This window comes from Perognathus longimembris, chromosome 14 (genome assembly GCF_023159225.1).
Source record: "Perognathus longimembris pacificus isolate PPM17 chromosome 14, ASM2315922v1, whole genome shotgun sequence".
NCBI classification, from domain to species: Eukaryota; Metazoa; Chordata; class Mammalia; order Rodentia; family Heteromyidae; genus Perognathus; species Perognathus longimembris.
This window is the reverse complement of record NC_063174.1, coordinates 48,940,906-49,012,994: the sequence shown is the minus strand read 5'-3', so window position 1 is coordinate 49,012,994 and position 72,089 is coordinate 48,940,906.

Sequence of the window (72,089 nt, the reverse complement as noted above, 5' to 3'; positions counted from 1 at the left end):
GTGTTGCTGTGACTCAAGTGGTAGAGCATTAGTTTTGAGCACCAATAATCTGAGGCCATGAGTTCAAGCCTCAGGACTGGAAAAAAAAAAAAAAAGATTTTCATATGTAAATCCATGAGTTTCCATGACAATGACTGTAGTTTCTTGGCAATTTGGAAATAGAAATATGGTTTCAGGAAGAGGAGTAGAAGCAGGAAGGGTCAATGTAAGAGTCATAATAATGAACAGCATTTTGGAAGAATTTATAAAAAAGAGATCAGAGGGGAGGTTCCAGGAAGACGGCAGAGGAGCAGCAGAGCCCTAGCGGAGCTCCCTCCAACATAACAGTTTTCCCATCCCAGAGAAATTTTACCCCTAGATAGACAGCCCAAGTAAGTTCTAACAGTACAGGGATTCTGGCCAGGAAGTAAAAATCGACTTTGCTGGTCTGAAAACACAGATTTGAGCTCCGGGCAGAGTCCCGGCGCCATGCCAGTGCCAGCGCCCATACAGCACTGTGCACCCTGCGCAGCTCAACGGAGACCAGGGAGAAATTCTCCAGATGGCAGTGTACATACAGACTGCAGGCTGAGCACGGACGGGCTGAAATTGCAGAGACAGCATGAGTACTCCCACGAAAGACATTCTCACTTGCGCCCACAGAGTAGATCCTTTCCCAACCACCAGAGCAAAGTGCCATCTTTGACACTGGCAAAGGGTCAGACCAGACTGGAGCTAAAGCCCACCTGGGGAAAGTGAGGACAAAGCGGCCATCTTTGAGAAGGGCAAGAGGGACCAACCAGTGAGAGCCAGCTCCGCCCAGGAGAACAACCCTTGCCCTGGCGAGGGGCTTGTCCTGGGCCTCGGCTTGGCTAGAGGTGCCCACCCTGCCCACTGGAATTCCTAAATTAAAAGCGAAAGCAGCAAGCAGCTATCAGCAGCACCGAACAGCAACACAGGAGAACAAACTTCCTGAGACACATAAATGGTTCCATTTAGAAGCCCAATTCCCTCCCCGAAACGGAGCTGAATTCCATACCCAGCTCTGCCCAGAAGGCTGCCCCACCAAGGAGGGAGGAACCTCCCCCATGCAAGCAACACTAAGCCGAGTAAACCAGGCCAGAGGAGCCCCGCCCTGCTTACTCCATAGCCTATTCAGAGCCAGGCGTTAAAGAACACGGCCACACAGCAGATGGAGGAGCCACGTTTCCTGAGACTGTTCATGTCCCCATCTACAGTGGACGCCCAAGTCTTACCTGCAAGCTGTGGGATCCACAGAGCCCAGGACTTCACTAACAGGGGAAGTGGGTCAGAGCAGATCCACTCCCTGCGAACTGAAAGCAAGTCAAACCAGCCAAGTGGCAGAATAGACTGCAGACCATCGCAAGGAAACCAGAGACTGTAGAAAGCCCACCCAAACAAGGAAGACATTTTTGTTTGTTTGTTTGTTTGTTTTGTCTCAAAAGTTTTTTAAGCTTTCATTTTTATTTTTTTTCTTATATTTTCATTTCTGAAACATCATTGGTTTGTTTTTGTTTTCCATTTTCACCTGTTGGTTCAATCAAGGTTTTTTTGTTTTGTTTTGTTTTGTTTTTGTTGTTGTTCTTTATTTTTCTTTATTCTTTTACTGGTATTTTTTTTTTCCTTTTTATTTTTTTAAATAATTTTTCTCTGTTATGTGCATCTGTCTTCCAGTATTCTTTCCTTATTTCTCTCTTTGTATTCCTTTTCTTTAAAAATTGCTTCCCTATGAAAAACACCTCCACTCTTCACTGCTAACTCTCCATTGTCAATTATTTTAACCTTGTTGTATCTACTGATTCTACTCTCCTCCACATTTCCACATCACTGAAACTATACCAAAATCATCACCCCCCCCATACAATTTTACTCTAGTTTCTTTACTACCTCTAACTTACCCTTTTGACTTACTTCTAGGTCCACTAGATCCCCTAGACTCCTGGTTATTGGATAGAGGGTATCCCTGCTTAATCCAAGTGAAACAAAGGGGTTCATAGAGAAAGCCAGTCCAAAAGGAACTTAATATAAAAACAAGAATTGCCCATAGGGTTGTAACAGTAAATAAGTAACTACTGAATACAGGACTCAGGATTGGTTGTTATATTGAAATTGTATTCTTTAAGAACACCAAATCTAATTTTATACACAGGTATAAAAGGTATTCCCAATCCAAATGGGCAGAAGAAACACAAGAAAGATGGCAAACAATGAAGTCTTATCTCCCACTCAAAACAAGCAGGAAGCAGAGCAGTCAATCAAAGACAAAGATGAGAACCCCCAAAATGCTATACAAAGTCTACTGATAAAAATGATAAATGAAAAGTTTGAATCTCTTCAGTCAATTATTCTAGAGCCTGAGGAGGCAAAGCAAAAATTAATGGAGAATTTCATGGCCTCCACAAATAGAAAGATAAATGAACTTCAAGAGTCAAATGAAAAGAAAGTTACCCAGCTAAAAGATTTGAGAGACAACACTCAAAACCAAATGAAGTTAATGAAGTAAAGAAGTCCATACAGCACCTACGAGATGACATGGAAATCTACAGGAAAGACCAGTCAGAAGGAAAAGAGATTCAAAATCAAGTATCTAGCCTACAATCCCGAATAACTGAAGCAGAGGATCGAATCTCAGGAGCTGAAGATTCCCTAGAATCTATGGAGAATGATCAAAAAGCTAAAAACCAATCCAATTGACAAAACAGATCGCTCCAGGATATTCAAGATACAATCAGAAAACCCAATTTAAGAATAATAGGTATTGAGGAAAACCTGGAGAAGGAAGTTAATGGAATAGGCAACCTATTTAACAGAATATTAGCCGAGAACTTCCCAGATATCCAGAAGGAAAGGCTTATACAGATACAAGAAGCATTTAGAACCCCAAACTGACCAGACCAGAATAGGACATCCCACCAACACACTGTGATCAAACAGGATCAGTAGAGTACAAGGAAAGAATCCTTAAGGCTGTTAGGGAGAAGAAAACAATCACATATAAAGAAAAAGCAATAAGAATTACCCCATACTTCTCAGCAGAGACCATGAAAGCAAGGAGAGCCTGGAATGAGGTATGCCAAACCCTAAATAAAAATAACTACCAACAAGAATAGTGTAATCAGCTAAACTCTCATTCATAGCCGAAGTTCAAATAAAAGTCTTCCATAGTAAGGAAAAACTGAAACAATATATCTCCAACAAACCAGCTTTACAAAAAATACTCAAAGATGTACTATACAGAGAAAATAATAAAGATCCCAATGCAGACAGAGAAATGAACCCTAAATAGTAAACCAGAATAACAGATCAACTAATGGGAAGACTCAGCCTTTAACAAGATAGGGATACCTTTAACAAGATAGGGATAATGAAAGGAACAAATGATCAGCTCTCAATCCTAACTCTGAACATTAATGGAATTAATTCTCCAATCAAACGACATAGGCTCCTAAGTTGGATCAAAAATCAAGACCCAACTTTCTGCAGCCTCCAAGAGACTCAACTATCCAGCAAAAGTAAACATCTTCTAAAAGGGAAAGGCTGGAAGCAAATCTATCAAGCAAATGCCCCCATAAGCAGGCCAGAGTTGCAATCCTAGTATCAGACAAAATTAACTTCAAATTAAAAAAAAAAAAGGTAAGAAGAGACAAAGGAGCTGGGAATATGGTCTAGTGGCAAGAGTGCTTGCCTCCTACACATGAAGCTCTCGGTTTGATTCCCTAGCACCACATATATGGAAAACGGCCAGAACGGGCGCTGTGGCTCAGGTGGCAGAGTGCTAGCCTTGTGCGGGAAGAAGCCAGGGACAGTGCTCAGGCCCTGAGTCCAAGGTCCAGGACTGGCAAAAAAAAAAAAAGAAGAGAAAAGAAGATTACTACATACTAATAAAGGGATCTCTCCTACAGGAAGATATAACCATCCTAAATATCTACACACCAAATACAGGAGCACCCAACTTCATCAAACAAACACTACTGCTTCTAAAAACACTCATAGACCCAAACACATTGATAGTTGGTGACTTTAACACTCCACTATCACCTCTGGACAGATCAACATGCCAGAAACTGAAAAAAGAAACCACAGAACTAAACAACTGCATAGACCAACTAGACTTAATCGACATCTACAGAATATTCCACCCTCCAACAACAGAATGCACATTCTTCTCAATGGCACATGGAACATTCTCCAAAATAGATCACATCTTAGGGCACAAAGAAAATCTGTACCAATCCAGAAGTATCAAATCCATTCCATGCATTCTCTCAGATCACAATGGAATAAAATTAGAGCTCAATTCAAACAGATACCACAGAAAATCCTACAGTTTATGGAGACTAAACAACACACTGCTAAACCATGAGTGGGTCATTGACAAAATTAAATTGGAAATTCAAATATTTGTTGAACTCAACCAAGATGAGTACACAAAGTACCAGCTCCTTTGGGACACAGCAAAGGCAGTACTCAGAGGAAAATTTATATCTCTGAGTGCATACACCAACAAACTGGAGAAACAGCAACTCAATAATTTAAGGAAGCACCTTAATTTCCTTGAAAGAGAACAACAAGCCAAACCCCAAGTCAATAGACGGAAGCAAATAATTAAAATCAAATCAGAATTAAATCAATTACAGACAAATAAAAAAACATCGACAGAATCAACAAAACAACGAGTTCTTTCTTGGAAAAAAATCAACAGGATAGACGAACCTCTAGCAAACCTGACCAAAAAAAAGACGGCAGCACATTCAAATAAACCAGATAAGAGATGAATCAGGTAACATCACCACAGAAACAACCGAAATTCAGAAAATAATAAGGAACTATTTTTCAAACATTTATGCCATCAAATCGAGAACTTGGAAGAATGGATGATTTCCTAGAAAAAACTCATATCCCCAAACTAACCATGAAGACTTAAACCTTCTAAGCAGACCCTATCCAGTATTGAAATAGAAAAGGCAATAAGTGATCTCCCAGCCAAGAAAAGCCCAGGTCCAGACAGATTCACAGCAGAATTCTAGAAGGCCTTCAAAACAGAACTCACACCAATATTTCTCAAACTCTTCAGTGAAATTGAAAGAGAACGTTCACTACCAGACACATTCTATGAAGCCAGTATAACCCTCATCCCAAAACCAGGCAGGGACTCATCACGGAAAGAGGACTAGAGACAGATTTCCCTGAAAAATATAGACTCAAAAATTCTTAACAAAATTCTGGCCTATCGACTGCAACAGGGCATCAAAAAAATCATGCACCACGATCAAACTGGATTCATCCCAGGGATGCAAAGTTGGTTCAATATACACAAGTCAATTAATGTAATCCACCACATCAACCAGAGCAAGGTAAAGAAACAAATGGTTATATCATTAGATGCGGAGAAAGCATTTGATAAAATCCAGCACCCATTTAAGCTAAAAGCCCTGGAAAAACTGGGATTCCAGGGAACATTCCTGAATATAATCAAGGCAGTTTATGACAAACCGACAGCAAGCATAACTCTAAATGGTGAAAAACTAAAGCCATTCCCTTTAATGTGAGGAACAAGACAGTGATGTCCACTCTCTCCCCTGCTCTTCAACATAGTACTAGAATTCCTAACCAGAGAAATTAGGCAAGAAGAAAATATAAAGGGGATCCAAATAGGAAAAGATGAAGTTAAACTTTCTCTCTTTGCAGATGACATTATTCTATACCTAAAGAACCCCATAGACTCTACCCAAAAGCTACTAGAGCTAATCCGAACTTTGGCAAAGTTGCAGGATATAAAATAAACCCTCAAAAAACAACGGCCTTTCTCTATGCTAATGACCCAAGGATCGAGGCTGAAATCAGGAAAGCAACTCCTTTTGCAATAGCGTCAAAAACCATAAAATACCTAGGAATAACCTTAACCAAAGAAGTGAAAAACCTCTACGATGAGAACTTTAAAAACATGAAAAACGAAATTAAGACAGAACTAAGGAAATGGAAAAACCTCCCATGCTCCAGGATTGGGAGGATTAATATAATCAAAATGACAATATTGGGCTGGGGATATGGCCTAGTGGCAAGAGAGCTTGCCTCGTATACATGAGGCCCTGAGTTCGATTCCCCAGCAGCACATATACAGAAAACGGCCAGAAGTGGCGTTGTGGCTCAAGTGTCAGAGTGCTAGCCTTGAGCAAAAGGAAGCCAGGGACAGTAATCAGGCCCTGAGTCCAAGGTCCAGGATTGGCAAAAAAAAAAAAAAATGGCAGTATTGCCAAAGGCGATCTACAAATTCAGTGCAATACCCATTAATATCCCAACACCATTTTTTAATGAAATAGAGGAAGCAATCCAGAAATTCATATGGAACAATAAAAGACCACAAATAGCCTTAACAATCCTAAGCAGAAAGAACAGTGCTGGAGGAATTACAATACCCAATTTCAAGCTGTATTATGAAGCTATAGTAATAAAAACAGCTTGGTGTTGGCACCAGAAAAGGCCTGAAGACCAATGGAACAGAATTGAAGACCCAGAAATGAACCCACAGAAGTATGCCTACTTAATCTTTGATAAAGGAGCTAAAACAAAATCTGGAAGAACAATAGCCTTTTTAACAAATGGTGCTGGCAAAACTGGCTCAACACATGCAACAAACTAAAACTAGATCCTTATATATCACCCTGCACCAAAATCAATTCCAAATGGATCAAAGATCTTGAAATCAAAACAGACATCCTGAAAACACTAAAGGAAGGTGTAGGAGAAACACTTGGGCTCCTTTGCACAGGACGGAATGTCCTTAACAAAGACCCAGAAAGGCTACAAATCAAAGAAAGGTTGGGCAAATGGGACTGCATCAAACTACAGAGCTTCTGTGCTGCAAAGGACATAGCTCGCAAGATAAACAGAAATCCCACAGACTGGGAAAAGATCTTTACTAGCCACTCAACAGACAAAGGCCTCATATCTAAAATATATGCAAAACTAAAAAAAATTACCTTCATCCAAAACAAAACTGCAAAGAACCAATTGCCCCCTCATCAAGTGGGCTAGAGACTTAAAAAGAGACTTCTCTGATGAGGAAATGAGAATGGCCAAGAGACATATGAAAAAGTGTTCTACACTATTGGCCCTAAAATAAATGCAAATCAAAACAACATTAAGATTCCATCTCACCTCAGTAAGAATGTTCTATATCAAGAAAACTAACAATAAAAACTTTTGGAGGGGATGTGGCCAAAAGGGTACCCTATTTCATTGTTGGTCAGAATGTAAACTGGTTCAGCCACTTTGGTAAGCAGTATGGAGATTCTTCAGAAGGCTAAACATAGAACTCCCCTATGACCCAGCAGCCCCACTTTTGGGCATCTACCCAAAAGACCACAAACATAATCACACTAAAGCCACTAGCACAACAATGTTCATTGCAGCACAATTTGTCATAGCTGCAATCTGGAACCAACCCAGATGTCCCTCAGTAGACGAATGGATCAGGAAAATGTGGTACATATACACAATGGAATTTTATGCCTCTATGAGAAAGAATGACATTGCCCCATTTGTAAGGAAATGGAAGGACTTGGAAAAAGTTATACTAAGTGAAGTGAGCCATACCCAAAGAAACATGAACTCTATGGTCTCCCTTATAGGGAATAATTAGCACAGGTTTAGGCAAGTCACAGCAGAGGATCACAGGAGCCGAATAGCTATACCCTTATGAACACATATGATAATGCTAAGTGAAATGAACTCCATGTTATGGAAACGATTGTTATATCACAGTTGTAACTACTTTCAACGTGCCATATGTAACTGTAGCCTCTATTACTGATGATATTCCTGTATCACCTTCCTGTGGTTGTACCTACACTATCTCTGTATCTTATCTGAGTATATTGGAAACTGGGTGTACTGGTGTTAGAACCATGAAATTGTTAAGGGAATACCAAAATCGAGAGACACAGGGTAAAAAAAGACATACAACTATAAAAGCAATACTTACAAATTGTTTGGTGAAAATGACCTGAAAATCTGAACAACTCATGGGGTTGGGAAGGGAAAGGGAGAGGGGGAGGGGGGAATGAGGATGAGGTAACAAACAGTACAAGAAATGTATCTAATGCCTTATGTATGAAACTGTAACCTCTCTGTAATTCAGTTTGTTAATATATATATATATATATATATATATATATATATATATATATATATATATATATATATATATATGAGAGAGAGAGAGAGAGAGAGATCAGATAGACAATGAAGTTAGTGGACCAATTAATAGCTTTTTGTATTTTGGTTTTGTAGATTTTAAAAATATTAAATTTTCCAGCATGTTTTATGTCACAGAAGGAACCAGTAAAAACCAGAAAATCATGATTTATATAGAAAGTGATGCTAAAAGATTTTGAGAACGCTAAAGGAATCATGGAATTTAGAAACCCAATGAGATGTTTATACTGTGATCAGCTTCTAGAAATCTTATCCTTGTGTTGTTCTGAAAGGCAGAATGTGAGATGCTTGTAGAAGATTTTGTCTGATTTCTTTTATATATTTAGGAAAGAGATAGGTGTTTCAGGTATAAGGTACGTATTGATATAAAGTAAAGAAGATTTCCCTGAATTAAAATTGGAATGAAATTTTCTTTATAGTGTCAATTTCTCTTTAATGTTTGAAATGAGTAGCAAGCTCAGTGTTGTAGCATCTGTATGTAATTGTTTGTGTATAAGCACGGAGAAGGAGGTACTTAACTTCAAGTAGATTTACTGTTTTCAGGTAAACATGCAGACAGAGAAAGAAAGAAGGAATTTTATGCTGCCAGAAAGCCAAATTTATTTAAAGAAATACCACAAACCATAAAATGAAGAAAAAGAGATGTAATGATCTGCACAGGAGATAGTTGGAAGGACTATGATAGATCCATGGAAACTACTTTGAATGAGGCAAATATAAAGTTGGAGCCTAGAGAGAAAGAGCATACAGAAGGGGAGGTGGTGTCATAGAGTTCAACATTTCCATTTCAGAAGTAATGAATTCATGACAAAATCGATAGTATGCCCTGAGAATGATCATATTATGATGGATTAGTATAACATTAGCTGAGAAGGTCAAGAATAGTCAAGTTGTGGTTGTTGTGTGGGTCATATAGGACATCCGATCTATGTTAGGAATGAAAAATAGTAACATGACTAAATATGGAGAAACTCAATAATAAGCAAAGTGGTGACATTTTCAAAAGTAATAGATATATAAGGGTTAATAAATGATAGCAATAATGGAGTAATGGGCTTGCTATTATCAGATAAGGAACAATTCAAAAGTGAAGGAGTTTTTGAAAGATTAAAGGAGAACACAATATTGAAATATTCTCATATAGGTAGAACACAATACTGAAGTATAGATGAGATCGATATTTATGCTATCTCCAGGTTCCTATTCAGGAAATAAAAGTTGCAAATGACTTCAAGTATGAATTGTTTGGAGGTGTGGCTATAAGGGAAGGAAGATTTTTATTAATCCATAAAGACAAAGAGAACATTTGAAAGAGAGATTATGAAAACAGACCTATCAGGGACTCTATACAAAACATAGGCAAACTGATTTTATGGCTACCTGAAAAGATATACTAACTTTTCATTACTAGTGAAATTAGAGCTCAGATACTAAATCTAACTTGACATTTTGCTCTATAGGTGTTCTACCACTTGAATTATGTTTCTAATCCAGTTTTTCCTAGATATTTTCAGATGGAATCTACGAGATTTTTCTGCCTGGGCTGGCTCTTGAGTTGCTAGAATTATAGACTTGAACCACTGACCTCTGGCGAGGATATCCTATCTTGGTTTCATTACTTAGGATCTAAATTAAAAAAGAAGATAAAAAGAAAATTGTTGGTAATTTTGATAATATAATTGGTGAATAAAGTACTAGGAATACTTAATGTAGTTATTGAAAGCCAGAGAGGTTTTCCCACTAATAACATTCAACAAGAGATGTTTTAAGATGTTCTTAAATAGAACCAAGTCTTTAGATCTTATGGTTTTCTTTTCCTATTTTTTTAAAATTTTTATTATCAAACTGATGTACAGAGAGGTTACAGATTCATAAGTTAGGCATTGGATACTCATTTCCTATTTTTTAACACCACTTATTTAAATCATTTTGGAACAATTATATCAGTTATTTATGTTTACTTTGTGGTCTTGTGAAAGACCAATCTTTCTTCATTTCCACTCATGTATAGTTTATATTCCATTTTGTTTTCTATTCTTTATAAACTATGTTATTTCTACTTGCTTTGGTAAAATAATTGAGCCATCTGTACATAAGTGAAACTTCATATAAAATTGTGGGCCATGAGATGCTACACAGATTGATCTTTGTAGACATTAAGATCACCTATCATTAAAGTATCATGATTCTGTGATTCAAAACCAATCAGAAGAGTAACCAATAATATTATAGTTAAGATTTGCATGCTGTAGGCAAGATGGCCTATCTCTTGTTCCAAAGTAAACAAAGACAACAACTCAAGAGACATCTGGGAAATTGTGAAGAGATCATAGTCCAATTTTAACTGTATAAGTTAATTTTGTGTAATGGTGACCAAAATGCCTGACAGAAAAGGTAAATCTTGGCTTACTGTTTCAGAAGCTTTGGTTCATGCTCATGGGTGCTCTGCCTCATGCACTTAAGAAGAATATCATGGATGTGAAAACTGGTGGCCAAGAAATTCTTTACACCATGATGGAAAAGAAGCAGAGGGATTTAAACAGGAATCAGATAGAGCACAATAGAACAAAGACCCGCTCTCAATAATTTCCAGCGAGGCCCCACCCTTCAGCCTTTCCAAATCCCTCCCAAAGTGTTCTGTGTGCTGGAAACAAAATATTTTATCCATGAGTCTGTAGAGAACATTTCCTGTTCAAAACATAACAAACGATTTTCACTTACCATTATCTCGTCACAACATATTATGTAGCAAAATAGTAGAGATTAATACATAACGATCTAATTAAATTATGGTGAGTATTTACTTGATGAGATAGACACTTTATTAGTGCAGATTTAATTATGAGAATGATTTTTCAGGATGGTAAGGTATTATTTCAATATGCTGCAAACACTATTTTATAATAATATTTCATTCATATTATTTCTCCATTAGAGGAATAAATGATCAAATAATTATCAGAGCTCAAATGGAAACATATTGTAGATGAAAACAAAAATGCTTACATATGTAAGTTTTTAATAAAACAGGTAAAATATTAGAATCTGGTCATTCTATGCAATGTATTATGGCAGCAAGAGAGGATGCAGATATTGTTCTCTACCTCCATGTTACTCATAGCAGATGAAAATCGGGAAAAATAAGAAAATGAATTATCTAAAAATTCCATTCAAATTAATAAGATGCTTTGATTCAAATACAAAAAATAGAAAAAAAATGACATGAAAGTAAAACAGACTCTGTTGGCAGGAAAAATATCAATGAGGAAGAGGAAAGCTAAGCCCAAGAAAGTGAATAAAACTGAATATGCTTATAGGTGCATGTATGAAAATAGAACTTTGATTCTTGATAAGATCTTTAAAAGAGAAAAATGCACAGATGAGTTTGGAGAGAGCAATAGAAGAGGGAGGTTGATTGTAATACATCATTTATATATATAGGAATGTTACCATGAAATTCTCCTTGTACAATTAAGATATGCTAATAAGATTATCGGTCACTTCTTCACTTTTACTTAAAACTGTCATAGATAAATTGAAACTTTCTTTGGGTAGTTTTGAGTTTGCTGAAATGAACTGCCAATGGGTTGCCAGAAAATAAAATATATAGAGGTACTCATATGAACATATGAATGAGAGTCACACAAATTTTGAAACCTACAGAGTCATCCGATGGTTGAGGCTTCAAAATTTTCTTTCTTTCTTTTTTTAATAATAATTACTTACTTATTATCAAAGTGATGTACAGAGGGGTTACAGTTTCATACATTAGGCCATGAGTACATTTCTTGTACTATTTGTTCTTGACAGGAGATAAGAAAGTCAGGGGTAGAGGCTTTTCTGGAAGGAAGATTTTTTTTTTTTTTTTTTTTTTTTTTGCCAGTCCTGGGCTTGGACTCTGTGCCTGAACACTGTCCCTGGCTTCTTCTTGCTCAAGGCTAGCACTCTGCCACTTGAGCCATGGTGCCATTTCTGGCCATTTTCTATATATGTGGTGCTGGGGAATCGAACCCAGGGCTTCAGGTATAAGAGGCAAGCTCTCTTGCCACTAGGCCATATCCTCAGCCCAAGATTTTTTTTTTAATGGAGAAAAATATGTCCCAAGGAGAGACTATAGCTTTGCAACAAATTCCCTCTGGGTGCTGGGTTTTGATTCTTAGTCTCTTTCTGTGATGGAACTTTTATTTTCTTTGATTAACAAAATTTCAGCAAAAGGTTGAAGATAATTATGTCTCCTTTGGTCAATAAGTACTTAGATTAGGAGAATTTCCCCCCTCTACTTTCAGCACAGTACATTGTAGACTACGATGCAAACAACATTTGCTTTAATAACAATATATTAAATCTTTTGATACTGTATCACATCCTATTCTAGTCAGCTTGATATATTTTAAATGATGTCCCTTAGCTTTTGTTCAATTGCAATTGTTTTATAAATGAAAAACACTTAAAAATATATTGCAGCTTTACCTCGTCCATCCTGAATTGGGCATAAAATAAAATGAATATCACCAATAGAATATATTAAATTGAAATGTGACTTTTTGAAATTGTAGTTCCTTAACAATGCTGCACAACAAAATGATATAAACCTAACAGAAAATGGGGATTTTTAAATGCACCGTCTACATGATTTTAGTTTTCAGAGGTAATGTCTAGTGCTGAGAGGATGATCAAAAGAAAATGCCATAACGAAGGAGATTTGCTTCATTTGGCAGAAGCCTTAACCTACATTCATGATATGCTGGAAGAATTTTAGGCAGAATAAAATTATAGTGCAACATATTTCACAATTTATTAAACATTGATACACATAGTGAAGTGATCAACATAAGAACAGATGCAAAAATAAAGAATTAAATAAGAAATGGAACATGTTACAATTTTTCATGTAAGTCATGCAGAAGACAGAATTATGTTGTGTATTCTTCATGTGCCTATATTTGGAGGTGTTTTGTTCTTTATTTCATTCAACTGGAGAACACTTCCAAATGGTTAGCATCCTTTCACACAAAATAATACTGTGCATAAATGAATAAAATTTTCTGATCCAAACCAAACCAATTTTATCTCGCAGTAAAATGGTTTATCATATTCATGAGGTCGCGAAGCTCTCCAGATAGACTGATAAACCATGTCCAAGAAGGTAAAAGTAGTATCCTGTGAACAAATTGTTGTTGTTGTTATTTTAAAATGTACATACTATTCTTCAACATGATATAAATTGATTAAATACTCATTTGTTATCTTTCCTTCCAATTAAAATGTGAGTTCACCAAAGACTTATCTATTCTGTTCATAATTTACCTCCATTACAAGAACTAAGCTTTATAGAAGTAAAATGTCAGTATACTTGTATCCAACAAATGTAGGTAATGCATGTGAACTAACTCAAGAAAAAGACACAAAATTAATTCACCATACAAAAATATTTAAGATATAGCACGTAGTGTGCATTATAATTCACAAAGGAGGAAAAAGAGGAGTTTCCACAAATAGGGAATTATATCCTATCTTTATTTTTGCCAAAAATGTAATGAAATATAATTGAGAACATTCATAAGCCATATTGAGTTTCTGCTGTTTCAGCACCATCAGTAGTGTGAATTAGCATGTTTTTCTCGAAAAGTCAGACACAATTTAGAATGTTTATTTCTCATAGCTATTTAATGCTTTAAATATTACAGAAGATATTTCTGTCTGACTATAAATAAAAATAATATTCATACAATTTTATTTGGAATTAATAACAGAACTTGAATGTTCTCCATAACTAGAACACAGAGAGAATACATGATCTTCAATTCATATTCTAAAATACATCCTGCTACTAGTGTCATGGAACAATTCATTCACAATTTTCTTCTGATGAGCTCAGAGTTTTGACATCGACATTCCAAATTTTTAATTCATTTTGGGTTTGAATTATATACATAGTATAAGATAAGGATACTTATTCTTTTGTGTGTAGATATTTAGTTTTCCCAATCATTTACCCATTCCCTATTGTGTGTTGTTGATCACTTTTTAAAAATTCCATTGTCAAAGGATCTGTACATTCACAGAGAAATCACACAAACCATTCTCGTGAATATAAACAAATGTTAAGCACCGCTGATGATTAAAGAAATAAAAATTGAAACCCTCATGAGGTATCATATCACCTTTGGTAGAATGACTTTCTAAAATATAAAATGTATTGATGAAAATGTAGAGGAAAATAAAACTGTATAGTGTTGGGGAGAATAATAAGCCTGTAATACCACTATGGAAAACAGTATAGCATTCCCTGAATGAATTATGAATATCACAGGATTCAGTAATATAGCTTATGGCTAGACACTCACAGTAAATAAAGTATATGTGCTGAAGATAAATGTGCCTTCCTGCTATATGTTCATTCAGCATTATTCAAATTACTAACACATGAAATTAACGTTAGTGGCAGTCAACAGATGAAGAGATAATATATGATGTAGCTATACAATGAAATAACGTACAACTATAAACAGGAAATAAATTCTATCAGTTCACACATTATCAATGAATAGGGGGTATTAGATTTTGTGAAATAACTCAGGGACAGAAATACAGACCCATCATGATCTCATTTTCAGGTAGAACCTAAGAAAGTTGAAGTAGTAGAAATGTAGAGTGGTCATTAATTACAGTTGTTTGGTAGAAAGCCACATGGCACAAAATTTTTCTGCTAGGAGCAATAAGCTCAACTGGACACCTATAATATGATAATCAAGTTAAGAAAAATGTACTATTATCCTGAAAAATGCTCAGTACATGAGTCAATCAGGTGTGAATTAGCCCATGTAAAATACTGCACAAAGCACACACATACACACACACAAACGTGTATGTGTGTATACATATATAGTATATATTTGACAACATTTAACATATCTATAAAGTTTAAATTTGTTCATTTAAAGTAAAAAGAAAATATAAAGAGTAGTTATTCACAAAGCCTTTGAATTGAAAGACCAAAAATGTCCAAATTAGACTTTGATCCAATTACTGCTTCAAATTCTGAGTTTCCGGCTAGGTGCAATGCAACAATATGCAAGTTAAGTACTACCACTAATTTATTGCTTGAATAATGCTTTGTAACGAAGGTAACTGTATAATATATTTGTCAAATTAGAAGATAAAAACTAAGTGATAATTTAAATTATATAATTTGGAGCCTTGGTTTTAAAAAGCAAAATATGTGTGCACAGATCTAACAGCAGAATACTAACAATTCTTTAGAATACAATTAGAATATTAAACATCTTATAATTATTTTTATTTGTTGGATATACAAGTTCTTGAACCCTGAGACTTGTATGCACTAGGAAACAACTCTACTATTCAGCTATCTATCCCCTTTGGTTTTATATTTTGGTTTTCAGAGAGTCTTACTCATATCACCGTCTTGCCTCCAATTCATTATCCTGCTGCATTTTGAATAACTAGGATAATACATGTGAACCAGAATGCCCACCAAAAATTATACTTCTCTGGTGTCTCACACCTATGATCTTAGCTACTTAAGATCATGAGATATGAAAACCTCAATTCAAAATCAACATATGCAGACAAATCCTCAAGTTACTTATTTCCAGTTAACTAGTAAAAGCTGGGTATAACCATGTGGCTCAAGTGATAGAACCCCAGCCTTGAGCAAAAATGGCATGTGAGAATGTAAGGTCATAAGTGAGTTCAAAGTCCTGAGTTCAAGCCCCAGTTCTAGTACACACTTAAAAAAACAATTATTGTTCTTTTTGTATATCTATGTAATTAAAATACTCTTGTTTGTATCTACAGTAATGTCATTTTAATTATTTTTTTCAAAACACAATAGAAAGGAAATTACTTTCAGCCAATTAAATAAAAAAGGAAAAATATGGAATGCTACTTAGTAACAGGTACATGTGCATAAATATCCATGTATATTCTGTCCTCCAATTAACAGGGTTCTGTATGAGCAGATTCAGCAAAACACAGAAGCAAAATATTCCCTTTCTACTGACATTGGAGCCCTTTTTCTTATCATTATTCCTTATTGTGTCTGAATAACAATTATTCACAAAGTGCTGTACTGTATTAGGTATTATAAGGAATATAAGATGACTTAAAGTATAGGAGATGTAAATAGGCTACCTGAAAATAAGGACCATTTTGTATCCTTGCCAAAATTTCTTGGGATTGTGTTATTGTTGGTGGTAGAAATTGCCTGGGACCAATTCCTAAGACCATTGACATAGGTGTAAAATTCTAAATATATCTAAATATCCTTTAAATACACTTGTACAGAGGAAGAATTAAGATATAAAGTGTGACCATTCTACTAATTTACACAGTCCCTAAATTTCAGTAGAGATTACTATACGAATGTTGAAAAACTCTATACAAAAGAGAATCTACAACATAGGATATGGTACATACCACATGATGAATAATAATATAGCCTTAATTTGTAAAGAAATAAATTCAAGAAAGAAGAAACATGGACATTTTTCCTTCAAATCATTTATGAAACTATTACAATACACTCACATTGGTATGAATGGGGCTGGACGGTTACAAGAAAGTGGAAATCCAGAAGTAGCCGCTTAATGTATAATAATTCATAATGACTCTAGCAGCTCGGTGTATGATGTAAACATGAACATTGTAATGTATATGAATTGAAGCAGAGGTACTACAGCTTGCTAATTTTAGGAAAAACTATGCAGTAAATGGCTAAATTTCATAAAGCATTTGGAATACTATTCATACATGAAAAAGAATGAAATACTACCATTTGTCTAAAAATAGAAAATACTAGGAGATATTATGTTAAGGAAAACAAGCTAGTCAAAGGGGAGGGGTATCCAATTATTCTTTCACATATGTGGGACTTTGAAAAGGAATCCATTCAGAGTGTAGACTAGTGATTGATAAATGTTGACAAGGGAAAAGTGGATAAGGCAAGGCTAGATTTGGTGACTAGCACCTCACTTCACTTATTGAAATGTCTTACTAAATCCTAATGTTAAATATGCAGTTAATTCTTCTTGATCAAGCACTTAAATTGAAGTAAACAAAAAAAATAGGACAAATAATGAACATTGTAAGATGATGTAACATTAGAAACCAGTAAAATGATGTTATTAAATATATCATTGTTTAAAAAATCCCATGTACACTAAAGCTTTGTTAAGCAGAAATTAAGATGAATAATTCAATTTTGTTGATTAATTTAATGATTGTAGTTATTGATGTTTGCACAATCTCATAAATACAAGCTTCAATCTGCATATGCTAATATTGGGAAAATAGTAAGAAGAATATCTGGCTCCAGTTTGACATTTTATCTTATAAACAAGCTTTTCTCCAAGAAGCTTTTTAGTAAGCTTGTTTTTCATGAGAAATATGTAATGGCAAAGCCTGGCAAATGTTACCTATTATTAGGCCACACTATTTTATTTACCAGTTTTCCTTACACCACGACCAGGGTAAAGCATTCTCTCAGTTATTTCCATTTTATTTAGGCATTAGCCATGCAACTTGGCTTTGGGATAAAACCTGGTATGTGATCCAAAAGTCAGTTTTATTTTTTCTTAAATAAATTTCAAAATACTTTTTGGCTAAGCCATTTTAGTTAGCATAGAACATAAATAAATGTAACTGACTCCAGATGCATTTGGTACCCAATAAAAGCAACAGAAAAGATGTGTTTTCTTTGAAAAGTAAAAAATAAATAAATAAAATAAATCTGAAAGCAACAGCCAATGGGCTCTCTTCCTTACAGGACTAGGGTGTCTTCATTTAAATTTGTGCTTTTGCTTCTAGTGTATGCAGAGAAGACAAAATTCAGATACCCAGTATATTTATAATAACTCATTATATATGTATAGATAGATATCTATAGATACTCCAATATTTTAATTAAAATGCACAAATCAATTAGACTCGCACTTGATCAATGAATTATTATGTAAAACATTAACAGAGCCTAAAGTAATCTCTGCTGAATAAATTTAGGAAAGATTATGCTCATCTTTCAGACTTCCAAATCGCTCATATGATAATTGCTATGTGTTGACTCATCCTTGGAAAAAGAGGTTCAGGAAGATGACTAGATAAAATTTTTTTTTCTGTTTATTTAGCACTATGCTTCTGTGGGAATATGGTGGAAATCAGAATGTCAGGCCTTCCTATGAGCAGAACATTTCATTGTTTAAACACATTAAACATGATGGTCCAGTAGAAGAAGCAAAGTAGACCAGTAGATCCCCAGGGGACCTGGACATGTCTGAAGTAGAAGAAGTAAAGTAGACCAGTAGGTCCCCAGTTGACCTGGAGAGACATTCAGACACGTCCAGATGGCCTGCTTAGGTGTCAGCCAGACCCTTTGTCTGCAGTTCCTAGCACTACTACCATCTTCATTATTCTGTCTTCTTATGAAAGCATCTGGCCTGGGCATTCCATTGAGTAGAGAGGTAAAGTTCCCCTCAATTTGATAGTTTAAGGGTATTAGATTAGCAAGAACTCCAAACCTGTGGCAAGAAGTAGCTCTAGTCTCTTTGTCATCATGCTATAAAAGTCACTAACAGAAGCAGGACTGTATTGAATCTACACAGCAGACTACAAGTCCTACATAGATACTTCTTTTTTGGTTGGGCGAGAGACAGTTACTTGGGCAACAGACAATCTGAGAGAAAATAAAATGTTTGTGGGCATTAGGTGACTGAAAGAGTGTTTCTTTTCTTCAATTTCTAGGAAAGACTCATCACTTCTTAAATTAACTTTCCAAGTCATGCAGTGTGAATAAAAATAACAGGTTCCTTTATGGAACTGTGAACTTCCAGAAAGACATTATACCTAAAATACATTACAGAAATAAAAGCCCCATCAATGAAATAAACAAATAAATGATAAATAAAATAGCAGAATGTAACATTACTTAGACAATGTGTATTAAGAAAATTGTCATCATAATATTCAATGAATAACTTCAGAAACCTAGGAAAATTGAGGTGAGGGTTGATTTGGGGAATGGATGGCTTACATCAAAATGCATTCTTTTTATAAATTTATTTGTTGAATGATAATTCCTTTGTTTAACTACTTAGAGTTAATAAAATATAATTTAAGAAAAAATAAATTGACTATTCTTAATACCAAATTGATAAATACTCAGTTTCATAAATTGGTGTATAGATGAACCAAAGTGAAAATATTATCAATACTAGGTACTGTTTAGGTGATCTCAAGAAAGACACAACCTCTCTATATCTCAAAGTCCTTATGTAGTAAAGAAAGTAAAGAAAATATCCTATAGAATTATGAGAAATAAAGTCTTTATCTGGAAAAGACTCCACCCTGTAGGGTTATGAGAAATAAATGGAATGCCTGTAAATGACAAGAGAGTTTAAAAGGATTCAAACCATGGCTCACATATCAGTACAAAGAACATGCTGACAAATCACCTGACTGAACTACCTACAGCGTCACATCAGAATAACCAGATGTCTCAGAGCAAGCTCTCCCCCAAGCTCTGACTCGGGATCCACAAGGGCATTAGCTGGTAGAAAGGTAAATCCTTTCCAGTCCACCCCTGAATGTGTGGCTTTTGCTGCCAGGCACAGTATTATTTCTCCCACTCTCAGTTGTCGCATGCACAGTTCAGACAGAATGATGGTAAAACGCCATACATAAATAGACAGATAACAAACAAATTAGACAAACAAACCAGTGGTAAAATAACCTGTTTGCAGTGACACAATGCTATTCTCATATCCCTGACTAGAGCATGCTGGTACTTATTTCCCTATGGCTAAAATAAGCCTAAAATGTACTTACAGTGCCTGAATACTTTGAGAAGATAATATGCCAACAGGACTCCTTAAACAAAGTAAAATTATTACATTTCTTTTACAAAGAATGACACGGTATTTGTTATTGAGTAGAATCCCAGCATCATCTGTCACATGGTCAAAAATTAAAGAAAGACCTACATAATCATGATTTATTTTTCACTCAAAAAATTCAATGTGGGCTGGGGATATAGCCTAGTGGCAAGAGTGCCTGCCTCGGATACACGAGGCCCTAGGTTCGATTCCCCAGCACCACATATGCAGAAAACGGCCAGAAGCGGCGCTGTGGCTCAAGTGGCAGAGTGCTAGCCTTGAGCGGGAAGAAGCCAGGGACAGTGCTCAGGCCCTGAGTCCAAGGCCCAGGACTGGCCAAAAAAAAAAAAAAAAAAAAAAAAAAAAATTCAATGTTTCCTAAGTGTGGATTCTCTGAGGGCAGGATTCCACTTAGTCATACTTGTCCAGAAAGTACCAGCATGCTACAAAGACTGGCATATGCTGCCGAAGTACAGTGAGGTTCTTTTTTTTGTTTTCTTACCTAAAAGCTGTATGTGATCTACAAATAAATTCTTGGTAGATCATCCAACTTAAAAAATAGTTTCTTCTTTGAGGTTTTGTTTTGGAGGAATTTAATTTTTTTAGTTCTGCATATATTTTAGATATGAAGCCTTTGTCCATTCTATGTCTGAAGTAAGCTAAGAAGTTCTCTCTGGACAAATGCGTTTCAAATGTGTGAGCCTTTCTTTCCTGTTAGTGAATGCTTACCAAAATAAATAGCCATAGGAAATTTGGAGATATTGTAGTGATTCAGGTTGGTTCTATTTAAAGTTTAAGTTTCTCTAGCAATGTGATTTGGATCTCACATAGCATTCAGAAAATGGATAAAGAATCACGACTTTGGGTTTGGCTGGATCCCTTGGTTTTTGTTCATCAATACTTGACCTCCCTTGAATGTGTCCGCAGTCCCTTGTTGACTGTCCACTCATCTTGCTTTGAGGAATGATTTGCTCTCCTCATCCCATGTGTCTCCGGGCCCCTTGGTAACACTGGAACCTAGCTGGTCATTATGGTAATTACGCTAACCTTATTTGTTGGTTACTGTTTAGCATTTAGTTCTGTTTTTAATACTTTACAATCCAGTAGTTTCTTCTTACTTTCAACTATATTTCCTTTCTTTCTAACTGTATGAGGTTCTCCCTAGTCTATTAAGATATTCTGGTATGTACCATTCTCACAAGGTATGGAGTTACTGTGAAACTTCTATGTGTAAAATTTGCTAACACAATAATTCCTCCAAATAGAAAATCTGCATCAGACTGGCACATCTACAACTCTGGACAGTACAAATGCTAAAGTGTTTCTTTATAGCTCCCCAAAGTGTAATTGATGTGAATTTATTTTTGCCTTTATGAATATCTAAGAGAACATAGCCCTATTAAGTGTGCCTCCCTCAGACCTTTAGTCCAATGGACCAGAAAATGCATGACCTAGAACATTACTTATTGCCAATATTCTTGCTTCTAAGTTGATACCTGACTTGGGACACTTATGAGATATAAAATTAAGAGTCTCATAAAGAAAATATTTAGAGTATACTTTTTAATAGTTAGAAGCCTAAAAATAGGAGGCACTAAAGACAACTCAATTTATCATCTATAAAATGGCATACTTTAGTAAAATCTTAATCGTTTATATAAGACCTACTCATATAATTGATTTCTGAGTAATAACATAATATATTTCTACCTTCAATGACAAAGACACACCGTTTTTTGTGCAGGGTCATGAGGTTAAAGTTCTTTATCCTTTTGAGTGTTTTAGAAAATACTGTCCTTTATTATTTTGCGTTTTTACCAGATACTTTCTGTAAAAGCTTATGCCTAGGGAACTCATTAGAACAAATATATTTGGAGTGGTTTTTTTTGGCTAATGTGAAGTATAAACTTCAACTATTGTTATCTATAGAGAGGGGGAAGAGAGGTAGAGACAGTGGCAGACACTGAGATAAGAGAAATAGAGGAAGAGAGAGGGAGACAGTGAGATAGGAACAGAAATAAGAGAAAGATAGAAACAGAGTGATTTTTGTAATTCAAATTCATTTCATATCAAGACAATTATTGTAATTCAAGAGTTAGCTGCCTATCATACCCCCACCTTTCTATCTTTAGAAAATGAATTCTTGAGTCTCATACAAACATCTTGGCTTATATACCCAGATTAGAAAAGATTACACAAAGCAATGAATGAAGAACTTTAGTGTTTTTAGTGTTTTTTTTTAACTTCCCTAAAATTTCAGTAAACAAACAGCAACTTAGATACCTTTGTAAACTCTATGTCAATTCTGACTTGGATTCCTCTCTGAACTGTACTACTAGTGTGATCAAAACATTCCAGATGTAAGTGATAAAGTGCTGTCTAACATGTCCCAACCCATCCTTCATGATTTCTTACAGCAACCAGTAGACATCACCTTCCTTTGAAAAAGGTAAACTTTTCTTTAGAGATTCCTTTGTCCTATACATTTTTTTCTGAGATTTAATTTACATTGGCTAAATTGAAAGTCTGTTGTAGGTAACAATGTTCTACATGAAATGCACTCATAATCTTACATTTGTAACTATAACCCCTATGTACATCATCTTGATAATAAAATTAAATCTAAAAAATATTTCCATTAGTTTGTAAAGAAGCATTTCAATTTATAAAAACATAGCTCTTCAAATCCAAATCTCCTACCTCAATTACTGTAACAGAAGAGCAACTTTTGCAAGTAAAAAAACTTAACTATGTGCTCATAAGAACACAAAATGACACATATGTACAGAAGAGACAAATTTCCAATTTCTAAATTTCTCAAATCACATTATTAACATGGAGGTCATGAACTTGTCATAACAGAAATAAATCCAAAATCACAAATAAAATCAGAGTCTGAAGCTTCGCATAAAAAATGTAGTACTGAACCCAGGGCTTCATGTATACTAGGCGAGCATTTTACCACTAGGCCATATTCCCAGACACAAACTTTTTTCTTTCTACTTCTTTGAACATTTTCTTACATCCACTGATAGCTACTTGGCATATACATCTTGTCAGCAATCTTAAGTATATAGTTACCAATAAAGTCCAAGGAACATTTTTAAATGTTTTTCCATTACTCCTTTGCTATGCTTTTGGTACATGATTACAAACGGTCTTTGTTTAATATTTTATTGTACCACTGGACTCTCTTTTCTCTAAAACCACAGTTTGCCTTTGTAGCTCTCACACAACTGAGCAATGCCGTAGAATTTGAAGTCCACATTTGTTTTACACTATGTATGAATTAGTTCTCTCTTACATTATTGTAAGAGTGCACATATTGTTCTATAAACCTTTTTCCACTTTGAACATCAGGAAAACTGGGGAGAGTAAAGAGCAAGCATTATATAAAAGTTTCATCAGTAGTTTCATCAAATACACATTTTTACAGGAACATGGAGGCTTTGGGATCCACATCACGTGGAGAAATACTCCATGGTAGACCCTCACAATTGTCTATGGTGCACTCCCCACGATACTCCATGGTGGACTCCCCATAGTACTCCATGGTGGATTTCCCACAACACTTCATGATGGATTCCTTACAATACTCCATGGTGGACTCCTCACAAGAATTGTATCCATTGCCTTGAAGACCCTAGCACCCCTAAGCTTTTCCTAGAATCACTGCCTTTACCCAAATATTTAATGCAATTACTTACATTTTACAAGCCTCTTATGAAATGATGATGAATGCTAAAATGAATGGTAGCAAACAAATATAAATTTCTTAACTAGATCAGTTTAACTTTTTTCACAGACAAAACAGGTACACATTTTGCTCATGTACTTTACTGTGTTGTGCTGTACTGCATTATATTTGTATTACATTGCATTGAAATGTATTTTTTAACATAAACTACAGAAGACAGAAATCCATGATTGAGGCTCTCTCTGCCTTTTCCTCTCTGCCCACCTGTTTTGCTGATCACTGTGTTATGTGACATACGTGGTTTTCCTTTGGCATTAGCCTATGATCAGAAAGGTGGCTAATGAAATATGGCAGAAGCAGCCCAGGGCCTGTTTCTCATCTGGTACATGCTGGATTACAGACTCTTATTTATCCTGATGAGTTGACAGTGGAACTCTAGAGACCTCGTTCAATTTCCTGCCCTAGACAGGCTCTGCGAATATTATGCCCCTGCCTAAATTTTTTCCTAAAGGATGGCACATATCATAGATTTACAAAATAAGCACAGTACCCTCTTTCTCTTATTCTGGCCTTTTTATTTTTTCCAATACAACTAGAAAAAAATCAGGAGCATACATATATATCTTACCTTTAATATCAATAGTCAAAAGCAGATCATGCTTTAAGAATGGAAGCTGTATCAAGAAGCAAGATTTGTGTTAAATTATGCTACCAACCCACAAAGAAATGAAGGACTACTGAGGCTGCTGAAACACTGGAGCATCTGGTATTCCTTGTAAATTATCAGCAAAGAAAGTTCCTTGACACAGTAATGACATTACAATTACAATATACTATGCTAGGGTCTCCCAGGAAGTTATCACAACCACCATGACCACCACTACCTCTACCCCTAGCCACTGGTAGCCCACAATGATGCAGTGTTGATAGCAAATGGTAACAGTAACTCTAGCTAGGCTTGTATCTTATGCAGGACTCCTGGGTGGCACATTACAAACTGCCTTTGATAAAATTAGATTCCCATCATATAATTTGCAGTCTAGAAACATTATGTACTGTAGAGAGAGATTACAGCTAAGCAATAAATGCAGATTGTATTTTCTTTACAGGTCCCCAGATCTCCATTCCACTGAGTTAGTAGCCATCATGGAAAACATCTCAGGCCTGAAAAGCTAAACAGGGTGAGATGAGTGAACACAGAAATTATCTAGAAGCCAGCCCCTCTTGAATAGTCATTATTCTTATACTCTTTGTTCCTTTTCAGAAAAAGGGAGGAAAAAAGAAAGAGAATACTTCATGTTTAAAACGTTTGTAGGGTGTGATGGGAAACTACAACATAAAGACACATTGAAGAGATTAATAACTTAATATTATAGAAATCAAATAAATATCCATGCTTTAAAACAGTATTTTTTATTCAACTACCAGTTATTAAGTGTTGTAACTGAGTGTTCCATGGAGGTTCTTAAATGGGTTTCAGCCAAAATTAGTTCTATTGTATTGAGTCAGTTCTTGCCCCAAATTATCTGTCTATTAATAAGACAAGGCTTCCTTGGGGAAAAAAAAATCGGTGATCTTGTCCATCAAGTGCTTTGCCTCTGTTTTTAATAGCATAACGTTTTTCACTGTCAAAGTTATGGCATGTACAATTTCCTAATTAACATTTATCTTTTTTCCAATTGTCTTATGATATTAAATAAGTTATAGTCTTAATTTTATGTATTTTACGTATGTGATGCAAACCCAGGGTCTTATGCATGCTAGGCAAGCACTCTACCACTAAGCAACATTCCCAGCCCTACTTTATATTCTTAAATAGTAGAACTTGTACTGTAGGTTGACATTGCCAACAGTGCCAGAAGATCACCTTCTAAGCACTGTGTCTATAACACAAAATCGATTAGGCCAGTACTTATCAGACTTCAATGCGCATATGATCATCCAAGAAGCCTATTAAAGACACAAATTTTGGTTGCTAAGAATAGCCATGTGTGTGTGGGGGTGTTTCAGTAAAGTTATCATGCTCATCTCATTAAAGGTCAATTCCTGAGCTGGAAGTACAAATCAATGACTGATAAACAACTTGCCAGGTAAATGTACCCTGTAATACCTTGGGATAAATTTCCAACACTCACAAAAACAAAAGAAAAGAGCCTTGTTCTCCAACAAATAAATAATTATAAACACTGGGAACTTACATACCTTGGAGTAGCCAGAAACTTAACTGCTAATCTCTATATTTATTTATGGACTTACTTTTTTATTTACTATTTTTGTGTTGGTGTGGATCCAACATGTGTCCTTACCCAGGCTAGATGAGTACTTAAACAATGGGGTTACCTCTGTAGCCATGAGAATCTTCTTTAAATAGACCCAACATCCAAGATCAATTAGAGGTACTATTCCCTAAAATTATTTAGAAAATATTCCTTTAAATAATTAGTCAATTAATGTTTTAATGTGGGTCTCATAAAAAGGTGATACACATGAAATCCTCTCCTCACAAGTCTTTATTATTTAGAGTGGTTTATTTAAATAAACACACCATTAAATACACATAGAAAAACATATATTGATGTAACAATAACAGAAATAGGAAGTTGATTTAAAATTTACCAGAAGATAACTGCAATTCACAGATGGATAGAAAGTGTACATGTGTGGTTTGGAAAGTTCTAGGAAAATAAGAGATCAACTGGCTTAGCATTTCTCTTGCCTTTGATTGTGAGATTCTTGTATTTTAAAACACCTCTACGAAGCTAGTAATTTCATTCATAGGGAAAGGCTAAAATAGAATAGAGATTTTTACTTCTATATCTGTAAAATATAAGTTTTCTACTCTACATTCTTCTCTTATTTTCTGACATACATATACAGAAGCCAGCAGTATCTTTCATTGAATTGGGGACTTAAAAAGTCAGACACTTTATCTCGTCAGAAGATATAATACTGCTGTACAACAAGACAGACAAGCCTACGTAATTCTTTCCAGAATACGATATCTTGTTACTATTTTCCCACTAAGGTCTCCATTCATTTTCATCCTCATGACATGGCTGTCTGTAATTTCCTTTTACTTCATTCTCCTGACTTCTGTGCTCCCTTAAAACTTCACTTATGCAAATACGGAGAAACATGAGCACCATTCTGCTTTGTAGCTATCATTTCTAAATGCATCTCTCTCTGATGGATTGAATAAGTCTTTAGATCTCTCTTCCTTGCATTCTTTAGGATTTGCAGGCTGCACCTGAATTATAATGCCTTCACTTTCAGGCTTCTGATAGAACAACTCTGCATACTCCCCAAAGGGGTAATCAGAAGTTATCCTCCTTCTGGGACAAAGGAAAATCAAGCAAGATTATTTCATTCTGTTTTAAGTGCCAGTGAGCTGGTTTAGACAAGAGAAGAATACAGCAAACTCCCTATCTATCTCTTCCAACAGATGTGTTCAATCCCAGTACATTTCAGCACATTTAGATGTAAAAATAGAGACTGCTTTTTTTAAGTAAACAGTGTCTTGTAGTCCATGAATAACCATTTGAATACAATTGCGCATTTCAAATGTATTGTGTTTTTAATAAAGAACAGAAATATCACATCATTCAAATGGAAATGATTTTCTCATCTAATCTCATCTCATGTGATGGATACAATCTTACAGAAAGAAATAAAATAATATACTTGTCAGGGCCAAGCGAGGTTGCAAAAATTTTTATAACTTTGCTGGCATTTTTGTAAACACGACAGCTGTCTCAAATATTCAATAAGAAGATGCCATGGCTTTGATTATGATAGTGGTTCCTCAGGTGGAAGATGAATAAAAACTGAATCCATTATCTTTGGACAACAGTGTGTAGATGGGCCTATGTATATAATTTTATATAAATTTTCATCTTAAGGGAAAGATGGGAGCTCTTTTATCATATGCATGAAACAATACTATCATGAGAATTAGCACTTCATTTTGAGATAGGTGACTCATGTCTATTATCCTTGTTACTCAGGGGACTGAGATTTGAGGATGACAGTTAGAAACCAGACTAGGAAGAAAGGCCCACATGACCCTCTCTCCAGTTAAACAGCAACAAGCTAGAGATGGAACTAACTGTGGCTCCAGTGGTCAAACAATAGCCATGAACAGAAACTAAGGAACAGCAGCCAAGACCTGAGTTCAAGCTTTGTATTGGTATTACCTCTACTACTACTACTGCTACTACTACTAAATCCATCTTATCTTTATTGTCTGTGTGTCATAGTTCTGTTGTGAAGTTCTCATCAATTCACTTCATATTCTTCCCCCACAAAACAAAATTTTTTTTTTGCTTTTATAAATAGCTGTCACATTACCTCTTTGTTGCTTTTGTCCTTCTTCCTTCAAGCATAACTGCCACAATTGTATACATTTTTCTCAGCATGTTCACTATTTTTTTAAAACAATGTGCAAATGCACACCAAACCATGTACTGAGGAAACAGGCTCAAATGTATCTAGTCATTCAGGCAGTAAATGCCTTTGAGCAGTTACAGTCCAACAGCTTTGTCTTAAATCCTTTAGATAAAATAAATAGGGCAAAAAATGGAAATGATCATCCCTTCATTCAAATCTAACTGGGGTATGAATGATCACACAGGCCACTTGGGACGTGACATCAGAAATGGTTTAATGCATGAAAAGCAATATTCCTTTGAAATTCATAGAAAGGACTCCTTTGCTATAGAAGCAGGTTCAGTATGGACTGATAGAAAATATTCCTAAGAAATGAATAAAATTCCCTTGTGTATATAGACACCACATTTTCTTGATCCATTTGTCCATTTAGGATCCTCAGTGCTGATTCCATACCATGGCTATGCAGCAGTGAACATGTATGTGCTGGTGGTTTTAGTATAACCTTGCTTGAGTTCAATTGGATCAATGGCATGAGTGGGACTGCTGGGTCATATTAGCAAGGTTTATATTGTAACATTTTCAAGGAAATGGAAAGACTTGCGGGAAAAAATATGTTCAGTGAAGTAAGCCAGATTCAGAGAAACAAAGGTTGCATAATTTCCCTCAATTTGTAGATAACTGTACCTATAAGTCCAAAGTAAACACATTGGGTGGTATGCAAATGGTTATAAGTGGATTAACTGAAATATAATATACTCAATGGAGAGCTCAAATAGTACAATCTTTCAGAAAAAACATGAAGCTGAATATCCAAGTAAATCACCACCAGGAAATGGATACATACAAGGGTGTGGCAAGAGGAGAGGGGTAGAGAAATGAAAGGAGAAGGGGAGGAAAATGCACTCAATAATTCATTGCACAGAACACAAAATTAAGAAAAGTAAGGAAAAAAGGTGTGTCAAAAGAGGGTAAGTATGTGACATGGATCAAGAAGCATTGTATATTCATAAGCTACTTTGTTAAATAGAACTTCCTTTGTACAAATATTTAAAAATACTGTAACATGGAAGAAGATATTCCTAAAATATGAAGGGGATGATAAGGAGGACAGATATTAGAAATAATGGTTACAACAGAGAAAAACCTAGATGTGAAGATTAAGAAATAGCTCGCTCAGAGTATTTTACACACACTGGAAATATGGAGTAGTAAGTACAGTATTCTCAGAGATGAATCTGTAAGATAATCATGACATCTCATCAAACCTATGTTGGAAAGTTTGACCTCCATTTCAAGGCATATGGGAAAAATAAGAAATTGTACTGGGAGCAAATACCCTTTGTTTAGGAGTGGCAAAAGGGCTTCCTTATGACTGACCTACTCTTAAGTCTGTGGCATCTAGTGAGTTGTGAATGATCATTCAGTTTTCTCCTGGTAATCCTATATATGAAATGAAACACTAAGAATGTTCCCCATGCAAATGTTTTTCTAAATCATAGGAACAGAATACTTTTAGATGCATTGAATGACGATGTTTATCTAGATCATGGGAAAAGGGCAAATGTAGATGAATTGAAGGTTCATTAAATGTAGAAGAAACAGAAGGAAATGTATTTCATGTTGAGTTTAGCCATCCTCTTGAAATTATCTTTATTAAAAAACTACACAGAACCAGGTCTGATGTCTGAGTAGTTTATTTTAATCATTATTAGCAGTGTTTTTATTTTGCTCTTAAGAGTAATAATGTATCATATTTCAGCAAGGGCAGCTGAAATGAAGGATGAATTCCCTTTCTTTAGTGCATCATCATAGCATCACTATTAGAATATAGCAAGCAATGAGTCAATGACCTTGACCATAAAAAGTCAATTCATCTCACTAGACACAAATTACTTCCTTTTTCTTATGCCTGCTAGAAAAAAATCAGAAATAAGTGCTATTTTTTCACTGAATTTCCTTCCCTCTGTGTTGATTCTTATGCATTTATTTAGCATTATTTTGTGATATGATCAAGAACTTAGTAGATGGTAGGTCAAGAATTAAATAGATGAAGGTGTAACCAGATTAGAAAGACATCGTTCCAGCAAGAATCTTGAAAATTATTTTATTATTTTTCCCATACAATGATTTATATTACACAATATTTTAATATATCTGAGAATATTGATAGTTAAGTAATATATTTAGCATTGTTTAACCCAATAACTTCCATTACTTATTAAATTATAAAATTGCTTCTCCTGTGACACCTGATCAATAACCTTGGAATGTGCATATATGGAAACATAATTTGGAAAAACTAGTTTGGTTTGATTTTATACCAGCCTTCATTTACACTGGAAGAATGTATCACCACCCTGAGCATAGTAGTAGAAAACTTCTGTATAATTATTGAATATTTTTCCCCCAGTTTAAAAGAGAAAAAAACCTTTAAATGGTAAATCTTGACAGTATTTTAAATTGTGTGTGGCTGTATATCATAAATGGGAGAAATTAAGTGTTCATGTGAATTTATTTATATGAAAGTAATGTGGCTGATATTATCATTTTCTATTTTCATGACAGCAACATTATTAAAATGCTTAGATTATTGAATTCCTGCAATGCAATGTGTAGTAGCACTCTTAGATTCACTGATTCTCATAAGTATGTTGTGAAACAGCAATGATACCACAGTGATTTTTTTCTTATTTTTCCAAAGGACTCACTACTCCAAGTTGACTACTCATATTAAAGGCAACCAACAACTAAGCAAGATCCCTTGATTTCATTTTTCCAAACATATTTTATTACAGGTGATTGAAGCCACAGTTCAACACATTGTAGGAAAAGCACTCTATCACCTGAACCCTACTCCAGCATGTAGAACTCAACACCTTTGCTTTTGTTTCTTTGTCATTAATCTATAGGCACTAGCCAGGGACTGGTAGTACACACTTAAAATACTGTTGCAATTTGAAGCCTTCTCAGGCAGAAAATGTTATGAGACCATATCAGTAAAACAACAATTAAAAAGTAATGTTAGAAGCAAGACTCACATAGCAGAACACTAGTGAGGGAAGCAAGCTGAATGAGCGTGAATTCATGAGTTCAAACCCCCATACCTATACATCTATACATACGTTCTCTCTCTATATATGTATACTCATATGTGCATATGAATATGTTCTCTATTTTTGGAGGGAGAAGCTGAGTGAATAAACCCACTAAAACACAATGATAGCAACAATGAAAAAACCTAATTAAAAATGGGTAAAGGATATGCATGGAGAATTTCCTAAGGAAAATGTACAAACCACTAATAAGAAACTAAATGCTGATCAAAATCACTACTTATTAGAAAGCCAAAATCATAAGCAAAGTGACACTAGCACCTCCAATTGATTACAGGGAATATTATTTAGCCAGAAACATAAGTGACATTCTGATACATGCTAGAGCACGGCTAAAGCTTGAGGATATAATACTAAAGTAAAATATTAAACAAGGACCATCCTATAGGGTTCTACTAGTATATGGCCCTTCAAATAGTGAAATTCATAGACAAAATATAGAAAGATGTTTGCTAAGGCTAAAAGGGAGGGAAAAAGAGGAGTTGTTGTAAAACGGTCATGATGTTTTCTGCTTAGGAAAATAACAAGTGTTCTAGATTTGAATTGTGGTACAGGTTGCACATTATATTAGTATATTTTAGTGCCACTGAGAAGGTGGTTTATGTGGCAAATTTTGTTTTGTGTATCTTCTACATCCCTAATAGTCACTGAAGATAAAATGGATGCGTGGATGCATAGATTCTGCTGCTCTTCATTTTCAGAAACATCAAATTGAGCTGTAACAGTAAGAGGAGGATCAATCTGTAATGTTGTTGCCACTAGCATGAAGAAATGTAGCTGATCTACAAAATAATCATAACCATAGAAATAATTGCAACTAATAACACAATGACCTTACTCAATCATTCTTTTCCATGACGGTCCTTCAGGCTTGGACTTCTGCATATCCAGTATATTTCTGAAAATTTTTTGTGAGTGATAATGAAAATAGCTAAGAAATTGCTCTCATTTGGTGATCCACATTGTTTGGTATTTGTCTGTGCCTGTTCAAATATCCTGGGATTCCCACCTGCCCCATACTAGTGAAAAGCCAGCCACTCTGGTGTGAGAAAAGTGAGATATTACAGCACACTTCAGATTTAAACATGCCATATAAATTATCAACCCCATAACTTAGTCCAAGAGACATTACCCATGAAATAATTCAAAAAGTGTCTGCTGTTGTAATCTGTTTTACTACATAATTTTGATCCAAGTTTGTTAATTCAAGACTAAGGCAAGTCATTGTACTGAGCTGTGGATATGTCTTGAATGTGATCCCATACATGTTTGCTATTATGTTATTCTGAATCAAAGTAAACAGTTGAACAACAATGAATTATCAGCCATTACTTTAAGGATGTTGCATGTATAGTTTTTATTTGTACTTAAAATTTGTAATGTGGTTCAAGAGAGGGCCTTTGGAAAGTTTTCCATCTTAAAAGCAAAGAAGTTTGCACAAGCTGCCCTAGTGAAACAAAGAATACTGCTAACGCATTTCCTTTGTGTTCCTTTAAAGAAACTTTGATAATGGGCCTATTCATTTATTTGAATGAATCATTCAGTTAAGAGTAACTACCTTAAGGAAACTAAAAGGCATTTAGTAGTGATTTATTAAATTTGTTGTAAACCTTGTCATCTTTGTAACAAAGTTGAGATCATAATATCTAAATCACAGTACTGATCTTTTACGAGGTAAAGATTTCAAGAACATTGATGGAGGGCGGAGCTGATGTAATTCAGGAGTGAATTTACTCAAACTTCTTGCCAATTCAATACAATAATGCTTTTAAGATATCTGATGAGATCACTCTGTTTTCTGTTTCTTTAGCTAGGTTGCTTTTGTCTGAATCCTTGTTTTTGTTTTTGTTTTCAGAAGCCACCCAGTAATTTTAGTCTAATAAAAAACTATTTTACTTTTCAACTAAGGATCTAGTTCAATAACTATGAAGACCTAAGCATTCATTTCTCTTCCTCGAAAAGACAAATGAGGCCTTTCTTCAGAGGAAAATTCAAGATAACCTCTCGTCTGCAATGGAATCTTTTTTCTGTTGTTATTGTAGAGTTGATATACAGAGGGGTTACAGTTACATGAGTAAGTACAGTTCTCTTTGAACATGTCTCCCTTCCATTGCTCTCCGTCTTTGCTTCCTATCCCCACCCACAAGACATTCAGTTTTTTGTCCACATAATGTATAGTGAGCATCGCTGTTCTTTTTATTCACCTTTATTCCACATTTTATGTGTTTTCCCTTCCCCCTCCCATACAAACTAACAAACAAGACAAAATGAAAAGAAAACAAAAACAGGAACAATAGCAACTAAAAATGTCCCTTGTATCCGCATTTCATAGATGATTATTTTATATGATCATATTTACATAGCTATTGAGCCTTTGTCCACAAATAGAGTGCAATTCCTCCTTGACCTTTGTATGTTCAAGGCTAGGGTCCTATGCTTATTTATCATGTTCCAACATCTATACATAATTATATGTATATAGATATGCATATATACATATATATTTAATTGAGTGTGTTCACTTGTAGATTTATAGGCACATTCTAGTTACCACAAATGAGGGAAACCATGAAGCCTATGTTTCTTTGGCTCTGGCTTACTTTGCTTAATATAATGTTTTTCAAGTCTTTCCATTTCCTTATTCTCTCTGACAGATTAGTGGAATTCCATTGTGTACACTTGATCAAGGATAAATGTGGCAGCGTTCTGAGAATTTCATAATTCATAGTAATAAGAATAAGAATAATGTGCTAGCTTCTTCAGCTACTGCTTGCAATGTACTACGGGCAAAGGTATAGGTATTAAACAAATATGGGGAACATGAAAATATGATTGGTTTTGACAATGTTAACTTAAAGCTCTCCCCACTTATCTGTCCTACTTGAAATTTGATATTCTAATAACTCAAACATCTTTAGTTTTTATTTAGCTCTGCCTCTGCTTTTGATAAATAATAAAGTCTCTAGGATACTATTACAATTAGAAATTAATCTACTTTGATCTTTTCCTGCAATTGCTTTTCTTGTAATTTTGAATTTCATGACTGCCACCAAGATGCAGGCCTTACAAAGAGCGAGTGTACAGGAAAGGAAATTGCTTCCACAATTGAGGTGCATATCACATGAAAGGCCCTGTAATGTAAACGATGCATACCTTATCTCTTTCAAGCCTCACAATGACTTCATAAGGTTGACAACACCCTCTATTTTCCAAACTGGGTTTTGAGATACAATGGTACTGAGAAAAATAAAGCTGCAAACTTTGTGGGATTATTTGATGTCACGAACTTTAATTCCTGATGTCCCCTTCCTCATGACAGTGCATTTGTCTTGGGAAGCTGATTACCATCTTGTATTATATAATATTTCTTGTTTGGGAAGTAATTCTATGTGCTAATAGTCTCAGAAACTCACTAAAGAGAGGCAGAGTAGACATGCTATCCTTTTGAATCACTTGGGGGTAAAAACAGATAATCATATGCTGAAGATTGGCTTCCCTGTTCTGAAAGAAACAGGTGCTGAATAACTACCAGCCAGCAGAGATTCCAAAAGCTTGATGGGACACCAGCAATCGTCAAATCCAGTGCTCTTCATTCATAGAGATCTTTATTACCTTGAACCCTACTTTTGTTTACTTTTGCATGTCAGTTGTGTCCAGTCTGTTTCTTCTAGTTATGTCACTTTATCACATCAGAAGTCTCATACAAATTTCACAAGAATAGAAAGCATTCATTTTAGACATTTCAAGTCTTTTATTTTTGAATTTATGCTCATAGAAGTGTGAGAATGGTAGCATGGCAGGATGTTCAAAAGCTTGGTATTTATATATTAGACTATCAGACACAAGTTTATATGTCATATAACTTTTAACTTTGTTTACTATTTGGTAACAAAATGGATTTTTTTACGACTAACAATTCAACTTTTGAGGCACCTTTTTGTAAAAAAAATGTGTAACAAACACATATAAAATGTGTACTAGGGAATGAAGCAGTACCAGGAAAATCAAACATAAAGACAATTTGGATTTCAAGTCAATGGAATCAACAGGGGGGAAAGTTGGAATTGTCAGAAGGATTTAGAGAATCAACTTCTTTTTGATAATGAGATTGGTAGTTTCATGAAAAGCATTGGTTTTGAAACTTGGAATTTGACAATTATTCAATGTGAATGATTTTGGAATATCTATTCTGGCCTGCTGGCTACCCAGACTGATATCGCAGGATGTGAAAACTCAATTTTTAATTCAATGGTTCTAAAAATTTGCTTTTTCTCTGTGTTAGCTTTCTCCTTCGTTACATTTGAAATCATCTGTTTACACTTTGTGGGAAAAGACAATTTTCCCCTGGATGAAGCATAAACAACTTTTCTCCTCTGGCAAAAGACACACAGGTCCAACTTACTTCCAAAGTGTGAAGCTCCTTTTTCTTGTGGAAAGAGAAAAAAAAATAACAATTTATATTGTTGTTGGCTGCATGTTGTTTGGTTTCTCGTTATTTTGTTGTCACATGAGCTTTGTTTTGCTATAAGTAAGTAGGTTCTTCTTTCCGATCTATCAGTCATATGTATTGTGATAGGAATCATGATAGTGATATGAATTGTGCAGTAAAGATGAACAGATGAAATGTAAGAAGCAAATTGGACAAGAGGAAGAACAGCATAGGAAGGTGCTAAGTGGAAGAAATTCTACTGCCTGGCAGTCTCTCCAGTGTGCTGCTGTGAGAACCATGGTACAGAAATGAAGACACATTGTTGGTCAATGGTACAGTGTTCAGTGTGAAGCCCCTGCTACCAGTGTGATTGACTTTGTTATAAATGACTTTGCACTTGGTTCTTGCTCCTGTGAGTGAAAATACTATGGTGGGGCCTGCAGGCACTGTCCAGATAAGAAGCTGGTTGCATTTCCAGGTTTCACTCTCCTTTATGCCTATGCAAAATGTGTATACTGAGCAGTGTGGTAGAGTGACTATAGACTTGGGAAGTGGGGGGGGGGTTGAAGACAAGTACTTCAGAGAATCTTCATATGGAACAGTGATGAATGGATACCTTGTTTCATAGGTAGGTATACTTACTTTGTTTTGAGACCCATAACAGCCATTCTTGCTGCTTGTCCATAAAAAAAGTGTGTTTGGTTTAGTAAAGTAATATAGCTGTCAAAACTGTCACTTCTTCTGTCCTGTGATGTGTAGGATTAGGGAAGACGCTGGAGGATTGGGGCAAGAAAAATGTAGAGGTCAAACTAAGTCCTAGCTTTGCTTCAAGACATTTCCTTGCATGACTGGTGGCTTTGTGCCCTGAAGGATTTGTGCAAAGCCATCTTATCTTCCTGAAAGAGAAAAATGCCTGATACCCGAATGACAAAATGAGAATTCTATATCTGACCATATAGATACAAGAAGGTTCATTTTATTTTTTAAACATGGCCTAATGAATGACCCTTTTTGAAAATTCCTTAATAGTTGTTTATTTGTTTTTATTTTACATTATGTATTTATTTTTTGTTGGTCATGAACTTGAATTGTGGGTCTACGCACTGTTTCTGAGCTCTTCAGCTCAAGTCTGGTGCTCTACCACTTGAGCCACAGGGTCACTTTGGTTTTCTGGTGGCTAACTGGAGATAAGAGACTCACAGACTTATTGCATGGTCTGGCTTTGAACTGTGATCCTTGGATCTCAGCCTCCTGAGGAGTTCTGATTACAGGCATGAGCTACCAGTGCTCGGCATCTTTATAGTCTTTTAAATTAATTTGTATAGAAATAGATTCTTTTGTGGTTCAAAAATTCGCAAAACTTGAAGGGTACCCCAATATTTGCAATTTTTATATCTTATTTCACTTTCCTTGGATGCATTTTGTCTTTGGTAGTCAAATAAATTTACACTGTCCATAATAATGTCACATAGTTTTTCCAACTTTACTCTCTAGCTACATAAAAATGATTTCAATGCTATTAGAAATTTGGGGATTTCAAAATATGAGACTGAAATATGTAATTTGTCCAAAACAGGTTGTACTATGGAAGTTTGTTATTAATCAAAAGTAACTAGAATAGCTATTGATACTGCATGCTACTTTTGGAATGCTGTTTGTCTGTTTAAAACCAAAGTTTTATTGAGGAAGTTAATGTGTTTCAGTGTTACCATATTGGGAACATCAAATACAAATAATATTCACAAATTGAAGAGGGAGATTTTGCTGTTTCAACTGCTCGTGGACACAATTTTGACACATATTTTAGTTTGCACATGAGCAAAGGAAAATTGCTAACATATGCTGGAGACTTTTCTCTCCCTCTCTTCTCTTTCTGTAAGCAAAATGTACCATCTTAACCTGCTCATGAGACTGTATATATAGCTAGAAAAGCTATATTTATAAAGTAATTAAATTGAATTAGATGTTTGACATCATGTACACAAATATTTCTTGACTGATACTGCAAGCTATTCTTAGCATAATTGATGTGATACCAGGTAGACTTCAGTCTTGATTAAAAGCTTAAATGCTTTTGGAACATAGAAAGTTCAGTTTACCTATATAGTGTTCACAAAAGAATACCTCAAAATCAGAATAAAATTTGCTGTCTCCCTTTAAATTATGTTTAATAGTACCTACTGATTTTATCTCCCCTGTATTGAGCAGCAAATAGTTGATTTATTGAGCATCAATTATTTCATATAATCTGTTTACATTTGAAGAAATTGGGTCTAGTCTGTGGACATCTGCTTAGTAATAGAAACATGTAGAAAAAAACCAGAAACCTGGTCTCAGAAGAATATAAGTAAACTATGTAAAATATGAATAATGTTTCATTCAACCCTTTAAGTTTGAGTCACTGTTTTGAAATACAAATGGAAATGGAGAAGCCCAATAGTAGTCAGACACTCACATGAAGACTTACTATGTATCTGCTTTATATGGGCGAGACTTATGAGCGAGCTTAGTGTGTGTGTGTGTGTGTGTGTGTGTGTGTGTGTGTGTACAATTAAAATTGTAAGGCTAATTTGTTTAATCTCAAATTCTTATTACAATAAAATCCTTAAATACTTAGCATTACATCAGGTCCTTGGAAGTTTATCTTTTTAAAATGCACGGACTCTTTACATGGACAGGTTGGTATCTTGGTCTCCATTTCACATCCATGTCCTTTACTGAGAATCTTTCTAACTCTAACATCACTTTCAAATCCAGGAAGGATAGGGATGATTGATGACATCTTTACAAAGGAAATCATCCTCTATCTGTGCCTCCAAACAGACCACCTTACCTATAAAGGAGAGGGTTTTCCCTAGAGCAGGATAGTAATCTCATGAGAACTGACTTGCTTTTCTCAAGTGCTAACAGCGATAGCAATTTCTCTGGAGCTTTAACAAAAGGCAGAACCAGAACTGAGATGGTCAACCAGGCCAAGGTTTCCCTGAGACTACTTAACTGTGCGTACCTCTCATCTTCTGTCCAAATTCTTCCTCTGTGTATACCTAAGGCCCATGTGTATATCTCAAAAACAGGCTAAGTGCTCTCTTTGACTCTTCCAATGTCACAAGAAATAAACTCAGTTTCTCTACACGTCATTTCTTTCATCGCCCTATTGAGAATGTGACACAAATGATCAGACCAGAAATGAAGAGCCCTTAAAGTTGGGCTTGGGTCATGAATTTCCAGTTTCAGTGTACTGTAATATATCTAGTTTTTGACTCAATAACCATTTCTTAAGATTATTGACATTCATGGAGTTAACATGCTACAAGTGGAAGGCAGAAAAAGTTATGAATGTGTGTGACTGGCGATATTATGCATTAATTTCTTATGGATGCTTTACCTAAAGACCACAAAGTAGATGGCTTTCAACAGCAGAAATTCTTTGTCCAATAGTTTTAGTGGTTTGAAGACTAAAATCAATATCACAGAGCAAAAATCAAAGTGTCAGTCTGGTTTTCTCTGAAAACAGATTAACCTTTCCCTCCTATTTTGGTTTCTGGCAGCTGCCTTCATTCTGTGCTATGTAGCTGCAACACTTGAGACTCCATAGCTCTGAACTTCAGATCTTTGCTCTGCCTGTAGATCATCAACTTGGTATCTGGATCTCATCTTCCTCTACTTCTCTTTTATAATAAATAATACACGTGAATGCATTTGGAGCACACAAGGAAAACCTAAGATAATTTTCTCACCTAAATCTCTTAATTCATTCACATCCCACAAAACCCACTCCATTTTCATTATAGGAGGCAACTTTCCCAGGTTACAGAAATTGAGAGGTTAATTTTTTGGAGCGGAGTGACAATGATGTTGCAGTTAACCACTTTCTAAGAAATCAAATTACAATGAAACATTCCTGAAACAGAGTATTAAATACATATTGTGGGAGCATGAAAATAAAATAAATGAAAACAATCTTGAAAGGAATAAAGGAGTTAATAAGTTTGAGGGTTAGTATAAAGCCTTTTAGTATTAAAAGCTGCATGAAAGTAAGTAGGATCTCTGAATGTTTGGCATTAAGCAGAATAAAAAAGATAAATGAAATATATTTTATTCTGTACTCCCAAGCAGAAAACTTTGATTTAGTCCCCATCTTTTTTCAGCCTTCAGAGAATCCAAACTAATTTAAGGCATAATATTTGTAAAACTTTATAAACTTACATTATCCTTAGGGAAATAAGATGTGCATACATGGCACAAATGAGGAACCATATAATCAATATGTAATTATATGCTAACCTTTGTAGTATTCACTAGGACTTTAGGGATAGAAATAAAGAAGCAGGAAGATTTATTTTGAGAGAAGATGCATATGATTCACAAAAGATGGGTAGGTTTGGGCATGTTGAGGAGGCAGAAAAAAATAGCATAGTTTAAGCAGAGGAAAGAAAATGAATTATTGCAGTAAAAGAAATTAAATAAATGAATGATAATGAGACCCAAACATGAGATGAAGTAAAGTAAGAAAGTCCTACTACTGACACATTTAACAACACAGAACAATTGGATCCTAATGCTCTCATTGAATACGATGGGCTATATTGACACTTGGATTTCTCCTGCACAACTCAGACCGTATAGCTTATTTCATGTCTAAATAAGTACGATGAATGTTCTACAAGAAGAGTACTGACTATTTTCTTTTTAGATTTTGCTAATCTGGGAACAGGAGGTACTGTAGAAAACATTTATTGGAGTTCATTTTGATAATATCAGACTTACAAAGGTATTGCACCTTTGTGTTCCTCTCCTAAGGACATCCTCCTTTGGTCTCACTGTATGTGAGTGCCTAGAAAACTGTACAATTGATCATGTCCCGTGTATTTTTTTTTTTACCATCCAATATAGATTTATAGCACATTATAGTTACCAAAATGAGGGAAACCATGAAACCTACGTTTCTTTGGGTCTAGCTCACTCTTCCTTTATCAGTCTTTGGGAGGGTAATTGGGGAGACAGAAATGGTGGGACAAAGGGTGAACAAATGGATCAGTGATACTAGAAACTATGTTGAAAATGAACTATACAACTTGTTGGTAATGACAGGAGGGAAATATTGAGACTGAGGGACAAAGTGACACTGTAAAAAAAGAAATTACTGTTTATCAGACTTATGTAACTCCTCTGTATATCACCTTAACAATAACAATTAAATGCATAAAAAGCCTTTACTGACAAAGGGAGGGACTGACACTGATTTGATGGGAGACAGGGAGACATTTTGCTATATGAGATGCTAGTATTTAGGAGAAGGAACCCAAGGTATGACAATTTGGCAGGAAAATCATTTCAGTGATTAATCCACTTCAGTGTTTGATCTTCTCTGGGGTGATTTTTGTTGACTTACAATGAGATGAAAGAGAGAATGAGAAAGACATAGTGTGGTATAGTTTTCATGCCTCCCAACTCCCAAACACACAACTTTTGCTCTGGCCTTGTTCATTCCAAATTTAAGTGCATTGCTTTTGGTCTGTCCGCCTTAGTGGAGTTGATGAGATAATGTTTACAAATTGCTCTGGGAAGCATGAAAGTTTTTTCTACTAATAAAAAATATTTTTCCTGAAATGACATTTGATTTGCAAGGCTTGAAAAGAGTCTCTGTAGACTTGAGAGGTTATTGTAAGCAAATGATAAAATTTGAGTAATCAGGAAATAAAGCTGGAGCTGCCTCCTTGTCTCCTTTCTGCCTTTTTGTTGGTTTTACACATATTTCAGAATTGATTGTAAAACAAGCAGTGTACAGGGATATGACATTTAATTCTGCTCTGCTTTTGATTATGGAGTGACATATTATGAGACTCCTGGGAATTCATTCATTCATTTGTGAAGATGTAGATAATTTTTTTCTGCCTAAGATTGAAAATTTATTTTTCCCAGCAGCAGTCCTGTGCTCAGACACTGTATTCAACTCAGAGATTGTATAACCCAATGACAGTGTTTCTGCTTGCGAAATCCTATCATATGAAAAATAACTATTAAATATAAAAATAATGCATGAAATTAAATAGTTAATGGAAAGTACTTACTGAGAAATTTCAGCTTCTTATTTCTACTGGGGCATTTAAGAAGACCTCGCTAATATCAAAATCAAGAGACAGATCCTTATATATCACCCTGCATCAAAATCAATTCCAAATGGATTAAAGACTTCGAAATCAAAACAGACACCCTGAAAACACTAAAGGAAGGAGTAGGAGAAACACTTGGGCTCCTTGGTGCAGGACGGAACTTCCTTAACAAAGACCCAGAAAGAATACAAATCAAAGAAAGGTTGGACAAATGGGATTGCATCAAACTGCAGAGCTTCTGCACGGCAAAGGACATAGCTCGCAAGATAAACAGAAAGCACACAGACTGGGAGAAGATCTTTACCGGCCATTCAACAGATGAAGGCCCCATATCTAAAATATATGCAGAACTAAAAAAATTACCTTCCTCCAAAACAAAACCGCAAAAACCAATAGCCCCCTCATCAAGTGGGCTAAGGACTTACAAAGAGACTTCTCTGATGAGGAAATGAGAATGGCCAAGATACATATGAAAAAGTGCTCTACATCACTGGCCTTAAAAGAAATGCAAATCAAAAAACATTGAGATTCCATCTCACCACAGTAAGAATGTCATATATTAAGAAAACCAACAATAACAGTTGTTGGAGGGGATGTGGCCAAAAGGGAACCCTACTTCATTGTTGGTGGGAATGTAAACTGTTTCAGCCACTCTGGCAAGAAGTATGGAGATTCCTCAGAAGGCTAAATATAGAACTCCCCTATGATTCAGCAGCCCCACTTTTGGGTATCTATCCAAAAGAACACAAACAAAATCACAGTAAAGCCACCAGCACAACAATGTTCATCGCAGCACAATTTGTCATAGCTAGAATTTGGAACCAACCCAGATGCCCCTCAGTAGACGAATGGATCAGGAAAATGTGGTACATATACACAATGGAATTTTATGCCTCTATCAGAAAGAATGGCATTGCCCCATTTGTAAGGAAATGGAAGGACTTGGAAAAAATTATACTAAGTGAAGTGAGACAGACCCAAAGAAACATGGACTCTATGGTCTTCCTTATTTGGAATAATTAGCACAGGTTTAGGCAAGTCACAGCAGAGGACCACAAGAGCCCAATAGCTATACCCTTATGAACAGATAAGATGATGCTAAGTGAAATGAACTCCATGTTAAGGAAACGATTGTTTTATCACAGTTGTAACTACTTTCAATGTCCCATGTGTATCTGTAGCTTCTATTATTGATGATGTTCTTGTATCACCTTCCTGTGGGTGTACCTACACTATCTCTGTCATCTCATCTGAGTATATTGGAAACCATATATACTGGTATTAGAACACGGAAATTGAAAGGGAATACCAAAATTGAGAGACACAGGGTAAAAAAAGGAAAACAACTACAAAAGCAATTCGTACAAAACTGTTTGGTGTAAGTGATCTGAACACCTCATGTGGGGAAAGGGAAAGGGGGAGGAGGGGAGGGGTATGAAGGAGGAGGTAACAAACAGTACAAGTAATGTATCCAATGCCTAACGTATGAAACTGTAACCTCTCTGTACATCAGTTTGATAATAAACATTTGAAAAAAAAAAGAGAGAGACAAAGGACAAAAAAAAAAAAAAAACGACTCCAAAAGCAATACTTACAAAACCATTTGGTGTAAACCAACTGAACAGCTCAAGGGGGGAAAGGGAAAGGGGGAGGGAGAGGGGGGAAAATGAGGGAGGAGGTAAAAAATTGTACTAGAAATGTTCCCACTGACTTATGTATGAAACTGTAACCCCTCTGTACATGACTTTGACAATAAATAAGTAAATATTCAGAAAAATGAAAATAATAAAACATAAAACAAAATAAATAATAGCCAGGTTAAAAAATCTTAATATATGTTGCTTGATCCTTTAACCTAACTGTAAATTTTAGTCACTTTGGGGGTTGGAATTGTGTCTTGAATTGTTTGTTTCCTGTAGTAGCTAAAACATGATTGATTACTAATTTGGCAAACATTTTATAATATATATTAACATGTTAAGTCTTCTATCTACTGCTAATTTCTAAGTCATTAAACTCTTAGTATTTATGGAAGAAAATAGCTATAATCACCACTATTTTTGTTCTCCCAATTGCCTAGCCTTCTTTTCTGTCCTGTTAATGAACCATGAGAATAAATAAGATTTTGCTTCAAAATGAAAAAAAAAATCAAATTACAGAAGCTATCACCTGATGAGACTCTTCCATGAGACTTGAAAATTAGAGATGTTCCAAGTACAAAAATGATTATGATTAAAAGTCTCAGATGCACAGAGTACATGGAAAACTCTACATCATTTATATATTGAGTGTGTTGTTTAAAAGGTCATAAGAAAGGATAAAAACCTTGTGACAAATACAGCTGTGGTAAATCAAGGATTGTGGTAAATTGGAAGACAACCTCAACAAATACAAAGCCGGACAAGGTGGTAGGTGCCTTTTACTCAAGCTACACAGGAAACATTATAAATAAGAGGATCACAAGCCCAGTTTGTCTGGGCAAAATGTGAGATTCTATTGAAAATTAATGAATACAAGAAGTTCTAGGAGCATGACTAAAGTGGTAGAGTATCTACCTAGAGAGCTTAAGTTCAAACACTGGTACACACACACACACACACACACACACACACACACACACACAGAGATAGACAGAGAGGGGCCATCTATGCAGATGTTCACATGGAGTAATTTAAGGAGTTTAAGGAGTGGAGACTTATCTAGTTAAATTTACCTTTATTGATAATTGTGCTCCAATAAATGACCAAGCACAGATAAAATAAAATGCTCTAAAATATTGAATTCTAGTGTAATATACTCCTATGCTATTTAGTAAACTTATGTGCCTGCTATTGCTGTAATTCTGATTTGTTCTGCTCCCTAGCATGGATAGATACTACAGTTAGATAACTGGAGATTATTCTTTCTTTTTCTGGGAGTTTGGTCTATTTACCTGTCTGTTTATCACCAGGTCCTGTGGCTATACCACTCACTCCTGCTATGGTTAATAAGTAAAGAGTGGTGAATAATAGTACTTAGAGGGGCGAGAGACAGCAAAGAAAAGTAATTGCTATAATATAACCTGTGTAGCAAGGGAGCTTGACCTCTTGGAATCATGCGAGCTTTAGCAGATGCTCCAATAGCTGTCTGGACTTGTAAAGAGATGTCTTCCCTACCAGGCTAAATAACCTTTTTGAGAGAACCCCACTGAGGAAGAAAGTAAGGGGCTTATGTCTGCTGTGTCAATGCAGGACATATAGTCATTTGAAAGTCCAGGGTCAGATGCTGAGGAGGAAAAGTTCATGTAGAATCCTAAAGGGATATAATCTATTTCCAGAAGAATAGGAGTGGTTAACACCTGAGTTACTAAAACTGAATTTCTCAAGAAAAGAAAAGAAAAGAAAAGAAAAAAACAAACAAACAAACAAACAAACAAACAAACAAGGTACCTGTCCCCGAAAAGAACCAGGGACAAACTTTAAGAATGAAAATACAACTTCCCTGACCTCCTGGTGGAAATACTTCCTATGTAAGGCCTTACTCAGGCCCCATGCAATTAGATTTTGTTAATGAGATGCACAATTTCTAATATGAGAGCAAAGGCCTAGCATTTTATTGTAACATTGAGCCTTAGAGCATCACAGAGATACTAGTTGTTATACGTTTCACTAGTGATGGCCAGTATTTAATATCCATAGTGATCACTTGTGTTTTTTTTTTTTGTGTGTGTGTGTGTGTGTGTGTTTTGTTGTTGGCCAGTCCTGGGGCTTGGACTCAGGGCCTGAGCACTGTCCCTGGCTTCTTTTTGCTCAAGGCTAGCACTCTGCCACTTGAGCCACAGCGCCCCTTCTGGCCATTTTCTATATATGTGGTGCTGGGGAATTGAACCCAGGGCTTCATGTATACGAGACAAGCGCTCTTGCCACTAGGCCATATTCCCAGCCCTCATAGTGATCACTTGGAAATATGGCTTGTATAGCAGTAATTGTATAATCAGGCAGAACATGGTTAATTCTCCAAAATTATCCACAAATATACTGAGTGACATCAATCCTACTTGCACAAAAAAGAGTCTTTGAGAAGTAAGGAATTCAGCCTGGGAATGAACATAAGGGGGACAGAAAGCTAAGTAACTTGTTCGGTGGAATTGACAGACTGGGAAGAAACTGGATTCTAAACTAGACTGTTCCTCAGTTCTCAACTGTATTAACTGGGGTCACAAGACTAGGTTTACTTCCTTCCAAAAACAGTTCCATTTCTTCCTGACTCATGAGTGAGAACACTGCAAAGGTACATTTCCTGTCTACCCCAAAGAGAGAGGAAGTACAGACTGTGATGGAGAAGTGGTTATTGCCTTCTTGGAGATAGTATGCTGTAAGAAAACTGCGATTTCTCTAGACATAACTAACTAACTGTACATATCACTGGGAGCCAATACACATTGTTGGCTATTTATCCCCAGAGGTATCTCTGATCCACAGAGTGGATCATTGGGTTGTGATAAAAATATGAAGTTTCTTCCTTTGTCCATCTCAGTTTAATTTATCTCAGAGAAAGCACCAGAAATGGGATTGAAGACAAACTGTGAAATCAGAGATAAAGATTTCAGAAATTAGACAGCAAACGCCCAGAGCTGATTACCTCCAAACATCTAGATTTTAATGAAAGCCAAGTATGTTTTGGTTTCTGAAATATTAGTAATGTACAATGGGAGAAAAGGACTTAACCTCATCAAAAGTCTTTGTTACTCTTCTAGAAGCAGTTAGTGTGTGTGTGTGTGTGTGTGTGTGTGTGTGTGTGTGTAAGAGAGAGAGAGAGAAAGAGAGAGAGAGAAATAAAGGGGGACACAATAAAACATGGCTGTGATAATATACTACATAGTTTGGGGGGTTTACTGGGTGGATTTCATGAGAAAAAATAGAGTTTCATTTTTCTTCTCAGTTGTATAGACTCAAATTTTGTTTTAATTAAAAATAATCTTTCAACTGATTCATTTCATAATTGCTCTCTTGTTTTACCAATACAGTGGCTGAATTATAAGGTGCTGAACCCTTGGGGATTTCCAGGCCCATTTATCCTCCAAATTTGCATTGACATGGTTTTCAGTCAGGTGCGTAACTAAGTTGTGCAGTCATGAGCAAGATCTGCAGTATGTGCAGAGATTAGAGGAAGAAGGGCTCTGCACAGACTCTCTAGGTAGATATGCTGATGAAAATTTGTGATCGTTTGAAACACCGTTGACTTCCATTAAGTGACTGTCATTACTGAGCCATCAAAACCCCAAAGGAAGAGGTGAAAACTCACACTCACTGCAATATGATGCATATTTGTGAAATGGTCATTTCACAGAATGTTTTTAGATGAATATTGGAGCAGAAATAGGAGTTGGATATTCTTGATGGAACATAAAACTCTAAGGCGAAAACAATAATGGAAGGATTGTTTTCTTTTCTTGTATGGAACACAGGATTCAAGGCCAATTGTGAGCTTACTTCCTTTCCTGATGTCACCAAATCCAATCAGGAAATGTTTTAAAGGCAACCAATCAGATAATCTGTAAAACAAAACCCAGTGAGTTCTTCTATAGGCTGAAGTTTCCTGAGATTCATCTGCTATGGTTATGACAATTGCACACACACTCAACTTTTGAAGCTCAAAGAATGGTCTCCACAGAGATAAGGAATGCACATTTAATGATGATTTTGCAAGTCAGCATGTCTGATTAGCAGGTATGCTGGGCAGTTGCAGCAAGCAATTAAGCCTTGGAGGGCATAGCCCTTCTGCCCCCACATTTCTAATGGGCTGATTCCTGTGGGGTATACATGTTCACTCCATAAGTTTCATTAGGTTTTGTTTGGTCATTCTAACACATGCACCTCTTGAGACTGATTGAAGCAGGTACTGGCTCTCTCCATTTCCCTTGTTTTTCTTGTGGCAGGAGAAATTTTCAGAGCACATGAATTCTAGCAAGTATATAATTTTTTTAAATCCATTTTTTCTTTATATTGAAGTCCATGTGTTCCCCGCTATTGGGGCCCTTTCTATTGTTATGTTTATCTAGGTACTTTCCAACACATGAAGTTTGTCAGGTCTGCCACTCACTATGCAAACAAGCCACCAGTGATTTTCCTCTCAAGGTCAAAGGCCTTGCCTTACAAAAGGACCACCACTGATTTTTTCCTAACTTCATTTATTTCTAAGTGCCTAAGAACCAAGTATTTTCACATCAAAACAAATGGTTTGCTGAGCTTCACATATATTCTGTGTGTGTGTGTATATATATATATATTATATAATACAGAGTTATATATAATACACTATTCAATAACATATATTATATGACATGTTATATAACATATTACATGTAATATATTACATACATTCTATATAGAATATATTCTATATGGAATAGATATTCCATATTATATGTTACATACTATAATTATATAATATATTTATACATATAAAATTAAATATAATTATATTTATAATATATCTATATTTATAAACATATATATTATATGTAGGTCTCTCTCTCTATACACACACACATGCATACACACAGACACACAAACCTACATTTCTGTGGTACTACAGTCTTCCCAATGGAAAGCTGGAAGATATTCACAATGTACACACTGGAGAAAACTAAATTTCCCAAACCTACTGAGAAATAGCTGCTAGTTTAGATAAACAAAATAACCTTGTTGCCAGAAAGCCTGTACATAGTCTTGGGAAACAGGGCCATTTTCACTAATGGAAATGCACTAAAAAAATGATTGCATAACATTGACGAGGATTGATATTTTTTGTGTATCATCTCTCTTTATGAGCATGAATGTCTGTGCAAACTAGATTAAGAATCCAGGGTTACAGAAAAGTCACCCATTGTGGTAACCGGGGTTTCAGTTCAGATGTAGTCAGAAAACAGACTGAAAGGCAGATCAGTCCTTGTTCTCTGTTAGGGAAACACTCTTAAATGGGCTCATGGGCCTCATTTGAAAGTACATCCTCATTACCCACACCGGATGTCTTACTTTCGTATTTCAGGTAATGAAAAGCAGCAGTAATGGATAAGCCAACATTCCGGGCAGTTCCAGGAAATTGCAGATATGATAGCAGAAGAAAAGCCACACGCTTGAAGTCTATGTAAACTTGTAACAGAAATAGTTTAGAGACCTGGGAATATCTCAACAAGTCTAGACAAATAATGTTTATGTGATGAAAGTAATCCGAGTTTTCTGAGAAATGACATCACTGAAAAAATATACAAAATTACAAACTATAAAATAAGGTTAACAGTACCAAAAATATAAGTGCCTCAGTAAATTGTAGACCAGGGGAAAATGTCTTACAAGTTTAGAAGAATGAGTGAAATTTGGAAAGCTTTTTTGAGTACTAGCTCAAGCCATCAGAAATGTTCTTGATAGTTGTGTTTTATTCTCCAAATTCTGGCCCCTCTTTAGTTTCTGGGAAAGTAAAAAGAAAACAAAAAAAAGACAGAATTTATATTTTATGTTAACAGCAAGACAAAAATTATATTTCTCTGTGATTAACTTCCCTCCTCATCTCACAATTGTAGTCTCTCACTGGTAGCTGTGGATTTTATCGACAATGCCAACCAAGTTTCTACTCATTTCTTCTCAAATATCATGAGCAGATTCTTACAAGTTCTTGTCAGTCATGCTAGGGACAAAGCCTATTTTATAAGGCTAGCTAGTGGATTCTGGTGCATTCTTAGGATTGCATACTACTGTTATAAACATAAGGGCTCCAAAAGTTTTTATATCACATCACTTCTCAGCTAAGAGAATACAGTGTATGAGTTTTTTTTTTAAATTTAACAGATAACTTTTATCTGTTAAAGTAAATGGTAGTTTATGTTTTTAAATGAAGGCCATGATTTACTTCTTTATAAGGAGGAAAAAGCATAAATTAAAATTTTGAGCTGTGCATTAAATGTCCGTAAGACAAGCCTCCTATTAAACCTACATAAAGATTTGAAAATGTTTACCTTGCTTTTGCTAATGAAGAATATAGTCAATAAAATAAATTTAATTCAATAGAAGTGGTTTTAGGAGCAGGTTCCTAAAATTCTATTTTATTTCCAATATATCAGCTCTTTATAGTTCTTTCTGGAAGTGTTGGTTGGTTGCTTAGCAGCCACAGAAGATTGTTGTCAACTATTTCAAAAAATGTTTTAAAATACCAAATTTTCTAAGGCATCCAGATAAAACAATTCAACAAAATTAATGTGTTGCTGTTTTATTACCCCAGGAATTTTCTATAGTTTTTTTTCCTCCTTGTAAGATAGAAAGGAAGATGATAGATAGATGATAGATAATAGAAAGGGAGATGATAGATAGAAGATGCTCATGCTTATTTATAGTGTACCAATACTAAATACAGGACATGTATCAAAACCAATTTGACTGAATTTTGACATATGTTCATTCAATAAAAACATAGAGGAAGGAATTTAAAAGTTTAAACTTCTACTTGGAGAAAAAAAAGCTCTCAATCATTATTGACAATCTCTTAAATGAATGAATCAAAATGGTGATTTCTGCCCCTTTGTTTTTAGCTTCTCGTTTTCTCTGGGAAGATTCAGGATTAGAACTGCATGAAAGATTTGTAAGAAGTGAAGTATCTATTAGATTTTAATACTCAGGAAATTCAGACATCTTCAGTAAATTATATTTTGTTGTATAATCCTCTAATTGTACGTGTGTGTGTGTGTTGTACAATTCTCCAATTGCTGTTTGTCAAACCTAACAGAGTAAAAAGGATGGATAGCCATCTATCTGGGATTGCAAGTCAGTAAGGCAGAAAAGCTTGGAGAAATATAAGTAAATAGTTTGTTGTGTATGCACAGATAAGTGTGTCAGATGTATGATATCCACAATACACACCTACATAATTTTAAAATCACAAATTGGTCTTCTTCCCAAGAGTTTTTGAAAGACGTTCCTATTAACAGCTTAAACAGATGGGTTTCATTAAACTGCCCAAACCATTTTTTTTCTCTAATCATCTGCCTCACCCAGTCGGGGGTGGGGGAGTGAGGGGGTGGGAGGCAGACATATGAGGAATCTATTCCTCACTAGCCCTCTCTGCAAGGCATCTGCTAAGACCTCATTCATCACAGTGAAAGCTGTGAATGGATAGCCATGCAATACCCTGAGGTCTCATTGGGAGGGGTTTGCGTCGCCTAACCTCTCCTCTGTGAAAGCAAAAGCAACATGTACTTTTGTCAACTTGTCAGCAAACACTTCTCTCTTGATACAGTTTGCTCAGGCCCACCTTTCGAAGTGTCAACTGGACTCAAATGTTCCATTTACTAAAAATAAGTAAATAAAACCTTCATGGGGTCCTCACAAATGAGCACAGTTTTGCCTTTGTGGTAACTGAAATTGGATAGGGTGTATTTGCCACCAAAGGGGCCCAAATTAAGATACAAAATGGCTTTCAACTTTGATTTATCAAATTAAACTTTGAGGCCTGGTAAGCTATAGCATTATTGAATAAGACACCAAATATGTCTCTTCTCTGTCTTCCCATCATGACAAGGATCATTTATTCATTTGTACTATCTTAGAAGTGCTGATGGAAAGCTGGAGTAGTAATGGCTGGTTGACAGAGAAGCCACAAGACACTATCCTTCAGTTCCACTGCAGCCTCAGCTGAGACAGAATAATAAGATGTTAACTATATGGACCATATTTTCTTTCAATCACAAATGTCATAATTTTTCATTCAAATAAAAATTAAGGCTGAGAATCATAATCTGCATATGGACTACAGTATGAAATACTTCAATCACTTTGATTTTAGAGATGGCAGGATAATGATGAATGATAGATGAGGTGGTGAGTTATACAAGATGTGAAGTAGCTTCAGATATTTCCAAGTACCATATTCCCCCTGACTGTCTTGTTAATTCCTGTTACTAGTTGTTCAAAGATTAAGGCACTTGAGAAATTCACATACATAGAAACATATGATATCTGTAAACTTTCAGCTATGGCTTAGGTTCTTTAGAATGTCTTCAATCAGAAAAGAGATTTGATATTTCAAGTAGTATATTCTTTTTTTATTTTTTAAAATAACAATCTTTACCTTTCTGTAATTTTATCCCATTTACACTGGATATCATAGGAAGAACTGCCTCTTATACTGTAAAATAATTTCAGTTTCTTATTGTCAACTGGAGTATAGATTTCTACATTTTCATTTTTCTGTTTATGATTACATTTACTAAGTCACTAAATATTACATTTGTTGAGATTATATCTCTTGAAGTCTAGTGTTTCTTACTTTATTTTTAAGTTTTACTAGTAAACAGGGCGAATGTTAACAATATCTTACAAAGGGCTTTGATGATTATCCATTTCCTTTGCAAACTTACTTACATCCATATCTCCACAGTTTATATTCTTGATAAAAATTATTTTGTTTTCTATTCTTTTTAAATGCTTACAACATCTGATTGACAGCAAACCATTTGAAGTACTGGAGAATATTTTATGAAGTGAATAATGCTAATGCTTTTATGATTTTTGTATTAGTCTGACTGTATAAGAATTTAGATGAATTTGAATTTAGGTATTCCAAATACAAGAATGAAACATGTGATTCTTTGGGATAATAAAAATGACTAAATCATTATTTTGTCTCATAATTCTAGGTCCATGGCTGTGTACATTCTTAGTTATAAAGATATCAACCGAATTATTACAAATGTAAATTGGTATTTTTTATGTCTCTTTGGAAACAAAATTTCACAAGTGCTGTGTTTACTTTTTGATGATGAGTCCAGGTTTTTCTGAGTTGCTGCTCTCAGCTAAACCAGTGTTCTGCAAGAAATCTATGAAAGCCATGTCACATTCAGGCTTTCTCTTACCTGAGTCGAGTCAATGGCTGTTTCAGAACCCTGACTCTATTCAATGACTCCCACCCCTGGCCGTGCACACACAATTGATGACTTCCCCATATACAAGTGCAGAAATGCTACTTAATTTTAAGTCTTAAATCAAGCCCTGTTCAGAACTTGAACACAAGCTGTGCTCTGTGGGTTTAAGGGTTACAGAAGCTTTGAGAAGTGGGATCCCAAAATTATGCTCCCTTGCTTCAACCAGAGTGGCAACCCTTTACTGAGAGATTGATTAAATAAAGCTTCTGTATACATCAAAACTTTAAATACCAAACGAAGATAAATCAGCACAATCACTTCCTGTTAGAATATAAATACCAAGAAACAAGTCATTTATAAACCTCTTTTCACTCTTAGCATGATTTTTTTTTTCTATACCTTAGGGAAGGAATAAAAAGAATGCTGTGAAATGGGCTGGCTGATACCATGCACAATGTAAGAAAAAGTACTTTTGAAAGAAATACTATGAATTTTAGAAAGGATATCAAGCTAAAATTTAGTAAAGCCAGCTCAAACTTTAAACTCTCTTCATTTAGTATTAGGGTGTTATCAATCCATTGATTATTAAGTTCCAATTGAACTGGACAATAACTACTGAATGATGGATCTGTTTCAGAGAGGCACTAATATTTCAGCTAAGAACATGCGTTTTGAAGCTAGACTGCTCTCGTTCAAATCCTGCTGTGAGTTATCCTTTTGACCTTGAATGAGTTACATAATCTTCCTAAATTTCAACATTCCTCTATGCTAATTAAGTATCAAATTAAGACCTATTTGAGAGCACTGTTGAATGAGTTAATTCTTGTATAGTACAGAGATTAAAGAAGGAAGCCTTGGAAGACATAAAGCTCTGGGGAGGGAAGATCTGACTCAAGTTACCTCCATGTACATAATTTTCTCTTAAAGCTTTTCCAACTACATAGCATGTGGCAGTTTCAGAAGGGTGACACAATGCTTATATATCCTATGAAGTTTTGCACTAGAACATTATCAAAACATAATGACGATTATTTTTTTTGTCAATATCCACAAAAACAATGATAGCAACTTCTATGCTTGCCACTTACCTAGAAATACTGTAAACTGATGGGTATACTGTGCTATAGGCTGCCTTATAAAAGCTGATACTGGGACAAGCATTCTTTTATGTTAGTTTCTCCTTGTGAGAAGCTTTGTAAGCTTAGGACCTCAGTGAAAGCAAAACAGCTTAGTTTATGTGATATAAAAGAATGCTGTCCCAATATCAACTTTTATAAGCACACCATTGGATTGTAGTATTTCTAGGTAAGTGGCTGCAATAGGAGACGACCTCAGTTTGAATGACCCTTGACTCCTGCCAAACCAGAACCACTGACAAGTTCTTTCAGCTCTGTCCCCATTCATAAAATGTTTAATGCCGTCTCTTACAGGTTAATTTGGTTTGATACATCTTTGTTGAATTTAGGTACATGTAGTTGGTTGTTGTCAAAATACATCCAACAGTTCACAAACACCAGATTGTTTTCTTGGCTATGGGAAACATCCTGAGCTTATGAGGTAGTAAAGAGTGAAGGTAAGTTAATATAGGTTCAGGGAGGCCAAGGAATACTAAAGGATACAATAAACTCAAGAGTACAGTCAAAGAAAATTGTCCAGAAAGTTGTAATATGCAGTAGTTAAATTTCTTCTTCAATTATTGGAAATTATGGGAAAGGTTGGTATTAATTAGCCAGAGCAATATGTTAAACTCAGAGTCTTCATTTAGCATTCACTTTTATTTTTATACCCTAGTGATTGTATATTTAATAAATATGAACAGCTTATCACAAATCTAGTAATGGAACATTAGGACAAGGACTTACACAATATATTATTTAAGGATTAAAAATGTTTTACTAAATGGTATTTGTCAAGAATCCTATACAATGAAACAAAGACATTAAACATCTCTGCTTTAAGGAAAACCTGGGTAATGGCCTTTACTAATTATTCATGGAGAATTCTGTTTGGCAATACATCTTTTGAAAACTCCATCAAGGACTCTTTGGTCCTCAGAGTCCCTGGAGAGCTAATGAAAGCCTGGTAAGTTCACATTTCCCTTCCCTGCTTTAGTGATAGTGCATCAAGGGGTGAGAGGTTCATAAATCATATTTTCTGCTCCAGTCACTGCTCAGAATATCAACAGAGCATACTTTCTGAAGAGTTTTAAGTACTTCCAACTTCTGTTGGAAACAGGAAGGGCAAAAGTAAAAACATAAGATTTAAAAAAATAAGTAAAAGAAACATTAAACTTTGGAAAAAAAGGAAGAAAGAAAAATTCTTGTTTTGTTCTGGGATTAAAGTTGAAGTTAGGAGGTTTTCTGTCTCTCTCTCTCTCTCCCTTTCTCTCCCTCTCTCTCTTCCTGCTTACTAATTCATCTACTCCATGATCCTTTTGAGGGCAGAAAGTCACATAGCCAACTCCTTGTGTATCTCTGTACTCTGGGTGACTCTTAAAAGTTCTGAACTCCTACTGACTTCAAAGAGGGGAAAGGCCAGGGAAGAAATCTATGGGGTGCTGAGGGGAAAAGGCTGGGTACTAGGCATACACTTAAGTTATCTGAAGTGTAGCACTGTTCCTAAACCAAAGTCTGATGGGATCAATTAAGTTCTACCTTTCCTGTTATATACCAGATATCTTTTTGTTTTTCTTTAGGTGAAATGAGAACAACTGTATGCTGTCAAACATTTAACACCTCACAAGAAAACAATAATTTGGAATGATTTTTATGTATATAAATATCAGAACAGATATTAGGGATGTCTTTCCCCCCATCAGTGTTCTCTATAATGTAGCAGCTGACCTGGAAATATCGGTCAATTTAGTAAAGACAATGTTTCATGGAAAGTCTCTAAGATGTTCACGTCCATTTGAACAGTGCCTGATTGATACAGAGACCTGACTGTATGAAAGGGATGTCATAATTAGGTGAGGTAAAGCAATTGGAAGCTACTGTTATATAATCACTTAATTATACTAACATTGTGTAATCATTTCATTACATAAACATTTTTCCTGTGTGTATTTCATGCAACAATAATCCCATCTTTTCCATTTCTCTCACCTTCAAGTGTTTTCTTGACCTGTATTTTGAAGTAGAAAAAAAAATAACAGGCATATGCACTTTTTCTAAAGTGCTTTCTTCAACATGAATTATTCAAACTGTATATCTGATTTATATAACAACTCTTTATGTCTAAATCTTGTTTTGTTCTGTTATTTTGTTACCATTTTTACCTGCTGCTTTAGATCTCACATCCACACCAACCTTTAATTTCTCTCCTTTTCTTTTCTGGTTACATGTTGGCCATTTTCAAGCTTCACTGTCAAACATCATTTCACAATCTAGTTTCTAATATTTCCCCTAAGGTTTCCACATCTCCATGTGGAATTCTTTACTTGACCATCACATTTATGTTATCCTGCTTCCAAAAATCTAATAATAAGTCTTGCAACTGTGTGACTAATGTCTTCCAGAACTTGTCACTACTAGGCTCTCATACTGAACATTAAACCATTGATAACTGTGAAGTTCTGTCCTGAGCCATGTTCCCTTACTTTCCAGATAGCCAAACTGTGACACCAATATCATCACCAGAGAAATGTGTTTGCTATAGTTAGGTTGTTATAGACTTGGTCATTGTAAGTAAGTTCCAGTTAATAGTATTGTGACCTTGAGACACCTTTGTTCTTGGTTAAAAACAACAACAACAACAAAAAAACATATTACTAACTATCAGAGAGTAGGGTAAGTGACTTCTCTCTTAGCCCTTACATTTTCTAATTACAAAACCCAAGCTCCTATAACAGATAATTTGTGACACATTCTATTCCATGGATTGGCACACTAGGTTGAAAGGAGGCAATACTGGTTAAATCTGCCACATACCATTTTCTTTCCTTCTATCTGTGGCTGCTTTAACCTATAATACATAATTGAGAAATTACTGCAGGGCCCATATTACCAAAATACACAAGATGGCAAAATATACAATCTAGACTGAGAAAAAGTTTGCCAACTACTTTTCTAACCCCAAAGATAATAATAATAATTCCTAAAATAAAGCTTCTGTCTCAGTGTTGTATTTCCTTACCTATTCCCAGCAAATGTGAAGGCAATCTAGGAAAAATCTCATGTGCTGCTCCACTTGCTCTTTAATTCAGAACAAGAATTCTTAATATTTTGTTTCAAATGAGATTATTTTTAGGAAGTTTTTATATGTTTCTTTTTAATGTGTTTTCTTCATTTACTACCATAGCATGTATTAAGTGAATAAGGGTTAGATCCACATGGTTTGAGGGTACAAATTCAAGCTTTATCACACTTTGCCTGTATTAGAATTTTACAGATTAGTGAAACTTCTCAACGTTAGATATTTCTCATCTGAAAAGAGTGGATCTATTTGTACCTTCTTGAACATTCTGGATGAGGATACAAATAACCAAGAATATGTACACACAAGCTCTTAATCCAATTTAGAGTGTACCCCAATAGTCCTCTACTACCAGGTAGGAAGTATATTGAATACTCAATGCCAGACCATGTCTATTTTTTCACTGTTGTCTCTGAATTAATTTCAATCTAAGAAAAGTAACCCAGGATGATGACAACAAACAATGAAATAATGACAACAAAGAACAAAATGAACAGAACCCACAGTTTCACAGAATGTAGACTGATGTGGTACAGTAAAATGAGTTTCATAGAACAAAGCTTTCAAGCACACACATTAGGTTCCTAGCTTATTTCTAAGAGTAGCCTCAAGTATTTCTATAACGATGTCAACTAGTATCAGGACAATTTTCTGTTTTTATGTTACTTGTAAACCTCTCTATCCGTTCCACTTTGATAGAAAATAGAGGAGAACTTAAAATAGTTCCTATTTTCAAGAGGATTTAGAGAAGATAAGACAACCCAGAAAAATTTCTCAAAGCCTGATGAGTTTCCCTAAAAATTCTGTAGCACAAGTAAAACCTCAATAAGGACTTTTGTTTTGTATTTTACAAAGTTGTTTAAATAACAATATTTTAAAGCAGAAAACTAAACAGAAGTGACAAATTTGCTTTCAGAAAGCAGATCTGCTTATTTTACATCCTTTCCAATCTGAAGTGATACCAGCAGGGTAGAGATTGACAGTATGTATGTTATGACTGTTTGAATTTCAGAAAGCCTTTGGTTAAATTCTGCATAATTGGTTCCTGCTTAACACAGAGCTCTCACAAGAATCTAGGAGGAGACATGAGAGTAGATAAAGAATGAGTGGAAGAAACAAGAAACAGACACTCCTAGTAAGAGAAACAATTTCCATTCTGGGGGACGTATTAAGAAGGTCCCACATGAAGCAGGGCTTAGATCTAGGCTGCCTTTTATCTGAGTAACTGATTCAGACAGGGGGATCAAATTTAAGTGGTTACATTTGCAGACGCTGATTGGACAGCAGTGAATCTGCAGATAGTTGCCAGAGAAATTCGGAAGGCAGGGATGTACTTTATAACAGCACACAAGACCAATGCATGGCATTTAATAGTTACAAACACATTATACTCAGTATTCATTTACATAAAAATGCAGGAGAAAAGCCTTAAATAGAGATGTCTATGACATCAAATTAAATAAAACTCTCTGTAGAACATGAATTTGAAAGTTTTCACACTTAACACTTTAGGATCTTTAATATAAGGATTAATTGAGTTAAACTATTTATTGGACATGAATGTCATGCAGACAACATTATGAGCTGCTTGTGCAACTTGAAATAGATTTGGGATCTTTTACAACTTGGAGACAACTTCAAAGGTCTTGAAAAAATTAGTAATGCAATTCCAACAACTCCGGGAATCCAAAAGAGAAAGGTCATATTCAATGCAGGGTTCCTTGCATACATTCTTGCTTATTAACTTATCCATGTATACTTACTCTAAGAGAATGCATGTATAAATCTGCAGGTTGTGGCTTGGTCCTGAAAACTTCAGAAAGCTGATTGACTAAATGATTGAATCCATTAAAGGATGCTGTACTGCTGGTAAAAATTCTCCTGGTCTCCCCATTGTCAAACTGGAGATAAACAACAACAACAACAACAACAACACAACAATAATAATAAATGAATAGTATTTGTTCTCCAAAACTGGCACACAAGCATGTGAGGGCTTTATAACTTCAATTTAGGGAGAGTAACCTAGTCAATTACCTGACTAGTTTGCAAACTGAGTGAAAACGTAAATAAAAAGGAACCAGAACTGCATGATTATCTTAAGACACACAATCATAGTGAATGAACAACCAGATGACTCACATTTACTTCATAAAGAACACCCTCCCGATACTGTAGAACACAGTGGTATTCATGTCCTTGTTTAATTGGTTGTACAACATACTCAAGGGAGATGACACAACACAGATTATCACTGCGATTGATCATCTGAGAGTAAAGAACAGAATGCAGGAAGTCAGCAATATATCTTCAGACGCACCAGTTTCCATGGGAAATAATGGACAATATCAACTTTCCATGTTAAAATATGATGCTTCTATTTTCATTTTTCTAAAAAGGTAACTTGTATCTGTAATTGACTATGGAATGTGTAACACAAGGCATAGGACCTAACTCTTCCATAAGTGCTGTAGAAATGTTATAATGCCCTTGAACTTGTCTATATGAAACTTGTAGAAGAAGGGACTGTCTATCTTTGTTTTGCTGGTGAGGAAATGGAATATTAGACAGTTTATGTATCTTGTTTAAGGTAATTTCTGTCTGAGGAAAACTAAATAAAACTCAATTTTCTTTTGAGAGTCCACATTAAGAAAGATAATAATAACATGAGGTAGAGAGAGGATTCAAGTGGTATAGAAACTGCCTGGACAAGAATGACGTCTTGTGTTCAAACCTCTGACCAACAAACCAAAAATAATTAAGTAAATAAATAAAAGTATAAAAATTTACTAAAGCTTGACATAACATAAAATGATTTCTTTCATGTCTATTGTGAGTCAAGCATTATTCTGGGTATGAGAGTTAATATCAATAAACGGAAGTTTTGCCATAACACGTGGCCTATTTTTCCACTTAAAGTAATACAGTGTCTAGAACTCTAAGCAGACACAATACAATAGATGTTCAGAAGTACATGCCAAGAACAGTGGGAATTTCTATCAGATGTTTCCTTTTATCACATGTATTTCTCTTCAATGAAGCTGAATATACTATGCTAAGTTCTCCTAACTACTTCTCCACCTCTCCTTTTAAAATGAGGCTTCCCTCAGACAATTAAAATATAGATTCTTACCAGAATGTCTTGTAATATATGGGCTACAGGCCTGGCTCATATGATAGAATCTATCGTCCTGAGTTCAAATCCCTGTAGCACCAGATGGTGTATAACCCCTCGTCTTTCTCAAACAGCATTTTACTACCTTTCAGTGAATCTAGGCACCTTGAAGATATGAGAGTCGATAGAGCAGATTTTAGAAGCTTTGTTGCAAGTTTGACTCTCTACAACTTCTATTATCTTCCTGACAAAACTGAGAAGTAACTATCAGGATCATAACCTTGACTTTTAATGAGGCTCCTGTGGCTAAGAGATACATATCCCTAGGGTAGTGTTTAAAGTTGCTTACGGAGCTCTTTTTTTATCCTGTTTCAGTGGGCAGACTCTGTGGCTGAAAAATCTAAATAAGGAAGAAATCTAGATGCTACACATTATTTCGTATATCTTTCTACGTAAGAGGGGTAAGCCCTGAACAAGAAAACATTGCTTTATTTCATATCTCAAAAGTTTTGTTTAAATTTGTAAAGCTCCATATATAATCACCATGTCTGGAGACAATCTATAAATAGCAAAACTGGATATTTTACCCTAGCTGGCTTAAAAACCCTGCTAGTTGCAACATATTCCTCTAGTCCTTGGTTGTTGTACATCTATAAATCTTCACTCTAATGCATACAAAATTACACGAGGTATTAATGTAAGACCTGAATGTTTTTGTGGGTCTAGCTCACCATGTTTACTCATTTAGATTTCTCATAGATGCTTAAGTGACAAAATGAGGAACTTTTCTACATATTTCCTCAAAGACCACAGATTTGCATAAAGATCAATGTGTTTGCTTCAGACAGAAAGCAAGCTCTCCTTTTATGAAAAAAGAAAAAAGAAAAGAAATCACACATATTGCCTGAATCTCCAGTGAAAATGATTTAGATGATCCTTGTTATCTAGCACATCTCCATCACTCACTGCTAAGGCCTCATTGGTACCACCATTTTCCAATTTGCCATTTGCAGACAATGCAAAAGCATTTTTTTCTTTTAAATTAGTTGCTGGGTTTTTCTTTGTCTTCTGGTTTACTGCATTCAATTTCAACCTTTTTCTATTTTACATGAATCATTGAGGTAAAGGAATTATGTACCAAAGAAAAAGAGCATGAAATTCAACTACAGGATATTGTATGTTTATGTTTATATATGAAAATATAAATATGCACATATCTATATATATTACAAATGTATATGTGTATATGTATACTTGTATATGGACATGTGTATACCCACATTATTTAAAATCCAAAACATCTCATGATTAAACTTGAGGAAAGTTCTATCACTACTAAATGACAAGAAAAATGTAAAGCTATCAAAACACCAATTCCATAGTGAAAAATATAATAAGAAATATCTTACAATTTATTGGATCTTACAATTTTGCTGTATTGTCTCTAGCGTCTATTAGTAGGTGAAATTTCATCACAGCACAACTTTGTCATTATCCTAAGTTTAGAGCAGACACTGGGTGGTGAGACAGATTTATAATGATAATTATATTCAAATGTATACTCTCCATTCTCCTTGATACCCATATGATAGATCAATATTGTCTATGAATGATGATGAAATACAACAAAGGTAGAAATGGAAATGGCCATAAACATCGCTGTAATAAGTATGATTTAATTAAGTTTCATGATTTCACTAAAATTAGACATATTGATTGATACGTACGTTACAAGAAGAGAATAGGAGAGCAGTTATTGGAAGTTCTCTGTAGTTGGTTATGTCTGTGCATGAGGGTTGAAGCATTGTAGCACTAAAATTTATATTATGTTTGTGTTATTCTAATTCTTGTATGCTAACGTTGTAGAACATGGGGTCAGAAGTAGCCCAAAGGGACTGATGGTATAATACCATGTCCTGACCTATAGCTGAAAGACAGGCTTGTACCATCATAACACTATATAGTCTGCTTTGCACTCGGCAGCTTTTTCCTTTCCATTTCTGCCACAGTTTGCACACACAAAAGCACACATACATAAGATACATGCCACACTTCTATTCATAGTCACATGTCATCCAAACACTTCCTGACATGATATGTTTGAAGATTTTAATAAATAGTCCTTTTTGAATAGTTTAGAAAGATCAAGGGAACTTTTGAGTGCAGGAATGAAACCACACCAAAGAGTTAAAAGCTCTGCCAGAGAAAAGAAACATGCCCTAGTGAGTGTTTCAACAGGGTCCCCCTGACTACTTTAGACTTTCTTTTAAGAAACAGCTTCCATAAGGTGATATGTCTGTGAATGTTGGTGCTTTGCATCTGAGACTTCAGAGTGCTTAATAACAGATGCACCCTATCCAGACTTAACTTAAAATAAAAATAATCCATAATCAATAGATTCTTAGAATTTTTCCTTCTGTAAGACGAAGGATAGCGGGAGCAAAGATTCTTCAATCTTTTGGAAACCAATCAGAAAAGGGGAGAAATTTAGATATTATTTACTGTTCCATAGCTCACAATGTGCTATGCATGCCAAGGTCTCAGGCAACGAGAATATAATTTTGTGAAAACAATTATTAATATGTCTAACCAGGAGATGTTCTATACTTACTAAATATATCACTAGGATGGCTCCTTCTTGAAGAACTGGAGGTTGAGAACAAGAAATTCAAAGTGAAGTGGGAGAAGGCTTTTAAGTGCCAGGTGAATAGGTAACTTTGAAGAGGCCTGAACATGAAATCGGCCAAGGCATGTCTTATCCTTTTGTATGCAGAGAATTTCTGAAAAGGAAATGGGCTTATGAAATATTTGCATATATCATGTATTAGTATTTATTTATTTGATAATTTCCTCCATAGATAATTCAGAGGTGTGTTAATCACAGAGGCCACACATTACATATCCATGATGCAGATTGGATGTGAGAAATTAGAAAACCTGCTTCTTAACTGAGCTCATGAGAATTAAATCTACATAATAGATATGCTAATAACCAAAAATAATTATTCCATAATGATATTACTTTGAATGTATGGACAGAATGATGAAGAAGTATATAAAATGTATTTTTTAAGTTATCAAAAGCAATCCTCTCTTCTTACTATTTAAGATATAAATATATGTGAGGATGGAGAATGAGAAAACAAATTTGATTTTCAAAACACAGAGTGCAGATAAGATTAGAAGATTTTGAGGAATTGTCAAAGACATTCCTAAAGAGATTTATACATGAGTATCCAGCAAGGTAATCATATCTAGATTTAGAATATCTTATAATTATCAAAGTGTCATTTATATTATGTTTGTTTCAAATGCTGTAGGTGAAATCTGCACTATGTGTGTAGATGTATATTCTCAAGACTTGATAAGTCTAGGATTACAAACAAAAGCTTTCATTCAAACATCTTTCTAACTACCTACCTATTACTAGTTTCACCATTAGCCTGTCTCTTCCTACACCTAAGGGTGTATTTTCAAATCTTCATGTCTAGAAGAATAAGAAAATACTGCTTTGCTCTGATTTAAGAAGCAAAGAATCTATTAGTGTTATTTAAATAGCCTTGATTATTTGTTTGCATTTAAAGCATAATCTTTCCTGAAAGGTTCTACATCACTTGACTATACGCCTGACATGTTTGGAAAAATAAAAGTTAGAAGAAACTCTCAAAGCAGAAGAGCAAGTATCCTATTGTAGCTCCTGTTCGGTTGGTTCTCCATGTGCAGTAATACAGTGTAACCTTAGATAGTGAAGGAACTTATATTAGAAACGAAGGCCAGAGTGACTATGAGTGTGTGTGTGTGTGTGTGTGTGTGTGTGTGTGTGTTGCATGATGGAATCATATTATCTAATTTAGACATATTTCTCAGTAGTTAAGACATACCAGTTTAAATCCTGAACTTGAAATATGAAAGAATGTCTTTTTAATATTACTAGGATACCAGCTTTTCCCCAGTTTATCCAGTTAGTATGTAAAAAAGCCAATATCTTGATCTTAGTTGGTTTATTTTATTTTCCAAGACATGAAATTATTTGTTGCAAAACTACCTTTTCCTTTTTAGGACACATACAAAATCCTAGCAAACAAGAGCAAAAATCACCAAATGCATATTACCATGATATTTTATGGAGAAAATTCATACAGCTTCTTTCCAAATCTGTACATATATTTACACATGGATAAACACACACACACACACACACACACACACACACCACACCACACAAATAGATGCAAAGTTCACATCACTCTACAATGAACGTTTCTGCTGTATGATGTTATTTTTCCTATTCTTTCTCTCCAGTTCTCTGCTGGAGCCATTGGGCTATCTTCTGCTGGAAGATTTTGTATTTCCTTCTATGCATTGATATTTTATATGTTTCCATACTTTTGCTAATTATTCATGATCATTTAACTTGTGGTGGAAAAGAGATGATTGTTCAAGCTGGTATCTGCAAATTAAGACAGAGTATAATCACAGTATATGATAATAACTCATTTGTACACAAATGTCTCACTCTGTATTAAAATTAGCTATGCAAGAAGGCAAATGGGGAATGTTGATCAGATTTTATCAGAGTTGAACATGAGCCGGTGAGTCTGTCACTAAGCAAAACTGGCTTCTTTGTTCATAGTAGGCATGTAAGCTCTTCTTTCTGAACTAGTGTCACATGAACAATATGCACTCCAAGTTGCATTAGTGTCCTGGATCAAGTGTACCATAATTACCTAGAACATTTCTAGATAATGGGTTTGAAAAATCAGTTTTACCACATCTTTAAGACACTAAAACATAATGATTATATTTTTATTATTCACAAGTTAATTAATGAGCTTCATAATGCTATTGTTAAATTTCAGACAACGGATGTTTTATTTCCCTGGAACCACCAACACATTTCAAGCATGTCTTCCTCTTTCTGTAGTAAAGAAACTTTCTGTTCCTACTGCCAGTTTATGTTCTTTATAAGATGGGGATGCAAAGTAAATCCATAAGTGACACAATTCATATAACAGGCATTAGGATAAAACATAAAGATAGCTGCAGTGGCAAAACAGAGAAAGACCGGCATCACTCAATGACAAATTCTGCTTAGATTGAAATATAAATGTCAATCATATGCTCTTTATATTATCTCAAAACACAATCAATGATGAAAGAACATATTCTGAAAAAAAAATAAGTAGCTGAGCTTTATGGTGTATATCTGTAATCCCAGCAATCAGAAGTTACAAAGAGGCTTGCATGTTCAGGCATTTCCCTAATGTGTAGTGATAAGAAGATTTATAAATGTATCTATTAATTATTTATATGTATATTATACATCTATTTCCACAAATGTCTATTAATGTCATTGAATATTGCTAAATTTTATTATACTATTTGTTTGAAAATACTGTGCTACTTTTCCAAATATCATAGGCATTATTTTTACCTTTTCTCCATTCATTACATTATTAACCATTGTGTTTCATAGTTTATTAAAACAAATTTACTGGTGATATGAATTTAATATGTATTTTTCCTGGATCAAGATACCACTAGTGTTAACAAAAATAATGTTATTGGCAATCCTACCACATCATGCAGTACATAGTGTCTTGCATATAAACATACAATATATGGATTAATTTGCCTAGCTATTATATATATATATATATATATATATTCGTGTTTTTTTTCTCAATTAATGTCATGTAAATTCTATCTAATTATTCCAACTTTATAGGTGAAGAATGGATTTATAGATCTTAAAGATTCTATCACAGGCCTGGGAATCTTTATTAACAAACTAATGGTACATAAGATATCTGAAAGGTGGAGAAAAGGCAGATGTGGGATGTGGAAACAAATGATAAAGGTGATCAAGCCAGAAGGTTGTGTTTTTGCCATGAAAGAACTTTTCATTAAGAAAAGGAAGAAAATAGGTCCTTTACAATAATTGAGAGATTGAGTGATCAGGGTTCAGAAAGGAAATTTAAGAAGGATATTTCTCTTCAAAAAAGATAAACTTGAGATCCTTAAGGTATTATTATTTTTCTTATTCAAAATGTGTCCATTGTTGTCTATGGAATCTTCCTGGTAGGTTTTTTAAGTAGAGTTTTGCATTCATAAAACAATTAACTACCTTCAAGAGAATAGACAAATATTGTTGTACACTAGTAAGGACTGCTTCTTATACACAAAGGAAACATCTATGAGAAAAGTGGCTACTAGGAAGAAGAGCTGAAAAAAAAAAAACCAGTAATAACAGTACAACAAGCCAAGGCAAACAATAGTAACAGAAAAATAAAATGTAGAAAAAATTGTTGTGGTTAGAGAAAGAAAATATCATTTCTTATCACCAGAAAGAACAAAAAATGTTCTCTCAACAGCTGTTCCCATTGTGATCTATGAATCACAATCAAAGTATAAATAAACAGTTATGGGATCACCAGGAAATGAGTTATATCTGGGTAAATAAGAAAAAAAATCTCCAACCAGTATCATAAAAAAGATGAATCTAACTGCATTGGTAAACGAAATCAGGTCAAAAAAAATATGAGTTGGCTACAAATGGGTCTTTGTGGTATAACTTGTCTGGATTTCAGAATCCAAAAATGCTAACCCACACTAAGCAAAACACAAGATTGATGGTAAATTAATGCATTCTACTCCCCTCAGCAAGGAAAAATACTGACTTCGTATCTAAGGTTTTGTATTTTTTATACTTATTTTGTTGTGCTCTCTTTCTTTCTCTATTATTTATTCTGGATGATTGTCTTTTCCCTCTCCAGATTCTTTTTTCCAATCCACTCATAGTCCTCTTCTTTTGGTTACTTAGTTATTAATAACATAAGGATGGATAAATTTTAACTCCTTTATACCGTATCCATCCTTATTCCTTTATTTTCTAACCTTAGTAGGAGTGTGTTAAATGTTTCAAGTGGTTTGGAATTCTATTTAAAAATATAGTTTGTTTTTTGGATTATTATTTGTTCTATAATAAATGGTGTACACATTTTATTTTTCTCTTTTTATTATCCTTTTTATCTTTCTTACAAAATAGTTGTCATACAAAGGAGTTTATGGATATAATCAATGTCACCCCTTGTTTTGACTACTACTTTTATTTATGCATTTTAAAGTCATAATTCCAAAATAGTTGCTCACTAAGAAATCTTCTTATAAGGGGCTGGGGATATAGCCTAGTGGCAAGAGTGCCTGCCTCGGATACACGAGGCCCTAGGTTCGATTCCCCAGCACCACATATACAGAAAACGGCCAGAAGCGGCGCTGTGGCTCAAGTGGCAGAGTGCTAGCCTTGAGCGGGAAGAAGCCAGGGACAGTGCTCAGGCCCTGAGTCCAAGGCCCAGGACTGGCCAAAAAAAAAAAAAAAAAAAAAAAAAAAAAAAAGAAATCTTCATATAAAATACATATTGAAAGTTCTTTAGATCAGAACAAATACATAGGCTGGGAATATGGCCTAGTGGCAAGAGTGCTTGCCTCATATACATGAAGCCCTGGGTTTGATTCCCCAGTACCACATATATAGAAAACGGCCAGAAGTGGTGCTATGGCTCAAGTGGCAAAGAAGCCAGAGACAGTGCTCTGGCCCTAAGTTCAAGCTCCAGGACTGGCAAAAATAAACAAAAAACCAAACAAATACATAAATATGAGAAATTCCACATATAACCAGGTGTGGGTTAGGCATGTAGTATTATTAGGATGTAAGAACCAATAAGAAAGTTATTTCTTTTATTGTCATTTTTTTGGTGTACCAGTCCGGGGGCTAAGTAGTGTCCTTGAGCTTTGTAGCTCTCAGCTAATGCTCTACCACTGGAACTACAGGGCTAGCTTCAATTTTTTTTATGGTTAATTGGAGATAAGTGTTCCATGCCCAGGGTGCCTTTGAAACAAGATCCTCACATCTGGGCTTCCTGAGTAGCTTGGATTTCAATACCAATCATATTTCACTTTTTAAAAAAAATTTGATAGGAATTTGTTTATGACATAAAATGGGCTGTATTTTGGAGAACATTTTATTGGTTGCTGAGAGTGGGGCATTCCAGACTTTGCAGTTTGCCATTGAAGTTTCCTTGTTCATGTTTTATGGGAACCTATCTTTTAGTAGGTGTGGAATATGGAAGTGACCTAATATGATTTCATCTGATATTCACTGTCTTGTTATGTCCAATACTGTCAGTTTTATGGGAAAAAAGCAGATATACTAGTGTTGCATACATATACACACATATTCAGATCATAATGCAATGAAGTTAGAAATCAGTAACAAGAGGGACTATACAAAGATATGTGGATTGGACAATAGCTCATTGAATTATCTGGGGAGAATTTTAGTGTAATCTAGAAAAAATAAGGTTGAAAACATAATTTACACTAATCTAAGAATGTAACGGTGACTGATTTCTAGAGGCTTGAGGCCAGCCCAAGATGAAACATTCAGGATTTTCCATCCTAAAATAAGCAGATGTGTGAGGAATAGAAGCATGGTTTAAGTGAAAGGGGTGTGAAATTGCCAAGCACAAACTTTAGCACCACCAGAAAGAAGGGGGAAAAAATGATACTGTATCAATTGCAAGGAGATGAATGGAGTCTGTCATGCTAAGCAATATAACTTAGATTCAAAGAAAATTATCACATTATTTTTTCTCATAGATAGATTCTGAAAAGATATGAAAAAAGACTGGGGACTATTTGAGAAGTGAATTCGGCAGGGGTAGGAAGGGGTAAGTAAGATCAAGAATGCATGATAGGGATGAATATGATGGAAGCCCATAGTAGGTAAAAAGGAAAATATCACAATGGTGCTCACTATTGTATACAATTATGAATATATAATTATAAAACAAAATAAACAATTATTAATATACAAATATGAAACACAAGAGACAGTTCCAGGAAAGGAAGACTAAAACATTCTCTGTAGAGGAAGGAGTGCACTTATGCCAATGATTCAGTCTAGATTATGGTAGATAATACTAGATAGATAGATAGATAGATAGATAGATAGATAGATAGATAGATAGACAGATAATACATAAATGATGCAGAGAGAGAGGAAGAGAGAGAGTGAGTGAGATACAGAGAGAGAGACAGAGAGAGAGACAGAGAGAGAGACAAAGAGAGATTGATACCTGGAATTCTAGATAGAATAACCAAATAGCAGATTTTGTTATTCTTAGTCCCAGGGCAAAAGTCCGAGAATTTAAAGAACAGCAGGTCAACTCTTAGGCAAATTCCAAAAGCAAGTAGAGTTATGATGCCCAAGGCTCAAATAATGACATCCCAAATGAGAGACTGCATTCCCCTTTTCCTTTGTCTGAGAGTTCATCTGGAATGTGCCCATTTCGGATTGTACAAAACTGATCACATGCCAAACTCCTCTGGAACCACTTCACAAAGATGAGCAGAATTAATATGTTATATGTTCTCTACATCAACTGGGTATCTAAAAATAACCACCAACAAGCATGTATTATAATATTGAAGAATAAGTGAGAAGTAGGCATAGTGGGATCTAGGGGTAGCATTGTGGTCTAAAACTTCCCACAATATGAAGAGTATTCCATGCTCTATAGACTTACACCTTTCTGCTCTCTGTTTTAAAGTGGTTTGTTGTTTTTATATCCCAAGCATTTCTTGGATTTATGTCTTCCTGTCAATATTCAAACCATTACTTTCAGTCGGGTGATACTAGAAGAGGTTAGATATGATCAATATATTTGCTCATACCATCTTTCCCTTCCTTGAGCATATCCATCTACTGTTGGGAATCAGTGGTCCATTTCCTCCAGAACTCTAATAATCTATTCTGCTTTGCTTTTGAATTTTTCTATTCCTCTTGGGGAATACTAATCCCCACATTCTGCAAGGGACGAGTCAATATTGATTAAATAAAAGAAACTCTTACCTGACTCAGTGCCAGATTCCTACATACTTCCTTAAATGGCAATGTCTCTCCTCTTCTACAAACATTTCAGAAATAGCAAAGCATACATGGACTTCTGCCTTCTCCATCAAACAATATTTTAGTATGGAAAGTAGACTTAATTCACAAATATTTATTTCAAGAGATTTCTAAGCAAACACTCACTTAGCAAGACATTATGAAAGGATACTAACTTTTCAGAGCTTAGATATTCTTAAGCTTGTATGAACTGCTTCAACATTTCTTTCAACTAAGTAATTCTTGAAACATGTTTCCAAATTTTTCACTAAGTCTGTCAATCCGTATGGGTAATACTTTTTTTTCTTATGAAGCTAATGGTGATTTGAAATCAAGAAATAATACCTATGTATAATACTTTAAATACACTCTTAAAATAATTCTAGTGTTGAAAATTGTCTTCCATTCTTTGGCTTTAAAAGATGCACATATACACACATGTACACACATGTACACACATGTACACACATGCACATACATGCACACACATACACACACATCTGTCAGAAAAGAGAAATGCAGATAAATAGATTCCCTGGTGAAAACAAAGGGGTTACTTTGTCCCCTAACATATTTATCCAAGAGTAATTATTAAGAAACAAGTACATCTCTCCCAAGCCTGCACTATATACCTTTTGGATTCTGATCCTGATTATGTCACAGTTAATAAACATTGCTCTTATTTCTCATGTGTCTTAATCTATGGAATGAAAATGCTTTCAGTCTCACAGCCATTGCTTTGGAAACACAGTCATGTGTCATAAGCAGATATTTACCAGGGGACAGAGTGTCGTTATAAATGAGCAAACCACAAAATCATGTATGCTGAAAGGATCTGGGATGTCATGGTTGCAATGAAAGAAGAACAGGGGGGCTGGGGATATGGCCTAGTGGCAAGAGTGCTTGCCTCATATACATGAGGCCCTGGGTTCAATTCCCCAGCACCACATATACAGAAAATGGCCAGAAGTGGCGCTGTGGCTCAAGTGGCAGAGTGCTAGCCTTGAGCAAAAAGAACCAGGGACAATGCTCAGGCCCTGAGTCCAAGCACCAGGACCGGCCAAAAAAAGAAAGAAAGAAGAACAGGAAGAGATCTGGTCATTGTTCTGTGTGTGTGTGAGACGGCTGTGGTAGTGAGGAGATGGGAGGAAAAGAATATGTTGTTTCACCAATTCCCTCCAATCAGAGCCCCACTCTGAATGAGGAGGCTGGCACACAGGCAGATCATCTCCACACTCAAGGCACACTTCCCACTATGTCCTAAGTCCAAAGATGCACCTGTGAGGAAAACCGGAAACCACTAACTTCAGCTTTCTGAGGGCCTTTTTTTCCTTTTTTTCATAATGAGGGAAACACCACAAACCTTGAAATTAATTATAATCAGAACGTTTTATATAGATATGTACTTTTGAAATAATTATTTTACTACAGAAGAGGATGCGGTCATCTCAGCACTCAGGAGGTAAAGGTAGTAAGGTAGCAAATTCCAGGCTAGCCTGAGCTAAATAGCAATCTGTCACCTCAAAACAAAACAAAACAAAATAAAAACAATAGTAATAATTGAAGTAGGTATGGATTCTAATAACACAGGTCTTTTAAAGGAGAGAAAAGGTAAGGCAAAAGTGACAACAAGTACAAAGGTCCAGAGGTGAATAACTTCCGTAAGTGAAAACAGATCAGAGGCCAATATGTCAAGAATGTAGAACCCCAAACTAACCTAAGGAAAGGAGAGGAAGACAAGCTGGGAACAGGCTTGCATTACAGACAAGGTAGGGACGCCAGGACTCTTTCCATGTGTCTGGTTTTTCTGTCATTACAGATCTCTGACTACATTTGTCACAGCATCTTACAAAATTTTGCAGGGAAATGCAATTAATTACCATTCATATATATATACATATATATATATATTGGAGTTGGAAGCAGCAGAACAGAGAAGGGTGTTGTCATGGTAGGAGTATCATTTGACTTCCAAATATTCTTGGATCATAAGCTTAGCTTGCTTCTCAGGGTATGGGATCATTCAGAGAAAGGATTTGATGAGAAGCCTTTAGGTCATCAGCTCTCGGATGAGATTGCTGTTGGGGGTGA